Here is a 72,089-nt window from a genome sequence, read left to right as displayed (position 1 = left end):
AATCACTTATATCTTTAGTATGAAGATTAAAAGACAAAACTACTAAAAATAATAGTAGCAAAGATTTGAATAGGCACTGCACTAAAAAAGATACATGAATCGTAAATAAGCAAGTACAAAAAATGTTCAACATCATTTTCCATGATGGAAAGGAAATTTAAAACTATTAAATACCACTGCACATGTATTAGGATGGCTAAAACAAAAACCTGACAAGTATACATAAACATTGTACTCTAGTTGTTAAGTTATCACAGGGATACAGATTAGCAATTCTGAAACTACATTACCACTTATACCCAGGTCTTTCAATGTTTCAAAGAAGTTATAAATAAGCAAAAACAAAAGGTCGGAATAAAACTCTGTGATATTAGAGTGAGAGGTATCAATATGAACTGAGGGGGTGTACATAGATCAGTACACATACATATATTACTTAGCTCTTTCCACTGAGAGAACAGAGAAGCAGGAGTGCCATGGTAATAATGTGCACACTCCATGCCCTGATCTTGACTTCTAAATACCATTATCCAATAACATGAACCAGAACTAATGTTTACAATGGCTGATTCCAGAAGACAAAAGAGAAATGATGAATAATTGCAATGTGGTATCCCAGATTGGATACTTGAATAGTAAAAGAACATTAGTAGAAAAAAACTAGTGAAATCTGAATAAAATCTGCCATTTAGTTAATAGTAATGTGCCAATGTTAATGTTTTTAGTTTTGACAAATGTGCCATAGTTATATAAGATGTTAATGTTAATCAGAAATAGGGTACAAAAAACTCTGTACTTTCAAGTTAAAAAAATCTTAAACCATTCAAAAAATGAAATATTTATCTTAAAAACTCACTAATTCAATATATTAAAGACATTTTCCCTGTGGCTACAATTATTCCTTAAGACATCACATTCAGATGTCACATGAACTCATTCAAAGCTGACCTTGTCTCTCTTGCCCATTGCTGTACTCCCAGCATCTTTACTTTGCTTGTCACACAATAGGTATGCAATAAATATTTTTAAAGGAGTCAAATAAATGTTTTTCACATATTCAGTTAGAATATACACTCAGATGTTACACTCACTTATTCTTTTGTGGCACTCATTTATAACCCATTTCCTAATTCAGATGTCAAACACACACTCAGGTATTTTACATATATTTTTTTCAGATGTAGCACACAATTCTCCACATATCATACATAGTATCTTAGCTGTCATAGGTATACAACTGTTACTTACACTCTTTTGGACATTACTCACATATTATAACACATACCCTAATTCAGGTGTTTAATACAAAGTTTAGATGAATAGCTTGCTTACATGGATGCCACAAACACCCATTCAATGTTTAATTGAATGTTTTAATTGGGTTATCAAAAAATTCAGATATTACACATGCAGATGTCAACTTTGACAATCACACATTCATCATGATATCAAATATACTCAACAAAATGCAATACACACTCTCTTAGATGCCAAACACTCATTGAGAAGTTATAATGTTTTTTGTCATTACAGTCATTCAGTTGTGAACCCCTCATTAAGTAGTCTTATACGTTCATGCAGAGGACACAATTAGTTTTAATCTACACATTCAAATATTATCCACACATTTAAAAGGTCACATTCAGATAATACATATGCAAACTATTTGACATGTTGCTCACCCAATGAAATGGAATATACCCATTCTAAGGTTAAACCCTTCATTGGATGTCATAACCACTTCTCAGATCAAAATACACTTAATAGGATGCAAACCACATATTCAGCTAGTCCACATTCTAAGGTATAATCCATGTTCAGTCTATATGTCACACACATTTAATTGGATGTTATCTTAGTCCATTTGTGTTACTATAAAGGAATACCTGAGGCTGGGTAATTGATAAAACAGATTTACTTGGCTCACAGTTCCTCAGGCTGTACAAGAAGCATGGCACCAACATCTGCTTCTACTGAAGGTAGAAGGTGAAGGGGAGCAGGCATCACATGGCAAAAGAGGAAGGAAGAGAGAGGGGAGAGAGGTGCCAAGCTCTTTTCAACAATCAGCTCTTGCGAAAACTAAGAGTGAGAACTCATTACTGCAAGAATGACACAAAGTTTTTCATGAGGGATCCACCACTATGATCCAAACACCCCGCATTAGGCCACAACTCCAACATTGAGAATTACATTTCTGCCTGAGATTTTGAGGGGACAAATATCTAAACTATATCAGATATAAAATGCTTACAATGAGATATTCAAAACATTTATTTATCTCACACTTCTTTGTGTGACGTGCACATTTATCCTGATGTTACCCTCACAATCAGGTTAGGTATTTGACTTACATGTCCTCGAATCATTGCTGGTTTCCCAATAATTACATAATTTTGGACTCTCAGTTTTCTTGTCCATGACCTTTTCCATGTGGGCAGGTTTTGATCTCTCTTAGGTAGAATGGGAAATGTATAAAAAGAGCAGATGGAAGAAAAGGATGGTCTATCACAACTCTCTCTCTCTTACGTGCCCACAGACACACACACACACACACACACACACACACACACACACCTGACCAGGTCCTAGGTAACCTAAATAATATGCAACTCTTCATTGGTTTCCCCTAAAGGGGCAGGACCAGTTTTCCCAAGGACTTTAATAACCTGTTTGAGTTTCTATGCTTTTCCCCCTCCCCAGCTGTATTAAGTTATAATTGATAAATAAAACTTGTATATATTTAAGCTATACAACATGATAATTTGATATATGTACACATTGTGAAATGAGTAACACAATCAAATTAATCAACACAACCATCACCTCACATAGTTACCAGTTTTTTTTAAAAAAATTAGTTTCAGTGGTACATGTGCAAGTTTGTTAAACGGATATATTATGTAATGCTGGGGTTTGGACTTCTGTTGAACCCGTCCCCCCAATAGTGAACATAGTACTTAATAGTTAGTTTTACAACCCTTGTCCCTTCCCTCCCTCCCCACTTTTGGAGACTCCAGTGTCTATTGTTTCCATCTTTATGTCTGTGTACCACTTTTTAAATTTTTATTTTTTAGAGAGGGTCTTGCTACGTTGCCCAGGCTGTTCACAGACTCTGAACTTAAGTAACCCCCACACCTCAGCCTCCTAAGTAGCCAGGACTACAGGTGTATGCCTCTGTGCACAGCTGTTACCACTTTTTGCGTGTAGTGCGAGCATTTAGGATCTACTCTCTTATTAGATTTCAATGATACAATACAGTATTATTAATTATAGTTACCATGCTGTATATTATTAATAGATTTCCAGGACTTATTCACCTTATAACAGAAATATTGTGCCCTTTGCTAGCATCTCCCAATTTCCTCTACCCCCCAGTACCTGGCAACCACCATTCTACTCTTAGCTTCCATGAGTTCAACTTCTTTAGATTCCACATATAAGAGGATATCATATATATTTGCTTTTTTGTCTCTGACTTACTTCACTTAACATAATGTCCTCCAGGTTGATTCATGTTATTACAATTGGCAGAATTTCCTTCTTTTTTGGTGGAATAATATTCCAATGTGTGTGTGCACGTGTGTGTGTGTGTGTGTGTATTACCTCCATTGTTTTTATTCATTCAACTGTCAATGGACATTTAGGTTGTTTCTACATCTTGGCTGTTGAGAATAATGCTGCAATAAATGTGGGAATGCACATATCTTTATGACATACTGATTCTATTTCATTCGGATATATACTCAGAGTGTAACTGCCAGATCTTACGGTAGTTTTATGGTTTTTTTAATGGTAATTCTATTTTTAATTTTCTGAGGGATCGCTATGCTATTTTCCATAGCAGCTGCACGATTTTGCCTTCCTTTTTTTTATTATACTTTAAGTTTTAGGATACATGTGCACAACGTGCAGGTTTGTTACATATGTATGTATACATGTGCCATGTTGGTGTGCTGCACCCATTAACTCGTCATTTAGCATTAGGTATATCTCCTAATGCTATCCCTGTCCCCTCCCCCCACCCACAACAGTCCCTGGTGTGTGATGTTCCCCTTCCTGTGTCCATGTGTTCTCATTATTCAATTCCCACCTATGAGTGAGAACATGCAGTGTTTGGTTTTTTGTCCTTGCGATAGTTTGCTGAGAATGATGGTTTCCAGCTTCATCCATGTTCCTACAAAGGACATGAACTCATCATTTTTTATGGCTGCATAGTATTCCATGGTGTATATGTGCCACATTTTCTTAATCCAGTCTATCATTGTTGGACATTTGGGTTGTTCCAAGTCTTTGCTATTGTGAATAGCACCACAATAAACATACATGTGCATGTGTCTGTATAGCAGCATGATTTATAATCCTTTGGGTATATACCCAGTAATGGGATGGCTGGGTCAAATGGTATTTCTAGTTCTAGATCCCTGAGGAATAGCCACACCAACTTCCACAATGGTTGAACTAGTTTACAATCCCACCAACAGTGTAAAAGTGTTCCTATTTCTCCACATCCTCTCCAGCACCTGTTGTTTCCTGACTTTTTCATGATTGCCATTCTAACTGGTGTGAGATGGTATCTCATTGTGGTTTTGATTTGCGTTTCTCTGATGGCCAGTGATGATGAGCATTTTCTCATGTATTTTTTGGCTGCATAAATGTCTTCTTTTGAGAAGTGTGTGTTCATATCCTTCACCCACTTTTTGATGGGGTTGTTTGTTTTTCTCTTGTAAATTTGCTTGAGTTCATTGTAGATTCTGGATATTAGCCCTTTGTCAGATGAGTAGGTTGCAAAAATTTTCTCCCATTTTGTAGGTTGCCTGTTCACTCTGATGGTAGTTTCTTTTGCTGTGCAGAAGCTCTTTAGTTTAATTAGATCCCATTTGTCAATTTTGGCTTTTTTTGCCATTGCTTTTGGTGTTTTAGACATGAAGTCTTTGCCCATGCCTATGTCCTGAATGGTATTGCCTAGGATTTCTTCCAGAGTTTTTATGATTTTAGGTCTAACATGTAAGTCTTTAATCCAACTTGAATTCATTTTTGTATAAGGTGTAAGGAAGGGATCCAGTTTCAGCTTTCTACATATGGCTAGCCAGTTTTCCCAGCACCATTTATTAAATAGGGAATCCTTTCCCCATTGCTTGTTTTTGTCAGGTTTGTCAAAGATCAGAGAGTTGTAGATATGCGGCATTATGTCTGAGGGCTCTATTCTGTTCCATTGATCTATATCTCTGTTTTGCTAAGAGTACCATGCTGTTTTGGTTACTGTAGCCTTGTAGTATAGTTTGAAGTCAGGTAGCGTGATGCCTCCAGCTTTGTTCTTTTGGCTCAGGATTGTCTTGGCAATGCGGGCTCTTTTTTGGTTCCATATGAACTTTAAAGTAGTTTTTTCCAATTCTGTGAAGAAAGTCATTGGTAGCTTCATAAGGATGGCATTGAATCTATAAATTACCTTGGGCAGTATGGCCATTTTCATGATATTGATTCTTCCTATGAATGAGCATCGAATGTTCTTCCATTTGTTTGTGTCCTCTTTTATTTTGTTGAGCAGTGGTCTGTAGTTCTTGAAGAGGTCCTTCACATCCCTTATAAGTTGGATTCCTAGGTATTTTATTCTCTTTGAAGCAATTGTGAATGGGAGTTCACTCATGATTTGGCTCTCTGTTTGTCTGTTATTGGTGTATAAGAATGCTAGTGATTTTTGCACATTGATTTTGTATCCTGAGACTTTACTGAAGTTGCTTATCAGCTTAAGGAGATTTTGGGCTGAGACGATGGGGTTTTCTAGATATACAATTATGTCATCTGCAAACAGGGACAATTTGACTTCCTCTTTTCCTCATTGAATGCCTTTTATTTCTTTCTCCTGCTTGATTGCCCTGGCCAGAACTTCCAACACTATGTTGAATAGGAATGGTGAGAGAGGGCATCCCTGTCTTGTGCCAGTTTTCAAAGGGAATGCTTCCAGTTTTTGCCCATTCAGTAAGATATTGGCTGTGGGCTTGTCATAGATAGCTCTTATTATTTTGAGATACGTCCCATCAGTACCTAATTTATTGAGAGTTTTTAGCATGAAACGTTGTTGAATTTTGTCAAAAGCCTTTTCTGCATCTATTGAGATAATCATGTGGTTTTTATCTTTGGTTTTGTTTACATGCTGGATTATGCTTACTGATTTTCATATGTTGAACCAGCCTTGCATCCCAGGGATGAAGCCCACTTGATCATGGTGGATAAGCTTTTTGATGTGTTGCTGGATTCGGTTTGCCAGTATTTTACTGAGGATTTTTTCATCAATGTTGATCAAGGATATTGGTCTAAAATTCTCATTTTTTGTTGTGTCTCTGCCAGGCTTTGGTATCAGGATGATGCTGGCCTCATAAAATGAGTTAGGGAGGATTCCCTCTTTTTCTATTGATTGGAATAGTTTCAGAAGGAAAGGTACTAGGTCCTCCTTGTACCTCTGGTAGAATTCGGCTGTGAGTCCGTCTGGTCCTGAACTTTTTTTGGTTGGTAAGCTATTAATTATTGCCTCAATTTCAGCTCCTGCTATTGGTCTATTCAGAGATTCAACTTCTTCCTTGTTTAGTCTTGGGAGAGTGTATGTGTCGAGGAATTTCTCCATTTCTTCTAGATTTTCCAGTTTATTTGTGTAGAGGTGTTTATAGTATTCTCTGATGGTAGTTTGCATTTCTGTGGGATTGGTGGTGATATCCCCTTTGTCATTTTTTAGTGTGTCTATTTGATTCTTCTCTCTTTTCTTCTTTATCAGTCTTGATAGCGGTCTATGAATTTTGTTGATCTTTTCAAAAAACCAGCTCCTGGATTCATTGATTTTTTGAAGGGTTTTTTGTGTCTCTATTTCCTTCAGTTCTGCTCTGATCTTAGTTATTTCTTGCCTTCTCCTAGCTTTTGAATGTGTTTGCTCTTGCTTTTCTAGTTCTACCCTGTAGTCATTCAGGAGCAGGATGTTCAGTTTCCATGTAGTTGAGTGGTTTTGAGTGAGCTTCGAGTTTCATTGCCCTGTGGTCTGAGAGACAGTTTGTTATAATTTCTGTTCTTTTACATTTGCTGAGGAGTGCTTTACTTCCAACTGTGTGGTCAGTTTTGGAATAGGTGTGGTGTGGTGCTGAAAAAAATGTATATTCTGTTGATTTGGGGTGGAGATTTCTGTACATATCTATTAGGTCTGCTTGGTGCAGAGCTGAGTTCAATTCCTGGATATCCTTGTTAACTTTCTGTCTTGGTGATCTGTCTAATGTTGACAGTGGGGTGTTAAAGTCTCCCATTATTATTGTGTGGGAATCTAAGTCACTTTGTAGGTCACTAAGGACTTGCTTTATGAATCTGGGTGCTCCTGTATTGGGTGCATATATATTTAGGATGGTTAGTTCTTCTTGTTGAATTGATCCCTTTACCACTATGTAATGGCCTTCTTTGTCTCTTTTGATCTTTGTTGGTTGAAAGTCTGTTTTATCAGAGACTAGGATTGCAACCCCTGCCTTTTTTTGCTTTCCATTTGCTTGGTAGATCTTCCTGCATCCCTTTATTTTGAGCCTATGTGTGTCTCTGCACGTGAGATGGGTTTCCTGAATACAGCACACTGATGGGTCTTGACTCTATCCAATTTGTCAGTCTTTGCCTTTTAATTGGAGCATTTAGCCCATTTACATTTAAGGTTAGTATTGTTATGTGTGAATTTGATGCTGTCATTACGATGTTAGCTGGTTATTTTGCTCGTTAATTGATGCAGTTTCTTCCTAGCCTTGATGGTCTTTACAATTTGGCATGTTTTTGCAGTAGCTGGTACCAATTGTTCCTTTCCATGCTTAGTGCTTCCTTCAGGAGCTCTTTTAGGGCAGGCCTGGTGGTGACAAAATCTCTCAGCATTTGCTTCTCTGTAAAGGGTTTTATTTCTCCTTCACTTATGAAGCTTAGTTTGGCTGGATATGAAATTCTGGGTTGAAAATTCTTTGCTTTAAGAATCTTGAATATTGGCCCCCACTCTATTCTGGCTTGTAGATTTTCTGCTGAGAGATCAGCTGTTAGTCTGATGGTCTTCCCTTTGTGGGTAACCTGACCTTTCTCTCTGGCTGCCCTTAACATTTTTTCCTTCATTTCAACTTTGGTGAATCTGACAATTATGTGTCTTGGAGTTGCTCTTCTCGGGGAGTATCTTTGTGGCATTCTCTGTATTTCCTGAATTTGAATGTTGGCCTGCGTTGCTAGATTGCGGAAGTTCTCCTGGATAATATCCTGCAGAGTGTTTCCAACTTGTTTCCATTCTCCCTGTCACTTTCAGGTACACTAATTAGATGTAGATTTGGTCTTTTCACATAGTCCCATATTTCTTTGAAGCTTTGTTCATTTCTTTGTATTCTTTTTTCTCTAAACTTCCCTTCATGCTTCATTTCATTCATTTCGTCTTCCATTGCTGATACCCTTTCTTCCAGTTGATCGCATCGGTTACTGAGGCTTGTGCGTTCGTCACGTAGTTCTCGTGCCGTGGTTTTCAGCTCCATCAGGTCCTTTAAGGACTTCTCTGCATTGGTTATTCTAGTTATCCATTCGTCTAATTTTTTTTTCAAAGTTTTTAACTTCTTCGCCATTTGTTCAAACTTCCTCCTTTAACTCAGAGTAGTTTGATCTTCTGAAGCCTTCCTCTCTCAACTCGTCAAAGTCATTCTCCGTCCAGCTTTGTTCCATTGCTGGTGGGGAGCTGAGTTCCTTTGGAGGAGGAGAGGTGCTCTGAATTTTAGAGTTTCCGGTTTTTCTGCTCTGTTTTTTCCCCATCTTTGTGGTTTTATCTACCTTTGGTTTTTGGTGATGGTGACTTACAGATGGGTTTTTGGTGTGGACGTCCTTTCTGTTTGTTAGTTTTCCCTCTAACAGTCAGGACCCTCAGCTGCAGGTCTGTTGGAGTTTACTGGAGGTCCACTCCAGACCCTGTTTGCCTGGGTATCAGCAGCAGTGGCTGCAGAACAGCGGATATTGGTGAACCACAAATGCTGCTGCCTGATTGTTCCTCTGAAAGTTTTGTCTCAGAGGAGTACCCGGCCGTGTGAGGTGTCAGTCTACTCCTACTGGGGGGTGCCTCCCAGTTACGCTACTCGGGGGTCAGGGACCCACTTGAGGAGGCAGTCTGCCCGTTCTCAGATCTCAAGCTGCATGCTGGGAGAACCACTACTCTCTTCAAAACTGTCAGACAGGGACATTTAAGACTGCAGAGGTTATTGCTGTCTTTTGTTTGTCTGTGCCCTGCCCCCAGAGGTGGAGCCTACAGAGGCAGGCAGGCCTCCTTGAGCTGTGGTGGGCTCCACCCAGTTCGAGCTTCCTGGCTGCTTTGTTTACCTACTCAAGCCTGGGCAATGGCAGACGCCCATCCCCCGGCCTCGCTGCCGCCTTGCAGTTTGATCTCAGACTGCTGTGCTAGCAATGAGTGAGGCTCCGTGGGTGTAGGACCCTCTGAGCCATGTGCAGGATATAATCTCCTGGTGTTCCATTTGATAAGCCCGTTGGAAAAGCGCAGTGTTAGGGTGGGAGTGACCCGATTTTCCAGGTGCTGTCTGTCACCCCTTTCTTTGACTAGGAAAGGGAATTCCCTGACCCCTTGTACTTTCTGGGTGAGGCAATGCCTTGCCCTGCTTTGGCTCATGCACGGTGCGCTGCACCTACTGTCCTGCACCCACTGTCCGACACTCCCCAGTGGGATGAACCCGGTACCTCAGTTGGAAATGCAGAAATCACCCGTCTTCTGTGTCACTCATGCTGGGAGGTGTAGACTGGAGCTGTTCCTATTCGGCCATCTTGGCTCCACCTATGAACTCATCATTTTTTATTTCTGCATAGTATTCCATGGTGTATATGTACCACATTTTCTTAATCCAGTCTATCATTGTTGGACATTTGGCTTGGTTCCAAGTCTTTGCTATTGTGAATTGTGCTGCAATAAACATGCGTGTGCATGTGTCTTTATAGCAGCATGATTTATAATCCTTTGGGTATATACCCAGTAATGGGATGGCTGGGTCAAATGGTATTTCTAGTTCTAGATGCCTGAGGAATCGCCACACCAACTTCCACAATGGTGGAACTAGTTTACCGTCCCACCAACTGTGTAAAAGTGTTCCTATTTCTCCACATCCTCTCCAGCACCTGTTGTTTCCTGACTTTTTAATGATCGCCTTTCTAACTGGTGTGAGATGGTATCTCATTGTGGTTTTGATTTGCATTTCTCTGATGGCCAGTGATGATGAGCATTTTCTCATGTGTTTTTTGGCTGCATAAATGTCTTCTTTTGAGAAGTGTGTGTTCATATCCTTCACCCACTTTTTGATGGGGTTTTTTGTTTTTTTCTTGTAAATTTGTTTGAGTTCATTGTAGATTCTTGATATTAACCCTTTGTCAGATGAGTAGGTTGCAAAAATTTTCTCCAAGCAATGGCAACAAAAGCCACAATTGTCAAATGGGATCTAATTAAACTAAAGAGCTTCTGCACAGCAAAAGAAACCACCATCAGAGTGAACAGCCACCCTACAGAATGACTTTTTTTTTTTTAAAGAAAAAGCCAAACCTCTTTCTAAAATGATCCACCCATCATTTGCAGGCATTAAATTCTTCAGCTTTAAATCATTCACTTTTTTTTTTTTGCTTTAAGGTGTCATACAATCACTTCACTTTTTCTCAAATCTCTTTCTTAGAGCTGTCCTTCACCCACATATGAGCTGTATTTTCAGTACAAGGTAAAAAGGTATTTTGCCAAAAGTGCAAGATTTTAGTGCCTGCTGGCATACCTGCAGTGACAACTTCACAAATTTCCTTTTCTTTTTTTACACTGTTCCTTATGCTGGATTAATTTATCTTGAAATGGCAGACAACCACAGCTTCAGACTCAATCTATGGTTCATATCAGGCAATTCAACTTTTTCTTGGAAAGTCGTGACTCTTCTCTACATCTTGGGAGCACTTCCAGAATCACTAGTAGCACTTCGTGTACATTTCATGGTGTTATTCAAGGTTTAGGATATTGCACTAAACATGATGAAAAACATACAGGAAACATGAGAGATTACTTTTTCTGTGATACATACTTTACCAGAGGAAGAAATTGCTCAAGTGAAGATCATTACCATCACATGGAGTTTTAAGCTGATATTTTAAAAACTTGAGCTCACCACAATAGCATCATAAGGTGGATAAGAAGTTATTGCAGTAGTACTTCTTATAGTACTACTTCTTATAGTAGTAGAAAAGTAGTGCTACAGTATGTAGCTACAGTTAATTTTATGCAGTCATGATTCAATACTGCATCTTTACATTTTTTTACATTTCTTTTGGCTGCGAGTGGTACAATGTATAGTCTGTTTTTGTGTGTGCATGTTTTGATAACTTTTAATTTTTTATAATATGTTTATATATATTTTATTATAGTAAATGATAGACTAGTTATCTATATACATTTTATGCATTTGTTACATACTTAACTCTTTTTCCCCATATTTCCAGGCTATGCAGTTGACCTTTGAGTTTTCTCAAATTGTCACAAATCTCCAGAAAATTTTCCAATATATTTATTTTTAAAAATCCACATGGAAGTGGACTTAAAAAGTTCAAACCCATGTTTTTCCAAGGTCAACTTTATTATAAAATAACATTCTATGTAAAGAAAGATGATGATGATGATTTAGATATGGGAGAATACTTAAGATAAACTAAGGTGGCCAATTCCAACTGAGAAATGGCAGAAGCCAGTGAGTCAGCCATGAGATGTGTTTGCAGTTTGGACTGTCTAAATGTCAAGTTCAAAGTTCAGAGAGCTAAAATGAGGCCCAAATGAGGAAAACCTGGTTTTTTTTTTTTTGAGATCAGTTTAAGAAGCAGAACACTGTCTTTCTGCTACTGAGGCTGGTGCATGAACCCCTGAGGGAAAAGACAGGTGTAGGGGAACCACTGGGTTTCAGGAGGCCTTGACCTCTTCCCACCAACAGACATTTACCTTATCTTTTCACGGATGGAATCTACCAGCCATTCCTGAAAACACCAAGTACTGACCTCTGGATGGGAACCTGGCAAAGACTGAGGGCATACTTATCTTAATGGGTACAATGTAACGTTTCAATGTCACTGAGATACATCTGAATATGTGGGGTCACTGGTGAAAATCCAACAGAATGGGGCTAGTATTTGTTTGGAGTAGACAAGAATGCTTTACTTTATGTCTTACACTGCTGCTCTGCTCTGTCACAAGGCTTTCTATAATGGAGACATACACACAGATACCTACAGTATCCCTTACTGGACCAGTTTCTATAACCCCTCAATGAAGAGCCTTCTGGTAGAGTTGAATAAAAGAACAAATTTAAGCTCAAGAAAGAAGCAGGATCTCTTGCACTCTCTAACTGCAACTTATCACCAGCTGACCCCTAGTGTGCAGACAACAGAGCCCCAAATCTCCAGTAAGAAGAAAGGAATAGGGAGTAATGTGGCAGAGCCCAGCCTTCATAGCAGGCACTGGCTCAGGTTATCACTTTGGTATTGTGAGAGGGAAGAGCATGGCCATGTCCTACATGCGTGGGTGTCACGTTGGACGGTGGTACTGCTGATAGTGCTCCTGAATCTGACCTATCACGTCAGTCTTCCTTTGTCCAAGGGAGGAGTGACAAAAGGGCTTGGGAGAAAAGCGTTTTCTGTAAGATTAGGAATACTGAAAAGAGAATCCTGCCCCCACCTCTAATGACCTGGAACTACGGATAGAAGCTGGTCTGAACACAGAGAAAAGTAGACTGTGTGTAAAAATTCATTTTACTGCTAAAATCCCAAATCCACCAGTTCTGGAATCTGTTAAAATGAGGGTCCATAGACAAAAACGGATGTAAATTTTTAAAAGTGATTTTTCTTGTTTACAGATCTATTGAAGTATAATTGACAAATAAAATTGTATATCTTTAAGTTATATCTTGATGTTTTGGTATACATTGTGAAATAATCACCACAATCAAATTAATTAATATATCCATCAACTCATATAATTTTGGGTTTTACCGCTTTTTGTGTTGAGCAATTCAGATCTGTCTCCTTAGCAAATTTCAAGTATATAATGCAGTGTTGTTAACTATAGCCACATTGCTGTACATTAGATCTTCAGAATGTATTCATCTTGCATAACTGAAACTTTGTATCCTTTGATCATCATCTCATTTCTCCCTCCCCCAGCCACTGGCAACCACCCTTTTAGTGTCTGATTCTATGAGTTTGACTATTTTACTTACCTCATAAGAGTGGAATCATGCAGTATTTGTCCTTTTGTGGCTGGCTTATTTCACGTAACATAATGTCCTCATGATGGCTGTTGTCAAAACAGGAAAAGACAACAAGTGTTGGCGAGGACGTGGAGAAATTAGAACACTTGCATGCTGTTGGTGGGAATGCAACAGTGAAGCTGCTATGGAAAACAGCATGGAGATTCCTTCAAGAAACTACAAATAGAACAGCCATATGATTCAGCAATTCCACTTATGGATATTTATCCAAAAGAATTGAAATCAGGATGTCAAGGAGGTATCTGCACTCCAATGTTTATAGTGGCATTATTCACAATAGCCAAGAAGTGGAAACAACCTAAATTCCCTCAGTAGATGAGTGGATTTATGAAACAAACAAACAAAAAAACTTGCTAACAGTTTGTGAATATAGCATCATTGCCTTTTGGCTTACAACGCTGGTGTGAAAATCTGAGCTCAAACTATGTTTCCTCCTTGTATGTAATTTGCTTTCTCTGCCTGGATATCTGAATAACTATGTTTTTATCTTTGAACTTAAATAACTTGAATTGGATTCATCTTTGTCATTATTTCTTTACACATTTTTCTGATATGTGGTATGATTTTTTTGATCCGCAGCTTTATTACGTCTTCTATTTCAAGGAAAATTTTCTATATTATACTGTTGAAATTATATTATATTCCATTGTAGCATCCTCTACTTTAAGGAATCCAACTAAACTAATTTTATATTAACTTTTTTTCTCCATTTTTATGATTTTCCTAATTTCTATAATTTTGTGTTCTTGTTCAAACGCACTGTAATGATCACAAGACATTTTTTCCTGAAGTTATTCTTTTTAAAAATAAACCTTTTATTTTAGAATAGTGTTAGATTTACAAAAAAAGTGAAGATAGTACAAATAGCAAAGAGACTTTCTTCTGTTATTAACATCTTACATTAGTATTGCAGATTTGTCACAATTAATAAGTCAATACACTATAAAGACACATGCACACGTATGTTTATTGTGGCATTATTCACAATAGCAAAGACTTGGAACCAACCCAAATGTCCAACAATGATAGACTGGATTAAGAAAATGTGGCACATATACACCATGGAATACTATGCAGCCATAAAAAATGATGAGTTCATGTCCTTTGTAGGGACATGGATGAAATTGGAAATCATCATTCTCAGTAAACTATTGCAAGAACAAAAAACCAAACACTGCATATTCTCACTCATAGGTGGGAATTGAACAATGAGAACACATGGACACAGGAAGGGGAACATCACACTCTGAGGACTGTTGTGGGGTGGGGGGAGGGGGGAGGGATAGCATCGGGAGATATACCTAATGCTAGATGACGAGTTAGTGGGTGCAGCGCACCAGCATGGCACATGTATACATATGTAACTAACTTGCACATTGTGCACATGTACCCTAAAACTTAAAGTATAATAATAATAAATAAAAAATAAGTCAATATTAGCATGTATTAACTAAAGCCTATACTTGGATTTCTGTGTTTTTACCTAATAACTCTTTTCTATTCTAGGATTCCATCCAGGATATCACATTACATTTAGTCATCATGTTTCCTTAGGTCCTCCTGCTCTAAAAGTTTCTCAGATTTCCCTTGTTTTTGATTACCTTGATGGTTTTTAGGTGTACTGGTCAGGAATTTTATAGAATGTCTCTTACTTGGGATTTGTCTGGTGTTTTTATAATGATTGGAGTGGGATTACAGGATTTGCAGAAGAAGCCTACAGAGGTAAAATGCCATTCTCATCACATTATATCAAGTGTACATAATATCAACATGATTTTTCACTGCTGAGTTTTACTTTGATCACTTGGCTGATGGTGTTTGTCAGGCTTGAACACGGAAAAGCTACTAATTTTTTCACCTTTGCATACTTTACTCTTTGAAATAAAGTCACTATGAGAAACCCACATTTTCTATCTTTTTATTTATTTTCATTGTATTTTATGTTATTGAGGTATTCATGTGTCATGGTGGTTTGCTGCACCTATCAACCCATCATCTAGGTTTTAAGCCCCGCATGCATTAGCTATTTGTCCTAATGCTCTCCATTCCCTCGCCCCCCACTTCACTACTGGCCCTGGTGTGTGTCGTTCCTCTCCCTGTGTCCATTCTATTCTCCTCCGTATATTTTCTTCAATAATGTATTTATATTAACATGGAATTGTGGATAATTATTTCATACTCTGGATTATAATCTAAACCTACTTTATTTTGTTGCTCAACCTATTTCAGCTTTGATCATTGGAACTTTTTCAGCGGACTCCTGTGTCCTTTTGACTTACTCTTGTCATTTATTGTATTTTTGAGCACTTTCTTACTTTCTGGCATTATAGGATACCCCTCTAATCTTTTTTCTACCTTTATTGTGGGTATAATTGACAAATAAAATTGTATAAATTTAAGGTATACAATGTGATGATTTGATATATGTATGCATTGTAAAAATCACAATCAAGTTATTTAACACATCTTTCACCACACCTACTTATCATTTTGGTGCATTGTGGTGAGAAATTTACCATCTACTGTTTTAGCAAATCTCAGGTATACAATACATTATTTTTAACTATAGTTACCATGCGTACATCAAATCTTATTCATCTCATCACTGAAAGTTGGTACTCTTTGACCAACATTTCCCCATTTCCCACACTTCTCAGCCCCTCATAACCATCATTCTACTACTGTCTGTTTCTACGAATCTGGCATTTTTAGGTTCCACATATAGGTGGAGTGCAGTATAAGTGAGATCACTCAGAATTTATCTTTCTGTAGTTGACTTATTTCATTTAGCATAATGCCTTCAAGATTCATCCGTGTTGTCACAAATGGCAAGAGTTCCTTCTTTGCTATGGTTGAATACTATTCCATTCATATATATATATACACACAGTATATGTATATATGCATAATACATATATACATAATTTTTGTCCGTTCATCTGTTGACAGACACTTAGATTGCTTCCATGTCTATTGGATATTGTGAATATTGCTGCAATGAATAATGGCTGTTGTGAATAATGCTGCAATGAACATGGGAGTGCAGAGATCTCTAAGACATACTGATATCATCTCCTTCAGATATATACCCAAGGAATCATATGGTAGTTTATTTTTAATTTTTTGAGGAACCTCCCTACTATTTTCTATAATGGTTGCATCAATTTACAATCCCACCAGCAGTGTACAGGGTTTGCTTTTCTCCATATTCTTGCTAATGCTTGTTATCTCTTGTCCTTTTGATTATACCTATCCTAACAGGTTTAAGAAAAAAAGCATTTGTCGAAATCCAACATCCTTTCATGATAAAAACTCTCAACAAATTGAGTATAGAAAGATTGTGCCTCAACATCATAAAGGCCATATATGAAAACCCCACAGCTAACATACTCAACAGTGAAAAACTAAAAATTTTTCTTCTAAGATGAAGAATAAGATAAGGGTGCCTACTCTCACCATTTCTATTTAACATACTACTAGAAGTCCTAGCTAGGGCTATTAGGCAAGAAAAAGAAACAAAAGTATACATATTAGAAAGGGAAAAGTAAAATTGACCATGTTTGCAGATGACACGCTCTTACATATAGAAAACCCTAAAAAAAAACAAAACCCATTAGAATTCATAAATTAATTCAGTAAAGTTATACAAAGTAAACCCACAAAAAGTCAGTTGCATTTATATACACTAACAGTGAACTACCTGAAAAAGAAATGAAGAAAACAATCTCGTTTACTAAACTCGAAACAATAAAATACTTAGGAACAAATTTAACCAAGGAAGTGAAAGATCTGTACCCTGAAAACTATAAGGAAAAAGTTCTGATGAAAGAAATTGAAAGGACACAAATAAATTGAAAGATATCTCGTGGTGTGCAAGAATTAATATTGTTATAATGTCCATACTACCCAAAGTGGACCTATAGATTCAATGCAATCCATACCAAATTCCAGGCATCACATTTCCTGATTTCAAATTATATTACAAGGATATATACTCAAAACAGTATTATACTGGCTTAAAAACAGACATATAGACCAAGGGAACAAAACAGAGAGCCCTGAAATAAACTCAAGCACATAAGGTTAACTTACCTTTGGCAGGTGTGCCAAGAATACACAATGGGGATAGGAGAGTCTCTTCAATAAATATTGGGGAAACTGGACATTCATATGCAAAACACTGAAATTGAACTCCTATCTTACAGTATACACAAAAACAAACTCAAAATAGTTTAAAGGCTTAAATGTAAGACTTAAAACCAGAAACCTCCTAGGAGAAAATATAAGGGAAAAAGTCCTTGACATTGCTCTTGGCAATTATTTTTTGACTATGACACCAAAAGCGAAAAGCAAATGAAACAAACATAAACAAGTGAGACTTCGGCAAACTGAGAAGCTTCTGCACAGCAAAGAAACAAACAATAGAATTAACAGGCAGACTATAGAATGGGAGAAGATAATTACAAGCCATGTAACTGATAAGAAATTATCATCCAAAATATATAAGGAACTCATACAATTCAATAGCAAAGAAACAAATAACTCAATTTAACAATGGGGAAAGGACCTAAATAGACATTTTCCAAAAAAAACCATAAAAATGTCCAGGCCAGGCACAGTGGCTCACACTTGTAATCCCAGAATTTTGGGAGGCCAAGGCGGGCAGATCATGAGTTCAGGAGATCGAAACGACCCTGGCTAACATGATGAAACCCCGTCTCTAATAAAAATACAAAAAAATTAGCCAGGCGTGGTGGCAGGTGCCTGTAGTACCAGCTACTTGGGAGGATGAGGCAGGAGAATGGTGTGAACCCAGAAAGCAGAGCTTATAGTGAGGCGAGATGGTGCCACTGCAATCCGGCCTGGGTGACAGAGTGAGACTCCATTTGAAAAAAAAAAAAAAAGTCCAAAAGGTATATTAAAATGTGTGCAACATCACTAATCATAAGGAAAATGCAAATGAAAACCACAATGAGATATCACCTCACACCTGTTAGGATGGCTATTATCAAGAGAACAAGAGGTAACAAGTGTTGGTGAGAGTGTAAAGAAAAGGGAACCCTTGTATACTGTTGGTAAGGATGTAAACTGGTAAAGCAATTATGGAAAACAGTACGGAGGTTCTTAAAAAATAAACATGGAGGGTGGAGCCAAGATGGCCGAATAGGAACAGCTCCAGTCTACACCTCCCAGTGTGAACGACGCAGAAGACGGGTGATTTCTGCATTTCCAACTGAGGTACCATGTTCATCTCACTGGGGAGTGCCGGACAGTGGGTGCAGGACAGTGGGTGCAGCTCACTGTGCATGAGCCGAAGCAGGGCGAGGCATTGCCTCACCCAGGAAGCACAAGGGGTCAGGGAATTCCCCTTCCTAGTCAAAGAAAGGGGTGACAGACGGCACCTGGAAAATCAGATCACTCCCACCCTAACACTGCACTTTTCCAACGGGCTTATCAAATGGAACACCAGGAGATTATATCCTGCACATGGCTCAGAGGGTCCTACACCCACGGAGCCTCGCTCATTGCTAGCACAGCAGTCTGAGATCAAACTGCAAGGTGGCAGCGAGGCTGGGGGAGGGGCACCCGCCATTGCCCAGGCTTGAGTAGGTAAACAAAGCAGCCAGGAAGCTCAAACTGGGTGGAGCCCACCACAGCTCAAGGAGGCCTGCCTGCCTCTGTAGGCTCCACCTCTGGGGGCAGGGCACAGACAAACAAAAGACAGCAATAACCTCTGCAGTCTTAAATGTCCCTGTCTGACAGTTTTGAAGAGAGTAGTGGTTCTCCCAGCATGCAGCTTGAGATCTGAGAACGGGCAGACTGCCTCCTCAAGTGGGTCCCTGACCCCCGAGTAGCATAACTGGGAGGCACCCCCCAGCAGGAGTGGACTGACACCTCACACGGCCGGGTACTCCTCTGAGACAAAACTTTCAGAGGAACAATCAGGCAACAGCATTTGCGGTTCACCAATATCCGCTGTTCTGCAGCCACTGCTGCTGATACCCAGGCAAACAGGGTCTGGAGTGGACCTCCAGTAAACTCCAACAGACCTGCAGCTGAGGGTCCTGACTGTTAGAAGGAAAACTAACAAACAGAAAGGACATCCACCCCAAAAACCCATCTGTACATCACCATCATCCAAGACCAAAGGTAGATAAAACCACAAAGATGGGGAAAAAACAGAGCAGAAAAACTGGAAACTCTAAAAATCAGAGCACCTCTCCTCCTCCAAGGAACTCAGCTCCCCACCAGCAATGGAACAAAGCTGGACGGAGAATGACTTTGACGAGTTGAGAGAGGAAGGCTTCAGAAGATCAAACTACTCCGAGCTAAAAGAGGAAGCTCAACCAATGGCAAAGAAGTTAAAAACTTTGAAAAAAAATTAGACGAATGGATAACTAGAATAACCAATGCAGAGAAGTTCTTAAAGGACCTGATGGAGCTGAAAACCATGGCACGAGAACTACGTGACGAATGCACAAGCCTTAGTAACTGATACGATCAACTGGAAGAAAGGGTATCAACGATGGAAGACAAAATGAATGAAATGAAGCATGAAGGGAAGTTTAGAGAAAAAAGAATACAACGAAATGAACAAAGCCTCAAAGAAATATGGGACTATGTGAAAAGACCAAATCTACGTCTAATTAGTGTACCTGAAAGTGACGGGGAGAATGGAACCAAGTTGGAAAACACACTTCAGGATATTGTCCAGGAGAACTTCCCCAATCTAGCAATGCAGGCCAACATTTAAATTCAGGAAATACAGAGAACGCCACAAAGATACTCCTCGAAAAGAGCAACTCCAAGAAACATAATTGTCAGATTCACCAAAGTTGAAATGAAGGAAAAAATGTTAAGGGCAGCCAGAGAGAAAGGTCAGGTTACCCACAAAGGGAAGCCCATCAGACTAACACCTGATCTCTTGGCAGAAACTCTGCAAGCCAGAAGAGAGTGGGGGCCAATATTCAAGATTCTTAAAGCAAAGAATTTTCAACCCAGAATTTCATATCCAGCCAAACTAAGCTTCATAAGTGAAGGAGAAATAAAACCCTTTACAGAGAAGCAAATGCTGAGAGATTTTGTCACCACCAGGCCTGCCCTAAAAGAGCTCCTGAGGGAAGCAATAAACATAGAAAGGAACAGCTGGTACCAGCCACTGCAAAAACATGCCAAATTGTAAAGACCATCAAGGCTAGGAAGAAACTGCATCAACTAACGAGCAAAATAACCAGCTAACATCATAATGCCAGGATCAAATTCACACATAACAATGCTAACCTCAAATGTAAATGGGCTAAATGCTCCAATTAAAAGGCACAGACTAGCAAATTGGATAGAGTCAAGACCCATCAGTGTGCTGTATTCAGGAAACCCATCTCACGTGCAGAGACACACATAGGCTCAAAATAAAGGGATGCAGGAAGATCTACCAAGCAAATGGAAAACAAAAAAAGGCAGGGGTTGCAATCCTAGTCACTGATAAAACAGACTTTCAACCAACAAAGATCAAAAGAGAAAAAGAAGGCCATTACACAGTGGTAAAGGGATCAATTCAACAAGAAGAACTAACCATCCTAAATATATATGCACCCAATACAGGAGCACCCAGATTCATAAAGCAAGTCCTTAGTGACCTATAAAGTGACTTAGATTCCCATACAATAATAATGGGAGATGTTAACACCCCACCATCAACATTAGATAGATCAATGAGAGAGAAACTTAACAAGGATATCCAGGAATTGAACTCAGCTCTGCACCAAGTGGACCTAATAGACATGTACAGAACTCTCCACCCCAAATCAACAGAATATACATTTTTTTTCAGCACCACACCACACCTATTCCAAAACTGACCACACAGTTGGAAGTAAAGCACTCCTCAGCAAATGTAAAAGAACAGAAATTATAACAAACTGTCTCTCAGACCACAGTGCAATTAAACTAGAACTCAGGATTAAGAAACTCACTCAAAACCGCTCAACTACATGGAAACTGAGCAACCTGCTCCTGGATGACTACTGGGTACATAACGAAATGATGGCAGAAATGAAGATGTTCTTTGAAACCAATGAGAACAAAGACACAACATACCAGAATCTCTGGGACACATTCAAAGCAGTGTGTAGAGGGAAACTTATAGCAGTAAATGCCCACAAGAGAAAGCAGGAAAGATCCAAGATTGACACCCTAACATCACAATTAAAAGAACTAGAGAAGCCAGAGCAAACACCTTCAAAAGCTAGTAGAAGGCAAGAAATAACTAAGATCAGAGCAGAACTGAAGGAAATAGAGACACAAAAAACCCTTCAAAAAATCGATGAATCCAGGAGCTGGTTTTTTGAAAAGATCAACAAAATTGATAGACCGCTAGCAAGACTAATAAAGAAGAAAAGAGAGTAGAATCAAATAGACGCAATAAAAAATGATAAAGGGGATATCACCACCGATCCCACAGAAATACAAACTACCATCAGAGAATACTATAAACACCTCTACGCAAATAAACTGGAAAATCTAGAAGAAATGGAGAAATTCCTCAACACATACACCCTCCTAAGACTAAACCAGGAAGAAGTTGAATCTCTGAATAGACCAATAACAGGCTCTGAAATTGAGGCAATAATTAATAGCTTAAAAACCAAGAAAAGTTCAGGACCAGACAGACTCACAGCCGAATTCTACCAGAGGTACAAGGAGGACCCAGTACCTTTCCTTCTGAAACTATTCCAATCAATAGAAAAAGAGGGAATCCTCCTGAACTCATTTTATGAGGCCAGCATCATCCTGATACCAAAGCCCGGCAGAGACACAACCAAAAAAGAGAATTTTAGACCAATATCCTTGATGAACATTGATGCAAAAATCCTCAATAAAATACTGGCAAACCGAATCCAGCAACACATCAAAAAGCATATGCACCACGATCAAGCGGGCTTCATCCCTGGGATGCAAGGCTGGTTCAACATACGAAAATCAGAAAGCGTAATACAGCACACAAACAGAACCAAAGATAAAAACCACATGATTATCTCAATAGATGCAGAAAAGGCTTTTGACAAAATTCAACAAGGCTTCATGCTAAAAACTCTCAATAAATTAGGTATTGATGGGACATATCTCAAAATAATTAGAGCTATCTATTACAAACCCATAGCCAATATCATACTGAATGGGCAAAAACTGGAAGCATTCCCTTTGAAAACTGGCACAAGACAGGGATGCCCTCTCTCACCATTCCTATTCAACATAGTGTTGGAAGTTCTGGCCAGGGCAATCAGACAGGAGAAGGAAATAAAGGGCATTCAATTAGGAAAAGAGGAAGTCAAATTGTCCCTGTTTGCAGATGACATGATTTTATATCTAGAAAACCCCATCGTCTCAGCCCAAAATCTCCTTAAGCTGATAAGCAACATCAGCAAATTCTCAGGATACAAAATCAATGCACAAAAGTCACAAGCATTCTTATACACCAATAGCAGACAAACAGAGAGCCAAATCATGAGTGAACTCCCATTCACAATTGCTTCAAAGAGAATAAAATACCTAGGAGTCCAACTTACAAGGGATGTGAAGGACCTTTTCAAAGAGAACTACAAACCACGGCTCAGTGAAATAAAAGAGGATACAAACAAATGGAAGAACATTCCATGCTCATGGGTAGGAAGAATCAATATTGTGAAAATGGCCATACTGCCCAAGGTAATTATAGATTCAATGCCATCCCCATCAAGCTACCATGACTTTCTTCACAGAATTGGAAAAAATTACTTTAAAGTTCATATGGAACTAAAAAAGAGCCTGCATTGCCAAGTCAATCCTAAGCCAAAAGAACAAAGCTGGGGGCATCACACTACCTGACTTCAAACTATACTACAAGGATACAGTAACCAAAACAGCATGGTACTCTTACCAAAACAGAGATATAGATCAATGGAACAGAACAGAGCCCTCAGAAATAATGCCACATATCCTCAACTGTCTGGTCTTTGACAAACCTGACAAAAACAAGCAATGAGGAAAGGACCCCCTATTTAATAAATGGTGCTGGGAAAACTGGCTAGCCATATGTAGAAAGCTGAAACTGGATCCCTTCCTTACACCTTATACAAAAATTAATTCAAGATGGATGAAAGACTTACATGTTAGACCTAAAACCATAAAAACCCTAGAAGAAAACCTAGGCAATACCATTCAGGACATAGGGATGGGCAAGGACTTCATGTCTAAAACACCAAAAGCAATGGCAACAGAAGCCAAAAGTGACAAATGGGATCTAATTAAACTGAAGAGCTTCTGCACAGCAAAAGAAACCACCATCAGAGTGAATAGGCCACCTTCAGAATGGGAGAAAATTTTTGCAACCTAGTCATCTGACAAAGGGCTAATATCCAGTATCTACGATGGACTCAAACAAATTTACAAGAAAAAAACAAACAACCCCATCAAAATTGGGTGAAGGATATGAACAGACACTTCTCAAAAGAAGACATTTATGCAGCCAAAACACACATGAAAATATGCTCATCATCACTGGCCATCAGAGAAATGCAAATCAAAACCCCAGTGAGATACCATCTCACACCAGTTAGAATGGCAATCATTAAAAAGTCAGGAAACAACAGGTGCTGGAGAAGATGTGAAGAAACAGGAACACTTTTACACAGTTGGTAGGACTGTAAACTAGTTCCACCATTGTGGCAGTTGGTGTGGCGATTCCTCAGGGATCTAGAACTAGAAATACCATTTGACCCAGTCATCCCATTACTGGGTATATACCCAAAGGACTATAAATCATGCTGCTATACAGACACATGCACATGTATGTTTATTGCGGCACTATTCACAATAGCAAAGACTTAGAACCAACCCAAATGTCCAAAAATGATAGACTGGATTAAGAAAATGTGGCACATATACACCATGGAATACTATGCAGCCATAAAAAATGATGAGTTCATGTCCTTTGTAGGGACATGGATGAAGCTGGAAACCATCATTCTCAGCAAACTATCACAAGGACAAAAAACCAAACACTGCATGTTCTCACTCATAGGTGGGAATTGAACAATGAGAACATATGGACACAGGAAGGAGAATATCACACAATGGGGACTGTTGTGGGGTGGGGGGAGAGGGGAGGGATAGCATTAGGAGATATACCTAATGCTAAATGATGAGTTAATGGGTGCAGCACACCAACATGGCACATGTATCATATGTAACAAATCTGCACATTGTGCACATGTATCCCAAAACTTAAAGTATAATAATAAAAAAAGAATGATGAGTTCTTGTCCTTTGTAGGGACATGGATGAAGCTGGAAACCATCATTTTCAGCAAACTATTGCAAGGACAAAAAACCAAACACCACATCTTCTCACTCATATGTGGGAATTGAACAATGAGAACATGTGGACACAGGAAGGGGAACATCACACACCGGGGACTGTTGTGGGGTGGGGGAATGGGGGAGGGATAGCATTAGGTGATATAACTAATGCTAAATGATGAGTTAATGAGTGCAGCACACTAACATGGCACGTGTATACATATGTAAGAAACCTGCACGTTGTGCACATGTATCTTAAAACTTAAAGTATAATAATAATAATAAAAAATAAAAATAAATAAATAAAAAGTCAAAATAACAGGAGAAATAGCTTCTGCCAACCAAGAAGCAAGTGAGTTCCTGGACACTATTAAGAAAATCATTGAGGGGAGGCCGGGCACAGTGGCTCACTCCTGTAATCACAGCACTTTGGGAGGCCAAGGCAGGCAGGTCACCTGAAGTCAGGAGTTTGAGACCAGCCTGAGCAACATGATGAAACTCCATCTGTATTAAAAATACAAAAAATTAGCCAGGCTTGGTGGTGTGTGCCTGTAATCCCAGTGACTTGAGAGGATGAGGCAGGAGAATCGCTTGAGCCTGGGATTTGGAGGTTGCAGTGAGCCGAGATCACACCACTGCACTCCAGCCTGGATGACAGAATGATATTCTGTCTCAAAAAAAAAAAAAAGAAAAGAAAAGAAAAGAAAAAAAGAAAAAAGAAAAAGAAAATCATTGAGGGGAAAGGGTATCTTTCATAACAGGTTTTAATGCAGATTGAAGTGCCCTATTCTGGAAAAAATGTCACAAAGGACATTTATTAATAAGGAAGAGAAATGAACACCAGGACTTAAGGCTTGAAGGGATAGGCTATCTCTACTGTTTTGTGTAAAAGCAGTCAGCCTTATAATTGGAACTTCTGCTCACCCCTGTGCCTGGAAGGGAAAAAATAAATAACAGTTGGCAGTCTTTTGATTGTACAACAGGAAGGCCTGGACAATGAGAGCTTTTGCTGAATTGGTTACATTTACACCTTGTCCCTCAAGGCAGGAAGTACTTTGCTAGTAAGGGACCACCTTTTAAAGTTCTTTTAATTTTGAACAATGTCCCTGGAGACCCAGAATCCTATAAGTACAACACCAAATGCATGGAAGTAGTCTACTTGTCCCCCAACACAATGTCTCTAATTCAGCCTCTAGATCAGGGGGTCATAAGGACCTTTAAGTCTCATTATATATGGTACTCTAAGAAAAAGATTATCAACACTATGGAAGAGAACCCTGATGGAAAGAACATAATGGAAGTCTACAAGGATTACATCATTGAAGATGCCATCGTTGTTACAGAAAAAGCTATGAAAGCCATCAAGCCCCAAACAATAAATTTCTGCTGGGGAAAACTGTCCAGATTTTGTGTACGACTTAACAGGATTTATGGTGGAGGCAATCAAGGACATCATGAAAGAGATTGTGAATATTGAAAAAACAAGGTAGGGGGTGAAGGATTTCAAGATACGGATCTTGGAGAAATTCAAGAGCTAACAGACACCACACCAGAGGAATTGACAGAATGCAACTTGATGGAGACAAGTGCTTTCAATGCCAGACGATGAGAAAGAAGACAGAAGAAGCAATGCCAGAAAACCAATTGACATTAGATAATATGACAGTAGAGTTCCAGTTATTTAAGGCTGCTTTTGATTTCTTTTAGGACACTGACCTTCTATGATACAGGCACTGAAATGAAAGCAAACAGTGGGAGAAGGATTGGTACAGTATAGAAACATTTTTAGAAAAATGAAAAACAAAAAAGTCAGACAGAAATTACAATGTGTTTCTGTACAGTTACACCAAATGTGCCTACCTCTCCTGCCTCCCCTTCCATCTGCTCCACCTTTTCCACCTCTACTACTCCCGACGCAGAAAGACCAACCCCTCTTTCTCCTCCTCCTTCTCAGTCTAGTCATTGTAAAGATGACAAGGATGAAGACCTTTATGATGATCAATACTCAAACATTCACTTAATGAATAGTAAATTTATTCCTCTTCTTTATAATTTTCTTACATTTTCTTTTCTCTAGCTTACTTTATTGTAAGATAGAGTATATAATAGGTATAACATATAAAATATGTGTTAATTAACTACTTATGCTATCAGTAAGGCTTCTGGTTAATAGTAGGCTATTAGTAGTTAATTTTGGCAGGGAATCAAAAGTTATACACAGATTTTTCAACTTCACGGTGGAGGGGGGTCAGTGCTCCTAATCCTGTATTATGCAAGGGTCAGCTACCCCTCACATTTTACCTTCAGATAGACAACACATATCACTACTGTCTTTTTGCTTTTCAGCTATTACTAAGTTGTATATTGAAAATATTTTTGCACATTCTTGTGTACCTAGACAAAAACTGCCCTATCTACCCCAAACAAAAGGATCTGCGGGAAGAAATTATTTATCTGATGACAAGTTTTTCCTCTATGACCACTATCTGAATAAGCCTCACAAGTATGCTAGTTGATCAGTGTCTCACGGTGGCCTGTATTAACTGTCCTAGAGCTGCTGGTTACCATTGAAAAACCAATGTTGCACTTTACATAAGCTCTCATCAGAGTCTTTTCCTCTGCCCTCCCCAAGTAAATCCCACTGTGAGGCCACTCCCATGATGCATGCACCACTATGTAAAGTAATTCACAGTGGGATCATTGCAAATTTCTACCCACTTCATGTCTCAGGAGAGGGGAAGGAAAGATCTTATGGCAAGAAATCGGAAGATTACAGTTATTTCAATATGAGAAGAACGTCTTCATTTCACTTCATTCAAAATCAAAATGTTGCTTATAATTTTCTATCAGCTTGATAACAATTAAGGCCCACAGTGAATTATAACAAGACATATATCTTGGGAAATATATCACTAAAATTCTGAAATAGATGGGTTCCACTGTTTCGTTACTCTACAGCACTTGCAAAATCGTCCTTGGTATCTAACAAACATGGATTCAACATTTTTATGGCTTGTGAAATTAAATTCTCTATTTCATTTTAGAAGTTTGATATAATGAATTTCCAATACCAGCAGCAGGGCAAATTCCATCTGGAATTCCTTGTTATGTCCCTGAGAAGATGATTCAGTTTGACCCCCTGTGCCCCATGGTGGGGAATTCTTCATGGGATATTATACAAAAGGCTCAATATTTCGTTCCTTTTTTCTTTTAACAGCAAAGCATACATCAGTCTACTACCTTTGCAATATGTTTCCCAAGCAGACACATGAATGCAGCTTGCTTCTAAAAGAGGAGTGCCTTCATGTCCTTGTACCTTTCCCTGCAGCTTTATTACTGGTGAGATGTCAGCAACTAGCTTTTCACCAAAAGCAATGTTTAAAGTGAGACCTTTGCTATGTTAAGTTTTACAAACAGCTTTAATTTCCGATAGCTAATGTTAAGAGCTTGTGGTAAGGAAAAGAAAAGGGGAACTTGTGGAATTTCATATTTTGATCACTGCACAGGCATCAGGAAGATGTGTTCCTGTGCCTTCTTCCTGCTCCTGGCTTTCTGCTTGTCACCTTGTAGTACAACCTCCTGTCTCTCTCCTCCATCGCTCCCTCATCTCCCCTGCCTCTGCCCTCTCTGTTTGCTGCTATCTATCTATCTATCATCTATCTATCTATCTTTTATCTATCTATCTCACTTTCTTTCTCTCTCTCTCCCCCTCCTTCCTGCATCGTTTCAGTCCTCCAACTGGCTTTTCATTCCATCCTTCTCCTATCCATGCTTTCTCCTTCTGTATTCCAGGTTTGAGACTCTTTCATCACTTTGCTCTCCCACACACATCTCTGTCTGTTTCCCCACTACCGGGAAAGCCAACATGTGGGAAGATCATCAGTACATACACATATCCACCAGTCTCTCTGTCAGGCCATTCATTTTTTCCATTTGGTTTTTCAACTCATTCATTCATTCACTCATTCATGCCTCCAATAAACATATTTGAGATTCTAATATATAACAGGCACTGGACTAGGCAGGCCCTTAGGATATACAGTGGAGAAGAAAACAGACAATGATACTTTCACCCTGGGGCTTTCACTGCAATGGGGAGAGAGATGTTTCAAAAAGAATCCCTCTAAAACTATGTATCATTATGACATATACTGGGATAAATGGTATAGAGGAAGTTTCCAGAGCACTAAGAGAAAGTAAAAGAGAAAAAATAATTTAAATTGAGGGTGAAGTGCTTTGTGGCCAGAAAATGCTATCATGAAGAAGTGACATTTAAGCTGAGGACTTGGAAATATGCATGAGGTAGACAGGTGAACAGCAAAGACGGTTACCAGTTCAGGGGTATTGGAAGCAAAACTATAAAGTCAGTCACTAAAACCAACAAGCATGGTTTCAACAGGGGATTAAGAGAAGGTCAGAATAATTCAAGCAAGGGGAGGGTGGGGATACGTTAGGTTCAGAGGGTTGAGAAAATCATTTCCAGCTCATATCACTGTTCTTGCCATTCTGTTAGGCAAGGCCCCCATCTTCTTGCCATTCATTTATTTGATCCTTTTTGTTTACATTCTCTACTCCCACTGTGCACTGCTCATCTAAATGTACCATTCTAATATGTTTATTATTTATCATTTTTCTTATGTGATAAAAACACAAAATGTGAGCTTTGTAGGGGGGCGGTTCCAAGATGGCCAAATAGGAACAGCTCCAGTCTACAGCTCCCAGTGTGAGCAACACAGAAGACAGTTGATTTCTGCATTTCCAACTGAGGTACTGGGTTAATCTCACTGGGGCTTGTCAGACAGCAGGTGCAGGACAGTGGGTGCAGCCCCCTGAGCGTGAGCCAAAGCCGGGTGAGGCATCACCTCACCCAGGAAGCACAAGGAGCGAGGGAATTCCCTTTCCTAGCCAAGGGAAGCTGTGACAGATGGCACCTGGAAAATTGGGTCACTCCCACCCTAATACTGTGCTTTTCCAATGGTCTGAACAAATGGTACACCAGGAGATTATATCCCGTGCATGGCTTGGAGGGCCCCATGCGCCCATGGAGCCTGTCTCATTGCTAGCACAGCAGTCTGAGATCGAACTGCAAGGCAGCAGCAAGGCTGGGGGAGGGGCACCCGCCATTGCTGAGGCTTGAGTAGGTAAACAAGGCAGCCAGGATGCTCGAAATGGGTGGAGCCCACCGCAAATCACGGAGGCCTGCCTGCCTCTGTAGTATCCACCTCTGGGGGCAGGGCATAGCCGAACAAAAGGCAGCAGAAACCTCTGCAGACTTAAATGTCCCTGTCTGACAGCTTTGAAGAGAGTAGTGCTTCCCCCAGCACAGAGTTTGAGATCTGAGAACAGACAGACTGCCTCCTCAAGTGGGTCCCTGACCCCTAAGTAGCCTAACTAGGAGGCACCCCCAAGTAGGGGCAGACTGACACCCCACACAGCTGGATACCCCTGTGAGATGAAGCTTCCAGAGGAACAATCAGGCAGCAACATTTGCTGTTCACCAATACCCACTATTCTGCAACCTCTGCTGCTGATACCCAGGCAAACAGGGTCTGGTGTGGACCTCCAGCAAACTCCAACACACCTGCAGCTGAGGGTCCTAACTGTTAGAAGGAAAACTATCAAACAGAAAGGACATTCACACCGAAACCCCATCTGTATGTCACCATCATCAAAGACGAAAGGTAGATAAAACCACAAAGATGGGGGAAAAACAGAGCAGAAAAGCTGAAAATTCTGAAAATCAGAGCGCCTCTCCTCCTCCAAAGGAACAGAGCTCCTTGCCAGCAACCGAACAAAGCTGCATGGAGAATGACTTTGACAAGTTGAGGGAAGAAGACTTCAGATGATCAAACTTCTCCAAGCTAAAAGAGGAAGTTCGAACCCATCGCAAAGAAGTTAAAAACCTTGAAAAAAGATTAGATGAACGGCGAACTAGAATAACCAGTGAAGAGAAGTCCTTAAATTACCTGAAGGAGCTGAAAACCATGGCACGAGAACTACAGGATGAATGCACAAGCTTCAGTAGCCGATTCAATCAACTGGAAGAAAGGGTATCAGTGATTGAAGAACAAATGAATGAAATGAAGTGAGAAGAGAAGTTTAGAGAAAAAAGAGTAAAAAGAAATGAATAAAGTCTCCAAGAAATATGGAACTATGTGAAAAGACCAAATCTACGTCTGATTGGTGTACCTGAAATTGACAGGGAGAATGGAACCAAGTTGGAAAACACTCTGCAGGATATTGTCCAGGAGAACTTCCCCAACCTAGCAAGGCAGGCCAACATTCAAATTCAGGAAATAACAGAGGACATCACAAAGATACTCCTCGAGAAGAGCAACTCCAAGACACATAATTGTCAGATTCACCAAAGTTGAAATGAAGGAAAAAATGTTAAGGGCAGCCAGAGAGAAAGGTCAGGTTACCCACAAAGGGAAGCCCATCAGACTAACATCTGATCTCTCAGCAGAAACTCTACAAGCCAGAAGAGAGTGGGGGCCAATATTCAACACTCTTAAAGCAAAGAATTTTCAAACCAGAATTTCACATCCAGCCAAACTAAGTTCCATAAGTGAAGGAGAAATAAAATACTTTACAGACAAGCAAATGCTGAGAGATTTTGTCACCACTGGGCCTGCCCTAAAAGAGCTCCTGAAGGAAGCACTAAACATGGAAAGGAACAACCTGTACCAGCCACTGCAAAATCATGCCAAATTGTAAAGACCATCAAGGCTAGGAAGAAACTGCATCAACTAAAGAGCAAAATAACCAGCTAACATCATAATGACAGGATCAAATTCACACATAACAATATTAACTTTAAATGTAAATGGACTAAATGCTCCAATTAAAAGACACAGACTGGCAAATTGGATAAAGAGTCAAGACCCATCAGTGTGCTGTATTCAGGAAACCCATCTCACGTGCAGAGACACACATAGGCTCAAAATAAAAGGATGAAGGAAGATCTACCAAGCAAATGGAAAACAAAAAAAGGCAGGGGTTGCAATCCTAGTCTCTGATATAATAGATGTTACACCAACAAAGATCAAAAGAGACAATGAAGGCCATTACATAATGGTAAAGGGATCAATTCAACAAGAAGACCAAACTACCTTAAATATATATGCACCCAATACAGGCGCACGCAGATTCATAAAGCAAGTCCTTAGAGTCCCACAAAGAGACTTAGACTCCCACACAATAATAATGGGAGACGTTAACACCACACTGTCAACATTAGACAGATCAATGAGACAGAAAGTTAACAAGGATATCCAGGAATTGAACTCAGCTCTGCACCAAGTGGACCTAATAGACATGTACAGAACTCTCCACCCCACATCAACAGATTATACATTCTTCTCAGCACCACATAGCACTTATTCCAAAATTGACCACATAGTTGGAAGTAAAGCACTCCTCAGCAAATGTAAAAGAACAGAAATTATAACAAACTGTCTCTCAGACCACAGTGCAATCAAACTACAACTCAGGATTAAGAAACTCACTCAAAACCGCTCAACTACATGGAAACTGAACAACCTTCTCCTGAATGACTACTGGGTACATAACGAAATGAAGGCGGAAATGAAGATGTTCTTTGAAACCAATGAGAACAAAGACACAACATACCAGAATCTCTGGGACACATTCAAAGCAGTGTGTAGAGGGAAACTTATAGCACTAAATTGCCCACAAGAGAAAGCAGGAAAGATCCAAGACTGACACACTAACATCACAATTAAAAGAACTAGAGAAGCAAGAGCAAACACATTCAAAAGCTAGTAGAAGGCAAGAAATAACTAAGATCAGAGTAGAACTGAAGGAGATAAAGACACAAAAAAACCCTTCAAAAAATCAATGAATCCAGGAGCTGGTTTTTTGAAAAGATCAACAAAATTGATAGACCACTAGCAAGAATAATAAAGAAGAAAAGAGAGAAGAGTAAAATAGACGCAATAAAAAATGACAAGGGGATATCACCACCGATCCCACAGAAATACAAACTACCATCAGAGAATACCATAAACACCTCTACGCAAATAAACTAGAAAATCTAGAAGAAATGGAAAAATTCCTCGACAAATACACTCTCCCAAGACTAAACGAGGAAGAAGTTGAATCCCTAAATAGACCAATGACAGGCTCTGAAATTGAGGCAATAATTAATAGCCTACCAACCAAAAAAAGTCGAGGACCAGATGGATTCACAGCCGAATTCTACCAGAGGTACAAGGAGGAGGTGGTACCATTGCTTCTGAAACTATTCTAATCAATAGAAAAAGAGGGAATCCTCCCTAACTCATTTTACGAGGCCAGCATCATCCTGACACCAAAGCCTGGCAGAGACATAACAAAAAAAGAGAATTTTAGACCAATATCCTTGATGAACATCGATGCAAAAATCCTCAATAAAATACTGGCAAACCAAATCCAGCAGCACATCAAAAAGTTTATCCACCACAATCAAGTGGGCTTCATCGCTGGGATGCAAGGCTGGTTCAGCATACACAAATCAATAAACGTAATCCAGCATATAAACAGAACCAACGATAAAAACAACATGATTATCTCAATAGATGCAGAAAAGATCTCTGACAAAATTCAACAGCCCTTCATGCTAAAAACTCTCAATACATTAGGTATTGATGGGACGTATCTCAAAATAATAAGAGCTATTTACAACAAACCGACAGCCAATGTCACACTGAATGGGCAAAAACTGGAAGCATTCCCTTTCAAAACTGGCACAAGACAGGGATGCCCTCTCTCACCACTCCTATTCAACATAGTGTTGGAAGTTCTGGCCAGGGCAATCAGGCAGGAGAAAGAAATAAAAGGCATTCAATGAGGAAAACGGGAAGTCAAATTGTCCCCGTTTGCAGATGACATAATTTATATCTAGAAAACCCCATCGTCTCAGCCCAAAATCTCCTTAAGCTGATAAGCAACTTCAGTAAAGTCTCAGGATACAAAATCAGTGTGCAACAATCACAAGCATTCTTATACACCAATAACGGACAAACAGAGAGCCAAATCATGAGTGAACTCCCATTCACAATTGCTTCAAAGAGAATAAAATACCTAGGAATCCAACTTACAAGGGATGTGAAGGACCTCTTCAAGGAGAACTACAAACCACTGCTCAACAAAATAAAAGAGTACACAGACAAATGGAAGAACATTCCATGCTCATTCAGAGGAAGAATCAATATCATGAAAATGGCCATACTGCCCAAGGTAATTTATAGATTCAATGCCATCCTTATGAAGCTACCAATGACTTTCTTCACAGAATTGGAAAAAACTACTTTAAAGTTCATATGGAACCAAAAAAGAGCCCGCATTGCCAAGACAATCCTGAGCCAAAAGAACAAAGCTGGAGGCATCACGCTACCTGACTTCAAACTATACTACAAGGATACAGTAACCAAAACAGCATGGTACTCATACCAAAACAGAGATATAGATCAATGGAACAGAACAGAGCCCTCAGAAATAATGCCACATATCTACACCTATCTGATCTTTGACAAATCTGACAAAAACAAGCAATGGGGAAAGGATTCCCTATTTAATAAATGGTGCTGGGAAAACTGGCTAGCCATATGTAGAAAGCTGAAACTGGATCCCTTCCTTACACCTTATACAAAAATTAATTCAAGATGGATGAAAGACTTACATGTTAGACCTAAAACCATAAAACCCTAGAAGAAAACCTAAGCAATACCATTCAGGACACAGGCATGGGCAAAGACTTTATGTCTAAAACACCAAAAGCAATGGCAACAAAAGCCAAAACTGACAAATGGCATCTAATTAAACTAAAGAGCTTCTGCACAGCAAAAGAAACTACAATCAGAGTGAACAGGCAACCTACAGAATGGGAGAAAATTTTTGCAATCTACTCATCTGACAAAGGCCTAATATCAAGAATCTACAAAGAACTCAAACAAACTTACAAGAAAAAAATAAAAAACTCCATCAAAAAATGGGCAAAGGGTATGAACAGACGCTTCTCAAGAGAAGACATTTGTGCAGCCAAAAAACACATGAAGAAAGGCTCATCGTCACTGCCCATCAGAGAAATGCAAATCAAAACCACAATGAGTTACCATCCCATGCCCGTTAGAATGGTGATCATTAAAAAGTCAGGAAACAACAGGTGCTGGAGAGGATGTGGAGAAATAGGAACACTTTTACACAGTTGGTGGGACTGTAAACTAGTTCAACCATTGTGGAAGTCAGTGTGGCAATTCCTCAAGGATCTAGAACTAGAAATACCATTTGACCCAGCCATCCCATTACTGGGTATATACTCAAAGGATTATAAATCATGCTGTTATAAAGACACATGCACATGTATGTTTATTGCGGCACTATTCACAATAGCAAAGACTTGGAACCAACCCAAATGTCCATCAATGATAGACTGGATTAAGAAAATGTGGCACATATACACCATGGAATACTATGCAGCTATAAAAAATGATGAGTTCATGTCCTTTGTAGGGACATGGATGAAGCTGGAAATCATCATTCTCAGCAAACTATCACAAGGAAAAAAAAACAAACACTGCATGTTTTCACTCATAGGTGGGAATTGAACAATGAGAACACTTGGACACAGGAAGGGGAACATCACACAGCGGGGCCTGTCATGGGGTGAGGGGAGGGAGGAGGGATAGCATTAGGAGATATACCTAATGTAAGTGACGAGTTAATGGGTGCAGCACACCAACATGGCACATGTATACATATGTAACAAACCTGCACATTGTGCACAGGTACCCTAGAACTTAAAGTATAAAAATAATAATTAAAAGAGAGCTTTGTAGAGGCTAGCTATTTTTGAAAATTAAAAAAACAAAAACACATAATGTGTGACATGTGTTCTTGTTTTACGTAAGATTATTTTTAGATATATCATTATGCATATTATATAATATGATATATAGATAGATAGGGATATCCCATACTGTGTCTATTTTTTATTTTTTTAGAGATAGGGTCTCACTCTATCACCCAAGCTGCAGTGCAGTGGCATCTTCTTAGCTTACTGCAGCCTGGAACGCCTTGGCTCAAGTGATACTCCTGCCTCAGTCTCCCAAGTGGCTGGGACTGGAGGCATGCCCCATCACACCTGGCTAATTTTTAAATTTTTTATAGTGACTGGGTCTCACTATGTTGGTGAGGTTGATCTTCAACTCCTGGCCTCAAGTGATCTTCCTGCCTCGCCCCCACAAAGTGCTGGGATAACAGGCGTGAGCCACCACGCCCGGCTTCTTTACATCTTTATTAATTATAATCGACATATGTTAGACTGAGCATATTTAACATATATGATCTAATAAGTTTTGGTATCACACCTGTGAAACAATCATTATAGCAATGATAATGAACACCTGTATTACAAACAAAAATATATCCTCGGGCTCCTTTGAAATTCCAGAATTTTAATAAACGTAATCTTACTCCCTGCACCCTTTTTTTTTTGGTTTAGCTTCTTTCAGAGAGCATATTTTCAGATGCGTTTATGTTGTCATAAGTATCAACAATTCATTTCTTTTTAATGCGCTGTAGTATTCCGTTGTATGGACATAGCACAATTTCATAATTCATCTCCCTGTTGATGGACACTTGGGTTGTCTTCAGGCTTTTGGCTATTACAAATAAATTTGCTATGAATATTCATAAACAAGTAATCATATGAAAATATATTTTCTTTTCTCCTGTGTATGTCTTGGAGTGGAATGGCTGGTTTATGGGAGGTGAATATTTAACTGGGTAAGCGACTACCAAACCAATTTCCGAAGTGTTTCCATCATTCAGAAGTTCCACATCATTGCTAGCACTGGGTATAATCGGTTATTTTAATTTCAATCATGCTCATGTATCTACGACAGTATTTAAATTTGATTTTAATCTGCATTTCCTGAATGATAAATGATGGTATCTTTTTGTGTGGTTGTTAGCCATCTGTGTATCTTCTTTGGTGAGGTAGTCTGTTGAAGTCTTTTCTCCATATTTATAGTTGAGTATTTGCCTTCTTATAATTGAGTTATAAGACTTCTTTATAGTCTAGAAGTGTCCTGTGTTGGATATAGATATATGAATTCTAAATATTTTACCACAGAGTGTGGATTTCTCTTTCAATTTCAAAAGAATGCCTTTTAAAGGCCAAAAACTTTAATTGTGGTGGAATCAAATGTATTAATTTTTCTTCTTTTATAGTTTGTGGTTTGGGTGTCTCATTTTGAAAATCTTTGCCAAAACCAAAAAGATGAAGAAAGTTGTAATTTCCTCAAAGAGGGCACTACATAAGGGTAAAGGGTTCAATTCAACAAGAAGGCTTAGCAATCCTAAATATATATGCACCCAACAATAGGAGCACTGGCACCTAACAACAGGATCATTCAGATTCATAAAACAAGTTCTTAGAGACCGACAGAGGGTCTTAGATAACCACAAGATAATGGTGGGAGACTTCAACACCCCACTGACAGTATTAGACAGATCATCAGGCAGAAAACTAACAAAGTTATCTGGGATCTGAACAGTATGCTTGATCAAATAGACTGAACAGACTATTCTACAGGACTCTACACCCCAAAACAACAGTATCTACATTCTTCTCATCTGCACATGAAACATACTGTAAAACTGAGCACACAATTGGCCATAAATCAATTTTCAGCAAAATAAAAAAAAACCGAAAAATTACCAACCACCCTCTCAGACCACAATACAATAAAAACAGAAATCAATACTAAGAAGATCATTTAAAACCATACAATAACAAGGATATTAAACAAACTGCTCCTGAGTGACTTTTGGGTAAACAATGAAATTAAGGCAGAAATCAAGAAATTCTTTGAGATTAATGAAAACAAAGCTGCCACATACCAGAATCTCTGGGACACTGCTAAAGCAGTGTTAAGAGGAAAGTTTTTAGTGCAAAATGCCCATGTCAAAAACTTAGAAAGATCTCAAATTAATAATCTAACATCATACCTAGAGGAACTAGAAAAACAAGAGCAAGCCAACCCCAAAGCTAGCAGAAAACAAGAAGTAACAAAAATCAGAACTTAACTGAATGAATTTAAGTTGCAAAAAACCATACAAAAGATCAATGAAACCAGGTGTTGGTTATTTGAAAGAAAAAATAAGACTGATAAACCCCTATCTAGACTAATTTTTTTAAAAAAGAGAGAAGATCCTAATAAACACACTCAGAAATGACACAGTGGACATTACCACCAACCCCAGAGAAGTACCGAAAAACCCCAGAGACTGTTAGGAACACCTGTATAGACGCAAACTAGAAAACCTACAAGAAATCAATAAATTCCTCCCAAATCAATCAAATACACCCTCCCAAGATGGAGCCAGGAAGAAATTGGTTCCTGAACACACCAATAATGAGCTCTGAAATTGATTCAGTAATAAATAGCCTAACAACAAGAACAACAACAAAACAACTACAACAACAACAAGAAAAAAGGACCTGAGGAATTCACAGCTAATTCTACCAGATGTACAAAGAAGAGCTGGTGCTATTCCTACAGAAACTATTCCAAAAAAAAAAAAAAAAAAAACTGAGGAGGAGGGACTTCTCCCCAACTCATTCTATGAGGCCAGCATCATTTTGATACCAAAATCTGGCAGAGACACACACACAACAAAAGAAAACTTCAGGCCAATATCCTTGATGAACATCGATGCGAAAATCCTCAACAAAATACTGGCAATCCGAACCTAGCTGCACATCAAAAAGCTAATCCACCACGATCAAGTAGGCTCCATCCCCGGGATGCAAGTTTGGTTCAACATACGAAAATCAATAAATGTGATTCATCATATACACAGATCTAAAGACAAAAAACGTATGGTGATCTCAATAGATGCAGAAAAGGCTTTTGATAAAAGTTAACATCTCTTCATGGTAAAAACTCTCGATAAACTCGATATTGAAGGAACATACCTCAAAATAATGAAAATCCATCTGTGACAAACCCACGGCCAATATCATACTGAATGGGCAAAAGCTGGACGCATTCTCCTTGTAAACCGGCACAAGACAAGGTTGCCCTCTCTCATCACTCCTACTCAACATTGTACTGGAAGACCTGGTCAGGGCGACCAGGCAAGAGAAATAAATAAAGTGTATCCAAATAGGAAGAAAGGAAGCCAAACCACCTCTGTTTGCAGATGACATGATTCTATATCTAGAAAACCCCATAGTCTTGGCCAAAAAGCTCCTTCAGCTGATAAACAACTTGAGCGAAGTTGTAGGATACAAAATCAATGTACAGAGATCACTAGCATTCCTATACACCACCACCAACCAAACTGAGAGCCAAATCAGAAAGGCAATCCCATTCCCAATTGCCACACACACAAAAATAAAACACCTAGGAATACAGCTAACCAGGAAGGTGAAAGATCTCCACAATGAGAATTACAAAACACTGCTCAAAGAAATCAGAGCAGACATGAACATATGGAAAAACATCCCATGCTCATGGATAGGAAGAACCAATATCATTAAAGTGGCTACACTGCCTAAAGCAATTTATAGATTCAATGCTATTCCCATCGAACTACCAAGGACATTCTTCACAGAGCTAGAAACAATTATTTAAAAATGTACATGGAACCAGAAAAGGAGCCCGGATAGCCAAGGCAATCGTAAGCTAAAAGAACGATACTGCAAGGCTACAATGACCAAAACAGCATGGTACTGGTACTGGCACAAAAACATGCACATAGACCAATGGAACAGAATAGAGAGGCCATAAATAATGTCGCACATGTACAACCAGCTTTTTTTTTTTTTTTTTTTGACAAAGCTGACAAAAACAAGCGGTGGGAAAAAGACTCCATATTCTATCAATGGTGCTGTGATAACTGGCTAGCCATATGCAGAGGATTGAAGCTGGACCCCTTCCTTACACTATCTACAAAAATCCACATGAGATGGATTAAAGGCTTTAATGTAAAACCCAACACCATAAAAACCCTGGAAGACAACCTAGGCAATACCATCCTGGACATAGGAGCAGGCAAAGATCTCATGACAAAGGCACCAAAAGCAATCACAGCAAGAGTAAAAATTGACACATGGGATCTAATTAAACTTAGAGCTTCTGCACAGCAAAAGAAACTATCAACAGAGTAAACAGACAACCTACAAAGTGGGAGAAAATTTTTGCAACACTATTCATCTAACAGAGGTCTGATATCCAGCATCTATAAAAAGCCTAAACAAATGCACAAGAGAAAAACAAACAACCCCATTAATAAGGGGGCAAATGACATGAACAGACACTTCTCAAAAGAAGACATACATGTAGCCAAGAAGTATATGAAAAACAGCTCAATATCGCTGATCATTAGAGAAATGCAAATCAAAACCACAATGAGATACCATCCCATAACAGTCAGAATGGCTGTTACTAAAAACAAAAAATAGCAGATGCTGGCGAGGTTGCCAAGAAAAGGAAACCCATATACACGGTTGGCGGGAGTGTACATTAGTTCAACCATTGTGGAAAGCAGTATCGCAATTCCTCAAAGAGCTAAAAGCAGAACTACCATTTGACCCAGCAATCCCATTACGGGGTATAGAGCCAGAGGAATATAAAGCATTCTACCATAAAGACACATGCACCTGGACTATTCACTGCAGCACTGTTCACAAGAGCAAAAACGTGGAACCAACATAAATGCCTATCAATGACAGACTGGATACGGAAAATGTGGTGCATATACACCATGGAATATTATGCAGCCATAAAGAAGAACAAGGCCATGTCTTTTGTGGGAACAGGCATGGAGCTGGAGGCTATAAGCTCAGCAAACTAACGCAGGAACAGAAAAGCAAATCCCACATGTTCTCACTTAGAATTGGGAGCTAAATGATAAGAACTTATGAACACAAAGAAGGAAACAACAGACACTGGGGTCTCCTTAAGGGGGAGGGTGGGATGACGGAGAGGAGCAGAAAAGAGATAACTCTTGGATAGTGAGTTCAATACCTGGGTGATGTAGTCATGTGTGCAACGAACCCCCGTGACACGTGTTTATCTATGTAACAAACCTTCACATGTACCCCCAAACATAAAAGTTTTAAAAAATATTACAGTGCAAGTCTATTGATGATCAATTCTTTCAACTTCTGTATGTCTAAACGCCTACTATTTTAACTTCATTTGAAAAGATATTCATTGAGTATAGACTTAAGAGTTGACATTTATTTTTATTTCACGATTTTAAAGATGGTGTGCCACATGACTTCTGACTTGCATATTGCTAATGAGAAATGTGCTGTCATTCTTCTCTTTGGACATCTAAATGTTTCTTATGGTTTTCTTCTGATTTTCTAGTTACTTAGGAGAAAGGGTAAATCTCTGGGCGAGCAGATAGGTAAAATGTCAGGAATGCACACCATGGATTCTCTGTGCATAGCACCTTGGACATACTTTAGATTATGCGTGGCAACGTGGAGGCCTCCTGAAAGCACAGGGCTCGGTGAAAAGAAAATTAAGAAATCCGGTGGATACTTGTATTTCCAGCCACGATGGATTAACAGGAACCGGACTTACCGTCTCGCCTAAATACCTACAAACCAAAAAAATTATAAGGCTTAACGTCATGGCACCACCTGCATATGGGACAGTGATCCCTGAGAGAAAGGGAACCTGACCAGGTGAGCCCTCTGATCGCCCAATTCCACCAACTTCTTGCCCGGATAGAGTTTGCAGGCTGCAGCACAGGGGAGCTGAACACAACAGAGCCCGGTGGACCGTCTGAGTTAAGGAGACAGAGTTGAGAGCTCAAGAGGTCCATAGGACCAGAATTTGCCGGGAGTAATGGAGAGGAGACAGCTGCACAGAGAGGCAGCTCTGGAGACCCTTCAGAGCTTGCCCTTCTGGATGCAGCGTATCAGAAACGGGGAGTGGTGATCGATGACTCCCAGTTTCTGGAGTGAGTGGTTGTGTGGATAATGGCGCCATTTACTGAGACTGTGAAGATGGGTTGGGGGAGGGGGGGGAACAGGAGCGATGGGGATGTGTGAGTGTATGGGAGGAGTGAGTATACCAAGTGACCAGTTTTGGACAGGCAAACCATGAAGAGCCCTTGAGACTTCCAAGTGGAGATGCCACGTAGGTGGGTGAATGTATGTACTTGGACCTCAAAAGTGAAGTTCAGACTGGGGTTGTAGATTTTTTGGAGTGATTAGCACGTAGCACTTTCTGAAGGCTTTCGTTTGTAGGGTGTGTTCCTCTCCCACAGAGGACATGTTACAGGGGAAGGGCTAAAGAGGCACAAGCAGCTGACAGGAGAGATTGATATATAACAGCTGGAGAAAACCACAGAGCCAGGCAGAATGGATACTGGTCAGCGGAGAGTAAAAGCTGCAGTCCTAGCAATACCTTCCATTCATACACAGGGGTCCTGGTGAGGCTGACATAAAAACAAATATAAAAATCTACTACGAATTTTACAAACAGTCCAGGTTCGACTGCAGATGAGACCACAGCATTTTCTGCCTCAAAAGACATCCAAGTGGAGATGTCACGTAGGCAGGTGAATGTACTATGCACTTGGACCTCAAAAGTGAAGTTTGAACTGGGCTTGTAGATTGTGGAGTAATTAGCTCAGACACACAGGTGTCTAACTGTCCTGGCGGACACCAGGAGGGTCTCAGCGGCAGCGTGATTGTATCGCTGATAAGGAAGAGGCCTGACAATCTGAGTAGAGAGTGGACCCGGTGGAGCAATTCTCATACCTGGATGGACCCACATAGAGCCGCAGAGGCTGGGGGCGAGGCGGGGGGAGGCTCTGTCTCCCTGTGTCCTGAATGCGGAGCATGAACTTAGGCCTTCTACAGCACAAACCTTGCTTCTTTGGGACAGATGCTGGGGTGGGGGAGGCCTGTCACTCAGACGGAGGAGGCGGTGCCTCTGTCCCCAGGCCAGCAGGAGCAGGAGGTGGACTTTGGAGTCCGGAAGACCCAGGTTCAAATTTTGCATTTTCTGTTTCCTGGCTCTGTGGTCTAGTTCATGCAATGTGTCTGTGCCTCAGCTTCCTGATACGCCAAATGGGGATGCTGACATCCACTTCCCAGCGCTGCTGTGAGAGGAAGAAAAGCCCCAGCGCAGATCCCTCTGTGACATACAAGCTGCATAAAGGGTAGCTGAGGAAGCAGATGTTCCCAGTATGTCTGGGGGCCAGAGAGTTGGCTAGTGGAGAAGCACACAAAGCGAAGTGCCATCCTCTGGCCATGTCCATTTCGTAGCCCCGCAGGTTGAGGATTTCCACTTGTTGCAGTTAGAGACCCAGCTTATTAATTGTGAGACCTCACTAATTGTGACCTAAGGGGTCGTGCCGGGGAAACGGGGCGTAGTGTATCCCAGACCAGGCTGGAGGAGTTTGGGTGAAAGGGCAGGGCAGGACAGAGAAGCATTGTGCAAAAGTGGGGGGACTGAGAAGAGATGATTGGGTGGGTCGAGCTGCACTGCAGGGTATGAGTGTGCGCGCCCGCGGTAGGAGGAGGAGGAGGAGGAGAGGTGAAGTGGATCTGGCGGGAAGAGCCCCCCCCACCCTACCTTCGACCCCACCGCCCACCCACCCGCGGAATCGCATGCGCACTGGAGACCTGGAGGAAAGGGCTTTTGTTGGGAAAGCGGGCGGGCTGGAGGGGTCCGCGCATGCGCAGGCTACCCAGCCGCGGGGGGTGCACGGAGAAAAGGGGCGGGGTGGTCCGGGCTGCTGTGCTGGCAGCAGTAGGCGAGGGCGCGGCTGCGGGGTTCCTGGTGCTGAGGACGGACGCCATTGGAGCCCCCGAGAAGGTAAGGATCCAGCCCCAGACAGGACCGGGAGAGGGCGAGTGGAACCCGACACGCTGCGCCCTCCCTCCGCCTCCGGATCTGAACAAAGCCCAAGCACTCAGAACCGGAACCCCATTAGACCCAAGGTCTAGATAGGAGCCCCCATCACCATCAGACCCAGGAGCCCCGATCTGAGCCCTACTGAAACCGGAGCCCAGGATCCTCACCCCTTTAGCAGACCCGTGTGCTCCGAGCTGAGCTCCCTTGGACCTGAGGCCCCACCCCCACCCCAACCACTCCTAGATTACTCGAACCGAGCTGACCGCTTGCCCCCTTCCTGGAGTGCCCAGTCCTCGCGTTTGAGATCTGCAGCGCTCCGATTGGAGCCTCACCTAGGTCTGAGGCCCCCACTCCATCCGCCTCTAGTGCTCGAGTCTGAGCCCCACCTAGGCCCCCCGCCCGGACCTAGCCAAAGGTCCCTGGGGTTCTGTTTCGCAGAGCTTGCGGCTTGCCACTGTCCCTGTTGTCTGAGCTCTCCCATCTGCTCCCCCTTCATCCCGGTCCCCTTCTCTGGCCCGTAAATCCAAACCCTTTGTTTCTCTCTTCCCCAATGCATCCCCTTTGGGACTCTTCGGACCCCAGCCCTCCAGAACACCCCCTAGTCAAATCTAGCCGCTGGGATGGCGAGCCTGCCCATCCTAAACTCCGCTTTCAGTGCGGCGCCTCCTGCGACCTCCTCTGTCCCTTTCCTTGGGCTCTGTCCCTGACCAGGTCTACCCCATCAGAAAGCCAAACCGTCTCCCCCCCCTCCTCCCCCCCCCGCCCCCTACTGCCTAATACTGCCTAGTAACCTGATGATTGTCGCCCCTCACCTCCCGGGAGATCCCGCCTCCCATTGGATCCCGCCCCCTCCCCCTGCAGCTGCTTCACCCTCCCTCTCAGGCTGAGCTCTCATCTCCCTGGGACCCGCAGCATGGCTGAGGGAAGCTTCAGCGTGCAATCGGAAAACTACAGTGTTGAAGACATGGATGAGGGTAGCGACGAAGTCGGGGAGGAAGAGATGGTTGAAGGCAACGACTATGAAGAATTCGGTGCGTTTGGTGGCTATGGCACCCTCACCAGCTTTGACATCCATATCCTCAGAGCCTTCGGAAGCTTGGGTCCAGGCCTTCGCATCTTATCGGTGAGGCCCCTTCCTGGACACCTGCTGGCCTGGGCCTTTCCCCTGTGAATGGGGGAGGGAGGAGGGGGGAGCAAGGAGGGTTGTGTGGGAAAGGACTGCCCAGCTTCCCAAGCCTTCCCTCCCCTGCTCGGAAGAAGAAGATTTGGGAAGGTCTTGGGGTGTTCAGGGCTGACTGCTGGGAAGAGGCTGGCCAGCACAGGGAAGCTAACACAAGTATGTCGTCGAGTGGCCTGCCTTCCCCAACCCCTCTCTCTGGCCTTGCAGAATGAGCCCTGGGAACTGGAAAACCCTGTGCTGGCCCAGACCCTGGTGGAGGCATTGCAGCTGGATCCGGAAACACTTGCCAATGAGACGGCCGCCCGTGCTGCCAACGTAGCCCGCGCCGCCGCCTCCAACCGTGCGGCTCGGGCCGCTGCCGCCGCTGCCCGTACCGCCTTCAGTCAGGTGGTCGCTAGCCACCGGGTGGCCACGCCGCAGGTCTCAGGAGAGGATACCCAGCCCACGACCTACGCCGCCGAGGCTCAGGGGCCCACCCCTGAGCCACCCCTTGCTTCTCCGCAGACCTCCCAGATGTTAGTCACCAGTAAGATGGCTGCCCCCGAGGCTCCGGCAACCTCCGCACAGTCCCAGACAGGCTCCCCGGCCCAGGAGGCTGCTACTGAGGGCCCTAGTAGCGCCTGTGCTTTCTCTCAGGCTCCGTGTGCCAGGGAGGTGGACGCCAACCGGCCCAGCACAGCCTTCCTGGGCCAGAATGATGTCTTTGATTTCACTCAGCCGGCAGGTGTCAGTGGCATGGCCTTCCCGCGCCCCAAGAGACCTGCCCCAGCCCAAGAGGCTGCCACAGAGGGCCCCAGTGCTGCCTCTGGTGTGCCCCAGACGGGACCTGGCAGGGAGGTGGCAGCCACCCGGCCCAAGACCACCAAGTCGGGGAAGGCGCTGGCCAAGACTCGGTGGGTGGAGCCTCAGAATGTTGTGGCAGCAGCTGCTGCCAAGGCCAAGATGGCCACGAGCATCCCTGAGCCGGAGGGTGCAGCTGCTGCCACTGCTCAGCACAGTGCTGAGCCCTGGGCCAGGATGGGAGGCAAGAGGACCAAGAAGGTGAGATCCCCCTGCCCCCTGCCACCTCCACACCCCCTTGCTCCTGTCCTTTCCTTCTCCTCCCTTTCCTGCTCCTCTCCTCCCTCTCCTCTCCCCCTTCTTCCTCTCTTCTCCTCTTTCCCCTCCTTCTCTCCTCACCTCCCCTCTCCTCCCCTCCTCTCCTCTCAGCTAGTCCATGTTTCTCCAACACAAGTTTGCTGAGCATGTTTTCACTCCACGTAGTCCCTACCCTCAGGACTGGTGGGAGAAGAGGCTGGCTCAGTGCCTGGCACTTAGTAAGCACGCAGCACATGCCAGCCGCTGCTGGTACTGCTCTCATTTCCAAGAGCCTGCTACGGGTGAGGTGCGTGCCGGGTGCTTTGGCACGGGGAGCCTGGTAGCCCTGGGTCTCTCCTCTCTCAAATGATACAGTCCAAGCACCTGGATGATGAGTATGAGAGCAGCGAGGAGGAGAGAGAGACTCCCGCGGTCCCACCCACCTGGAGAGCATCACAGCCCTCATTGACGGTGCGGGCTCAGTTGGCCCCTCGGCCCCCGATGGGCCCGAGGTCCCAGATACCCTCAAGGCACGTACTGTGCCTGCCCCCCCGCAACGTGACCCTTCTGCAGGAGAGGGTAAGAAGCCCACCCTCCCCCATCTCCTTCCTCTCCTCCCTTGTGGGCCACGTCTCTGCTGTCACCCATGCCTTGACCTCCCCGCGTGTTCCTCCTTCTCCAGGCAAATAAGTTGGTGAAATACCTGATGATTAAGGACTACAAGAAGATCCCCATCAAGCGCGCAGGTAGGCAGCCTGTGCCCCCTTCACCATCCCCTAGTCTGTGGGCATCCCTTTGCTTGCGTGCCACGGCTGGTCCCTCCATAGCCACAGGACGGGGTCCTGGCTGCGTCACCCTCGGCAGGGCTGACCAAGGGGCTACAGCTCTATGACCCCTGCTCAGCCCAGGTGCTTTCTCCAACTCTTCCCCCTCCTGCAGACATGCTGAAGGATGTCATCAGAGAATATGATGAACATTTCCCTGAGATCATTGAACGAGCAACGTACACCCTGGAAAAGGTGGGTGCAGGATGGGAGCAGCTCTGTGGGGGAAGAGCGGGCATGGGGGTGCGGTGACCCTGCAGCCCCTCAAGGCCCAGTCTCTGGAGCCATCTCTCACCTCTCCGACTCTGAGCTTCCACTGCACTGGCAGTTTGACTCGTGCTTCCTGCCCTCGGCTTCTCTCTCTCATGCTCTCTGAGTGTCTCGCCGTCTGGCCAGGTGGGTCTCATCGCCTCTGCCAGCGTCAGCTCCCACAGCGAAGGTCTTCCGTGTGCTGTCTTCTTCTGCCCTCGCTCACGAGTTTGGATTCCTTGCTGAGGAGCAGTTCTAACCCGGAATCACTGTCTGCCGGCAGGATGCCCAGCATGGGGTTTGGATCTCACACTCTGTTTTCTCCCCCACGTAGAAGTTTGGGATCCACCTGAAGGAGATCGACAAGGAAGAACACCTGTATATTCTTGTCTGCACACGGGACTCCTCAGCTCGCCTCCTTGGAAAGTAAGAAAGGGAAAGCGGGTCGTGGCCTTCCTCGGTGGTGTCCCTTCCCTGCCCACACCCCTTCAGTGAAGCAGGAAGACGGGGCTTGAGTGCGGCGCACGGCTCCCACACACAGCGAGGGCTGCCTGGTGACTGCTGGATGAAAGGAATGATAGCCTGGGGTGAGGCCTTGCTGCCATCAGTTCTCCCCAAGCTGCTGCCGGGCTTTATCCCCAAAGCTTCGGAGGAAAGTGCCTCTTCCTCCCGCCTCTTCCTCCTGCCTGCCTGGCCTGGGCCCGGCAGAGCTGGCCTAGGGGAGAGCTTCCTCTTCAGTGTAGGTGCTGATGTGGAAGGGGCAGGAAAGGTCTGGAGCCATCTCTGGGCACACGTTTGCCATTTGCAGAGCTTCGGCTCCCTGCCTCGCCCTGTCCTCTGCAGAACCCTGTCAGGGAAGTGTTAGTACCCATGTTTTATAGAGGAGGCGATTAAGTCTCAGGCGGAGGTGCGAATGGTCTGTCAGCAGCTAGTGAACTGTGCCTGTCCTGGGAAGAGTTCCCCTCAAGCTGGGAAACCTGAGAGAGGCTAGTTGGGAGAGCCTGGTGGTGTCTCTCAGGCAAATAGCTGCTAAACAGGATTTCTCTTTCCACACCTTTAGAACCAAGGACACTCCCAGGCTGAGTCTCCTCTTGGTGATTCTGGGCGTCATCTTCATGAATGGCAACCGTGCCAGCGAGGGTGAGTGGCTGGACCTGCAACTGGGGGGCTGCCCATAGTCTCATCTTCTGGGTGCCAAACTCTCGTACCTCCTCTCCCCTCGCAGCTGTCCTCTGGGAGGCACTACGCAAGATGGGACTGCGCCCTGGGTATGATTGGCCTCTCCAGCTCCTCCCCTCGGTGCTATCCTCTGGCCAAAGAGGTCCTGGGATTGCAATAGCCTGGTGGTCTGGCGCAAGGGCGTGGGGTGCCCTGGGCTCGGTAGAGAGCAAAGGATCTCACCAGGGCGGATGGGGAAGCGGTGCTGGATGCTGCTCAGCCCTCTCTCTGCTCTGTGGCCCCAGATGACATCTAAGAGAGACAGTCAGAGTCAGGGGTTCCATCAAATCCCTACCTGGGGCGTCCCTGACCAACAGTCCTCTGGCCTCTGCTGCATGCCCAGGCCTCCACAGCGACTCCCCGGGGGCTGGGAAGTCATAGTCATGCTAGGGAGGGCCCCTGCCACCGTCTCTGCTCATGGATTCCTTTCCTTGCCCTCAGGGTGAGGCACCCATTCCTCGGCGATCTGAGGAAGCTCATCACAGATGACTTTGTGAAGCAGAAGTAAGTATCACCTGAGCTAACTGCGGCTCTCACTCGAGCATCCTTTGTGTGCTGGTCTGGCTGAGAAAGCAGTTCCCTATCCCAAATCTTCAACTGGAGGGATGGGTGCCTCTGACCTGGGAGTGAGTGGCAGTGGGGGTATGCGAGTGTGTGGGGAGCCGAAGGCCAGGGCGGTCTTGGGAAAAGGGAGCTCACGTCACCTGAGAACACGGTGTGGGGTGTGAAAACGGCCGCCATCACCTTGAGCACCTGCCCTGTAGACTGACACAAAGAGTTCCCCCTGGTTTACACCTAAGGAACCCGGAGCTCAGAGAGGAGACGCCTCTGAGCATGGCTCCCAGCTGGTAAGGGCCTCAGCCCAACTCTCCTGATTTTCAGGCCAGGGGCCACCCTCTCCCCGTCCCTGGAGGACTTGCCAAAGCACAGGCGCGCATGCACACCAACAAAGGGTCAGGACTTGAGGAGGATGCCTGGAGCACGCTTCTCCTGGCTGACTGTTTCTTCCTCTCCAGTCGTTTCCTCTGGTGGGCCTCTCCAGGGCTCCGCCGGGGTGTGGCCAAGACCCTGGAGGTGGGGTGTGCTCAGAGCAGGGGGCCTGAAGAATGGCTCCTCTGTTTACAACACACCCAACAGGAAGCTGGGGTCATCGTGATGAGGGGCACAAACTTGTGGCCTCCCTACAGACAAACGCCCTACATGTGGCCCCCCTGTACCTCCGCATGGCTTCCGGGGAGGACCAATGGCAAAAGGCTTTGAAGGCCTCACTTTTGCAGGCAGAAGTCCTGGGAGTGGGTTTGGGAATGAGTGAAGGGCTGGAGGGGCAGGACAGTCCTCTTCCAGGAGCTGAGCTGCGGCATCGGGTTGAGGAGGGGCCCCCTGGAACCCATCCGTTCAGCAACAGGTCTGCTTGGCTAGAAGCAAAGTTTACTTTCCTCTCATGCCAAGGTACCTGGAATACAAGAAGATCCCCAACAGCAACCCACCTGAGTATGAATTCCTCTGGGGCCTGCGAGCCCGCCATGAGACCAGCAAGATGAGGGTCCTGAGATTCATCGCCCAGGTAAGGGAGAGCCTCTGTTGGGTGCCCGGCACCGGGGGTGGTGCTCTCCACACCTTGCTTGTTTCTTGGTCGAGGCCTCCTTCCCATTACCCCGTATTCCAGTGAGGGTACCAAACACTCACAGAGGCACCTGAGCACCCTACACAAGGTCACAGATGGGGCAAAATCCCAGGTCTGGCACAGGAGAGTAGGAGCCCCCAATCCCTGTGGTCCTGATTTTTGCCATCATTGCACAAAGCACACGGGAGGGGGTGAGGCGGGCCGCGGGTGCTCAGCCAGTGTGGGGTAGCTCTGTGTCTATGCTTGCCCTTTTCCTCCTCAGAATCAGAACCGAGATCCCCGGGAATGGAAGGCTCATTTCTTGGAGGCTGTGGATGATGCTTTCAAGACAATGGATGTGGATATGGCCGAGGAACATGCCAGGGCCCAGATGAGGGCCCAGATGAATATCGGGGATGAAGCGCTGATTGGACGGTGGAGCTGGGATGACATACAAGTCGAGCTCCTGACCTGGGATGAGGACGGAGATTTTGGCGATGCCTGGGCCAGGATCCCCTTTGCTTTCTGGGCCAGATACCATCAGTACATTCTGAATAGCAACCGTGCCAACAGGAGGGCCACGTGGAGAGCTGGCGTCAGCAGTGGCACCAATGGAGGGGCCAGCACCAGCGTCCTAGATGGCCCCAGCACCAGCTCCACCATCCGGACCAGAAATGCTGCCAGAGCTGGCGCCAGCTTCTTCTCCTGGATCCAGTAAGAGTTTCGGTAGAGAAATGAGACTCTGCAGGAGGGCTGCGGAGGGGGGTGAGATGTCAGAGGGAGGGCCGGGGTGGGGGCGCTGGGGGCAACGGCAACAGCATGGACGGACACTTATTTTGTTACGTACACCCCTCCCTGGTTCGCGTGTGTCCACGGATGTTGTCACTTGGGTTTCTTGTGCTTTTATAGGCACCGTTGACGAACTGCAGCGATCTTACTGGCCAAGCCAGAGCGCCTCCTCTCAGATTCCTTCTCGACACAGCACCCTAGGCGGCTTCTTCCTGTCAGTCGGAGGTGGCATGCAAGATGAAGCTCTCTTTGCTCTTCCTGCTTTCATTTTGTGCTTTTCCTTGTGCTTTCATGTTTTGGGTATCAGTGTTACATTAAAGTTGCAAAATTAATTTGGATGTTTCTTCCTTTACCTGCACACCCATTGCTATACCTGGCCACGCTTGGGCTTGTAGCAAGGAAACTTCTTCAGGCTCTCTGGGGTAGGTGGGCCCCACCTCTGCCAAAAAGGCCCACGGGGACAGGTGGGATGCTGGGAGGTGCGGAGGTGGGTTACGCCTGAGTGCGTGAGCAGGAGTTTGGAGAGGCCCCAGTGCTCATCGTTATGTGATTTTCTACAAGCCTTGCTCAGCAGCCCCAGGGACATGGCAAGAGTGGGGGCCAGAGCAGGGGCGGGGTGGAAAATTGCAGCTTGGTGCCACTGCCCCTCCCGCCGAGGGACAGGGTCCAAGGCTCTCACCAGGACCCACCTCCCACACCCCCTCCTTGGAGATGATGTTCCGGAACCCTTGGCTCATCATCCACACAGTTCAGGACCCCGTCCTCGGTACAGAGTCTGACGGACAATGAGGTGGGCCCCGCAGTGACGTTCGCAGCCCTCCAGTGGGTAGAAGGAGGGGCCGTGATTGCTGAGGGAGCAGGATGTAATAAAAACAACGCACGGTGCACGCGTACACAGCCCCTTGCCTGTGACGGAACGGCGGCCTGTTTGGAGCTTCGCAGCCCTTCTCCCCCAGCAGCAGGGCTCTCCCAGTGAGGACAACACTAGGCCTACCTAGGTCCTGGTGTGTTCAAGGGCTGGGTGATGTCTGGAGGGGTCTGAGGTAGGGCTGCACATGCTTCAGGTACAAGACGGTGAGGGCAGAGACAGTTTGGTCTCCTGGGAAGGGCTCAGTGGCAGGCAGGGACAGTGTCCAGGGCTTCTGGAGTTCCCCGGTAATGTCCAAGGTTTGGGAGGACAGAGCCCTAGATAAGGAGGGAAAACATAGCAGTGGAAGGCTCCCTGTTTCCCACCCCCTCACCCAGCCCCAGCCTCTGTTTCCCCAGGAGGGGCTGCCATCTCCGCCACGGCCAGATCCTGACCCAGACCGGGCTACCTAATTTGGGAGGCCCAGTGGAAAATGAAAACACGAGTCTCCTTGTCAAAAACTATGAAGGATTTCAAAACAACAACAGCAGAGCATGGAGCCACATGGGGAGCCCTGGTGAGCATCAGACTGCATTGGTTGCACACCCCAGAAGCTGTCCGTCAGAAAGGCTTTGGGTGGGTCTCCGTGTTGGCTGCCGCTGTGATTTCTGCTTCTCTGGTGCTTGGGTCCATGCTTGGCCACACTGACATTCTGGGACTCTGACAGAAATCCAGTCCCAAAGTTTTACTGGAACACACACACACACACACACACACACACACACACACACACACACACACAATGGAGTCCCCTTCCCTTTATGTCTCCTGGTTTGTGGTCTGGGCTGTGGAAGAGATGAGGGATGCCTGGGACTCCACCACCCCTGGCGTCATAAATTTAATGCTATTTGGCTGGAACCTCCCCAGACACCCTTGTGCACATAGCGGGCACATGCCTGTCCTTGGATCAGGGTGGGGGTAGTCACCATAAGCCACAGGAGTGAGTTTGAACACTGTGTGCGGAGGGCACTTGAGATACGGAAGTTCCACCGGAAAGGAACAGGAAGCAGCCCTCGGAGGCGGGGTGCTGGCCAGGTCACGGCCTCCTCAGGCCTCCAGGCTTGCTGGACACTCTCCCTTTCACATCACCTTGCTGCGGTGGGGCCTCACCAGGGACCCACTCCCCCTACCCTGTAGGGGCAGCGCTGAGAGCACCTGGGAAGAGAGGAGGAGAGCAGGGAGGCGAGAGCACCCTGGTGGGAAATGGGGGTGGACTGGACTGCGCGTCCTGCAGAAGGGTCAGACCGGCCACCCTGGAGATGGCCACCACCTCACTCACATGGCAAACAGGAGACCCAGGCAGGTTTCCCCCCTGCCCCCGGCCTGGGGCCTTCTGCAGACCCCGCACTGCAAAGGCCCACAGTCCATGTCAGCAAGTGTTTTCTGAGGCCCTGCTGTGTCAGTGGACAGCACTCACAGCCTTCTCCCAGCTTGGCCTGCTCCGTCTGATCACCCCTGCCCCAGGCCTGGCGATGGACGAGCATTCGTGCATTCACTTGTTTCCAGTTATTGACATTATGCATAAAGTTGTTCTGAATATTCATGTACAATTTCTCATCTGGGCCTATGTTTCTGTTTCTCGGCCAAGCCCGAGAGGTGGGGGCAGTAAGGCCATTTCATGGTCTCAGCCAACTGAGGCTCCGAGAGGGAAGACGCTCTCCCCAAGTCACACAGCCAGGAAGTGGCAGAGCACAGACTTGAACCCGGGACCCTCTGAGGCCAGGGTGCGTGCACTGGGCCCTGCTGTCGGCCGCCCCTGCCATCCAGGGTCTTGCAGTGTCCTGGGGGTGATACACCCACCTGCTGGGCACTCTCTCCTGACACCCACCCTCGCACCCACGTGCACATACCACTCCCCATCTCCCTTCATTGTGCATGATTCGCTACCCCTCACGGCTTCCCTGAACGACAGGTTCCACCCTAGGTTTCTGAGGCCTGCCACCGCCCTCCCAGTCTCCTGAGACATCAGGTTGGGTGCTTTCCTTCCTGGGCATCCATCCTGCTGCTCCTCCTTGTTTTTGTCGTCATCAGGCCCTGGGCCAAGGGCGTTTTGCCCACTACCTCGTGACACCCTCAAAGATCGTCTGAGCTACTACTGTGCACTTGAGGAAACAGACTCAGAGAAGGGAGGTGACTTGCCTGAGATCTCTGACCCAGCTTTGCCGCTGCCTCCACTAGTGACCTTGGCCCAGCCTCTTCTCTTGACCAGTTGCATATCGTTCCGTGTTGCATGTGAAGAACCATTCACATGGTTTGCACATTGATTATCATTTGTCGTCTTAATACTGAATTATAAGAGTGCTTTTTTGCGTGCAAACTTTTCCATTGTCGGGTAGTATATATTGCAAACATTGCCGCAATGAAAGGTTTGCTTTTTCATTTCGCTAATGATGAAAAGCCAGATTTCTAAATTTGATGAAATTCACTTAAGGTGTTTTTGCATGGCTATTGCTTTCTGTGTCATAGCTATAAGAGTCCTTCGCCTACAGCAAGTTTTTCAAGGCTTTATCCTGAATTCTCTTCCAGAGGTCTTATGCTTTAGCTTTTTTGTTGACATTTAGGATCTTCACAAACTTCAGAAGTTTGAAATCATACCAATTATCTTTTCTGACCACAATGGAATGAAACTAGAAAGCAATACCGGAAGGAGAATTGAAAAAGTCACAAACAGGTGGAAATTACAACACTCTCTTCAACAACCAGTGGGTCAAAGAACAGACCACAAGGAAATTAGAAAGTATCTTGAGACACATGACAATGAAAACACCACATACCACAACTAGGGAGATGCAGGGAAAGCAGTGTTAAGAGGGAAGTTTATTGTGGTAAATCCTTACAGTGAAAAAGAAGAAAGATCTCAAATCAACAGCCTATCTTTGTGTTTCGAGAACTAGCAAAGGAAGAACAACGTAAACCCGAAGTTAGCAGAAGGAAGGAAGTAATAAAGATTAGAGCACAAATAAAGGAAATGGAGAATAGACAAATAATAGGAAAAAAAAAAACAATGAAACTAAGAGCTGGTGTCTCTGAAAAGGTCAACATAGGTTAAGCAGATTAAGAAAAAAACAGAGAAGGGTCAAATAACTAAAATCAGAATGACAGAGGGGCATTACAATTGTTACTACAGAAATAAAAAAGATTATAAGGAGAAGACCAGGAACAACTATACCCCAACAAATTTGATACTTTAGAAGAAATGGATAAATTCTGAGAAACATACACGCTGCCAAGACTGACTCCTGAAGAAATAAAAAATCTCAGCAGATCTCGACAACTCATAAGGAGACTTAACCAGTATTCATCAACCTCCCAACAGAGAAAACCACCGCAGGACTAGAGGGCTTCAGTGGAGAATTCTACTAAACATTTAGAGAAGAATTAGGACCAGAAACACACACACACACACACACACACACACACACACTTCCCAAAAGAATGTTTGTGCATACATATTCAACAAAAGTCTAGCACACCGAGTTCAACAACACATGAAAGGCCCATGACCACGTGGGATTTATTCGTGGAATGCAAGGAAGTTTCGATCAATGAAAATCAACTAATTTAGTGTACGGCATCAACAAAATGAAGGACAAAACCACATGATCGGCTCAATTGATGCACTAAAAGCATCTGAAAAAAGTCAACCCCCTTCGTGATAAAAACACTCAAACTCCTTGAAACAGAAGGAAACAACCTCAACGTCACAAAAGTCCTATGTAAAATACTCATTGTGAACACTGTACTCGATGGCGAAAGAGTGAAAGCTTTTCCTCTAAGATCAGGAGCAAGACAGAGATGCCCGCTTTTGCTACTTCTTCTCAACATAGTCCCGGAAGTTCAGAGGGCAATTAAGCAAGAAAATGAAATAAAAGGGCATCCTTTTTATTTCACTTCATTTTATTTTTAGAAAAGGCATCCTTTTTATTTCCTATTTTCTAAATAACCCATAGCTCAAGGAAAACATCACCAATGAAATCACAAAGTATTTTGAACCTGATGAAAACTTATGGGATGTATTTTAATTGTCTAGATTGCATGAAAAAGAAAGGCACAACATTTGCATCTTTCTTAACCATGTTGAACAACAGATTAAACCTGAAGAAAGCAGAAGAAATGAAATAACGATAAAAGTACAAATCAGTTAAAGATAAAACAACACAGCCAGAGGTGGTTTTTTGAAAAGATGATGTGATTAAGACATGCCTTGTGTAGGCCTGAACAAAAAGGAGAGAAATCATGAAGCAACCCGTGTCTGGAGTGGCTAAGGAGACATCACTATGGGCAATGAAGGCATTAAAGAGATCATTATTCAAAACCATGAGCAACTTTATGCCCACAAATGTGAAACTTTGGATATAATTTACACATTTCAAGAAAATACAACAAAATGACAGAAAACAGACTAAACATCTGAATTGTCCTACAAATTCTAAACGGGCGGAATCTGAAGGAAACAACAGCAACAGCCACAAGAACCTACGGACTCTGATGCTGCCACCGATTAATTCTACAAAACGTTTGTGAAGGAAGGAATATCAATCTTACCTTCTTGCCAAGTAACATAAAAAACAGGAAATGCTTCCCATCCCGTTTTATGAGGGAAAAACCTTAAAGGGCATGGTAAGAAATGAAATGCACAGGCCTATCTTTTACATAAGCACAGAAGAAGAAATCTTGAATAAAGCATTAGCAAAACAAATCAGTTAAATCTCCAAAAAGGAAAACGTATCACAAACAAGTCAAGAGTATTCTAGAAATGAAGCGGTTCAGTGCTTGAAAAATCTATCTCTCAGAAGTAATGTATGAAGGAGAAAAAATATGATATTCCCTACAGACGCAGGAAGGGTATTTCATGGGTTTGATTTTTTTTAAATGACCATGCACTTATGATAAAACCTCTTAGCCAACTACGAACAAAAGGGAACTCTCTTGATTCCGTTGGAATATATTTTAAAAGCCTACAAAAACAACGATACTTACGGGTGACATGTTGACAGCTTTCCCTCTGAGATCAGGGGGGGAAAAAAACCAGATACATCCACTGTCACCACTTACAGTGCCATGAAGGAAGAAAAAGTAATCAAAGCAGTCCTGCAAGCACAGCCTTAAATGCATACGCATGTTAACCAAAGGACATCCTTGTGAACGTGCACCACAATAATAACACTAACACTCCAGCGCTGGAAACTACTGAAGAGCCCATTAGAAATAAAAGGCATGAATAAATTGTGGCATCGTCATACAATTCAAAACACTGCGCAGGAATGCAAAGAAACGAAATTCAGCTACACAGCACGACAAAAGTGAATAGCAAGGAGAAAAACCTAATGTTGCCAAGAGAAACCCGGATTATAAAATACGTACTGTACTGATTCTACTCATGTGTAATGCGTTCACAAACAGGCAGGATTATCGTCAAGTGTTAAAAGTCACAAGAGTGGTTAGATTTGCTGAGGTGGAAGACAAGAGTGACTGGCATGAGAGTGCTTTTGAGCTGCCGGCAATACACTACACCATTTCTTAACCCAGATCGTAGGGGATCAGACGTCCCTGTGGAACCATTTACTGAGTGGTACCCTCATTTTGCGTGCAACTCCATTTTTGTATTATAGTCCATTACAGTGTACATAGAGATATTTAAATGAATACTATCCCAGGAATGTCCATAAACAATGGATTCTTCAGCGATTTGTATATTCTCTGACCACAATGCCACAATGGGATCTAGAAATTAATAACAAAAGATCATTACAAACCCCCGTATATGTTTGTAAATTAAGAAACATCCTCCTAAGTAACCCATGGCTCTAAGAAAAACTAACGTTGAAATAAGAAAATATTTTGAGCTTACTAATGAAGCAAACTCCAGAGGTCTTTGCCTGCCAATATTACTAAGTCTCCTCTCTGGGGAAGTTTAGATTACACAGGAAGACTCTCCTGCATCTCTGAGAAGGGGCAAGATGCCAGCAATCTGGACGCCAAACTCCAGCGGAGGTGAGGGACTGAAGATTGCTGTAGACAGCAACTGAAATCCCTACGCCGGGTTGGGATGTATGCCTTGAAGTGAGCCTGAAGTTCCAAAGCCCATAAATCTGCTGGTTCATGCTCTGCAGAGAGTACATTTGTCCGCCATCTCCCAGAGTGGGGGGAGAGCGATTTGTCATGCTACGAGGAGCTGAGAGGGGATCTGGGTGTCTAAGTGATTTGTAAATACACTTTCTAGAGCAATCGTGCAATTTACAGCCCCCACCATTACCAACAACGTGCCGGGATACGTGGCAATGCCAGTGTTGCAGACAGTTGGAAGGTCTGGTGAGAGGGGATAAGTCAGTTGCTTTCCTGCCGTCCTCACTGCCAGTTGATGCTCAAGCTCTCTTGGCAACACAAGTGAGACTCCGTCTGTAAAAAAACAAAACATAAACAAAAAATTAACATGTACTCCCAGCTACTCTGGAGGCTGTGGCTGGAGGATCCCTTGAGCTCAGCAGTTCGAGGCTACAGGGAGCTATGATCATACCACTGAACTCCAGCCTGGGCGACAGAGCGAGAACCCCCCCACACCCTCAAAAAAGATCAAGCTCTCTTAATCAGCTAAGTCAGTGTCACTCACCTGTTTCCTTCCCATCTTCTGCTACTTTCTTTCTCTTGTCTCCTCAGCCAGTTTCTTTGTCTTTATGGGGTAAAGCCTTAGGAGAAAAGGATGCAGCCAGGAAAGAGGGAGGGGGAAGAGAGGTGAGAAGTGAACGTGAGAAAGAGAAGGGGTGAGTGAAGTACGTGACCAAAGGTGCCCTGGGGAAGCTGGGAGCAGGAACAAGGGTCCCCGGGCGAGTTGAAACTACCCCTCATGCTCTTTGGTCTGTTGGGTGCTCAGGTTGCAGGAAATGGGCATCCGGTTGGACTTCATGAGAACTCACACCTTGGGGTGTGGAGGGCAGGACACCATGAGAGGAGTCCCACCCTGCTGCAAAAGATAGAAGAGGAGAGTTGCCCCCAACATAAAAGGGAAGGCAGTGACAGAAAGAGGCAAGCAGAGGATGGTGGATGGCAGAACAAGGACTATCATCAATGACATTTTCTTCACTGAGCCCACCCCAGAAATGAGCTCCCTTCCTGTGCGCTCTCACAGCTCCTTGTCGTTGAATCTCGTATCACTGATGGTAATTTGCAGAGGAATAATTAAGTTGGTGATTCACTTTAGGATGTACTGCCCTCCGAGGCTGAAAGCTAAACACATAGAGCCCACGTTACGCCCAGTACCACTTAAAGAACTAAGGATTAGTCACTGGGTGAGTATCAGGGGAGGGGAGGGGAGGGCGGGGAGGGGGAGGGGAGGGAACGGCATAGAGAGAAGGAAAAAGCAAAATGAGGGGAAAACCAGGGGAGGACAACATGAGAAAGGAAAGAGGGAGAGAAAGGGCAGTGAGGGATATGGGAACTCGGAGGGAGGACAAAGGGAAAGACAAGGCATGGAGGAGAGAGAGCAGAGAGGGGAGATGAGAGGTGATGACAGAGGCTGAAGTGAGGTAGGAAGAGAGAGGAAAGAGGAAAGGAGTGTAGAGGAAATGGATGAGGGAGTAAAGAGAAAGGAACAAGGGGAGAGGTCCTTTACCAAAGGGTGATTGATGAGCAGGGGGCAAGAAGAAGGGGCAGCGAGGGAGAAAGGGTAAGGAGGAGAAAACTGCCAGCTTTGAGAACTCTACCCTGCCCCTGGAAAGAGGGGATCCCCATCCCAGGTCAACCTGGGGCTCCCCATGGGACTATCTCAGAGGGAGGAGCTGGATAAGCCAAGAAAGAGCAAAGGGTGCACGGGACCACTCTTGCCTTGCTGCATGTGTCATTCAGGGCCTTCCCACCCAAACAGGGGGACCGGTCACATCAACAGCCACCTCTGCTGAATCCAAGCTCTGCACCGGATCCTCCTTTCCCCTGCCAGATACGGGTTTCAACAAGCAAATTTAAGGGAATCACTCCCCTTCCTGGGATCCCTCCCTGACTGTATCAGTTGCAACCCCTTTCATGGTCACAGAGGCCTGGCCTCTCCCACAAGAACCCTATGGGCCAGCCAGTGCGATGCTCTGTACATCGTATCTGTTCAGGATGAAGCCTGTGTGTGTGTGTGTGTGTGTGTATATGGGGTGGGGGTGTGTGGGATGTGTGCGTGTGTGTGTGTGTGTACTAATAATCACAAGGATCAATATATCTGTGGGAATTGTGAATTCTTTCGATGTGACTGCCTTGCTAGAATCCCCTCTCCCAGGGGCCTTTATTTCAAGGACCAACTCTGCTTTTCTCCCACAGCCCAATGAATGCATCAGACACTCAGCTTCAGTTCCCATGGCAACAGGGGCTAATGGCCTAGAGACTAAAGATGAGACAAAGAGAAACGCAGAGAAATGTGCGTGTTCTGTCTTCCTCTGAGGTACGCAAGCCCCTATTCAGGGATTGAAAAGAACATTCGCTTTAGTTCTACCCTGCCCTCCCCTCAATGCTGGGTGGAGGAGGGCAGAAACGCAGACGGGCCTGACATGAATCCAGAATTTCTACATCCTCTCAATGCACCTGCACGGTTTGGAGACAGGCTTCTTTGTCCCCGAGCCATCATGTTACCAACAATGTATTGTACCTGCAAACCATGCCTGTGGAACCTAGGATTCCTGCTACCCCAACTCACTTTCCTCTTTACCACCCTCTAGCCTCTATCATAGTAGGGGAGTTTTTTCAGTCATTCCTATTTTCTGACAGAAAGTTCCAGCCAGCCCAATTTCAGAAGCGCTGTCTCGGGAGGGCTTCCTGATCCTTCCTGCCAGAGTCACACAGGACACACCTCCTCCCTCTTCTCCTCTGTGGCCTGGGAGACCTCCGCCCAGACCATGGGACAAGTTCCTAGGGCTCCCCCTTCCTGCCACACTCCTGTTCCGCCAGGGCCTTGGGGAGACTCAGACGAGGGAGGTTTCTGATAGTCTCCCACTTCTGGAAGCAGCCAAACTAATGAGAGGCCTCTTGCCTGCCCCTCTTCCTGAGAAGCCCACCACCTCCTGTGTATTGACTCCCCTTACCAGAGGCTGGACAAACAGCGTGCCAGGCCCGACATGAGACGTCCCACACTATAAATTTGTGATAAACAACAACTCAAAAGCTGGGCATATGCCCCCAACTTTCCCTCCCTTCTTTCCATTTATTCCAGTGAGTCTCAGAAGTCCCTTTGTCCAGCTGCACTCTCCTCTCCTGGGACCCAGCTGCCCTCCATTTCCCATGTCCTGGAACCCCTCAGTCCAAAATATCTAAGTAAACTCGTCTTCACTGCAATGTGCAACCCACACCCACAGCCGTGCCCTACGCCAGAAGGAACCACATGAAGTTCTGCCCATCTTCCTGACCTCCACGGATGTTGCGTGACATCCAGTCTCCTCTGGGTCAGGGGGTTTGTCTCATATGCACTCCTGAGTTTCACACCCCTCTCGGGGGATCTCAGATCCACTCGGCTCCTGGTCTCTGTCTGGATGACCACGACCAGTTTCCCTTGGAGAAGGACCAATGGGGAATGGCAATGCCAGGAAGGCAACGCTTCGCTTGACTGCTCTGCTCCTTAAATCCCCAAAAGCACCACTCACTCACAGGACTGTAGACGCTATGCCAGTTACAGACTTCAGGGAAGGGTCAATAGTGACTACAGGAAATTATAGTGGAACAAACTACTAGTGAGCGATGGCTAAGCATCCATGCTGCTAGAATCCAAAAAGAATCACCCATCCCCTGCCTCCCACGGAAAAGATAAGGTCTTCTGAGGACATTCCATTTCCGGTGAATTCCCATTCATGGCTTTTCTTCCTGTTTTGAGCACTGCCCTTTTCTCTCCCTGGAAAGAAGGAAGTCCCTCCATTAATCTGCTTCATTGTAGGGATTTCTTTATTTCTCAGTAATGGGATCTGTCTATGTCTCCACCTCCCTGTGAACATATGAACACCCAGAGACAATCACCAAACACTAAGGAGCTATGAGTGTCACATCATAATCCCTCACCTAGCTCTGCGCAGTGGCTCACACCTATAACCCCAGCTATGCAAGACACCGAGGCAGGAGGATTGGTTGAGGTCAGGAGTTGGACACGAGCCTAGTCAATGTAGCGAGACCTCATCTCTAAAATTATAAAAATAGAAAAAATTAGCCTTATATGGTGGCACGCATCTGTGGTCCCAGCTACTCGGGAGACTCGTGCAGGAGGATCACTTGAGCCCAGGAGTTTGAGGCTGCAGTGAGTTATGACAGCACCACTGCACAGAGCTTTGGGAGGCTGCACTTTGAAGGCAGGAGTTCAAGACCAGCTTGGGCATCACAGCGAGACCCCAACTGCAGAAAAAAAATAAAATTAAATTTAAAAAAATTAAAAATATCTCTGACCGATACATTTCTCAAAATTTGAATTTGTCAGTTTACATTAACCTTCGTTACTCAGCCTGGATCCTATGGACTTCAAACTTCATTTCCTCGTCCTCTGGACATCTCTGCCCTGCCAATCCCTCATTCTGAATTTGGCCATCCCCGGGGATGGAGGTTATCAGCATGGCTTTAACTGAGAGCATGAAGCATGGGGCTGGTGGCTCATATTTTTAACAAAGCCAGCCTCTCTGGTTGACCCCATCTTTACCCCTCACTGTTTCTCACAGTTTGAATTCCTGCAGATGTCCACTGTTTCTCTGCATCTTCAAATTCTTCTGCTCCAGTGGCTATTCCCCTCAGCATACAATTACGCTCCACTGTCCTCCATTTTAAACAAATACCTTCCCTTGGGGACACTTCCCTACCAGCTGTTCTCCCACATACCTGCTGCCTTTCACAGCAAAACTTTTCTGGTAAGTTGTCTGAACAAGTTGTCACCACTTCCTCATCTCCACCTCCAATGTCTTGCATGGCCTTCTGTCCTCCAATATGCTTTTTTTTTTTTCATGCTCTTTAGTAACTTACATGATGTCAAATCCAATTATCATCCCTCTGACCTGGCTTGCCCTCTTAGTAGCATTGAACGTGCTGGCCACTATCGGTCTCTTGAGATCTTGTGGATTCCATGAAACCATCTTCTTCTGGTGATCTTCCTTCCAGGATAGATCCTATTCTTTGAGTTGTTTCCTGGCTCCTCCTCTTGTAAACTCCTCTACTTTTTGATATGCTCCAGATTGTGGCCTTGTTTCCTCCTTTTCTACATTTTTTTCTCGAAGAAATTTCCTTTCACTTTACAGATGTAAATAACACCTACATCTGCCACCTCCTGTGTCCATCAGAATGTTTGGTTAGCAACAACAGAAAAACACTCACGATTGCTCAACCAAAAAACAAAAAACAAAAAAAACCTGATGCAAGAATATCAGGTTGCACATGAAGTCAATAAGAGGGCTGCATAACCAGAATTGGAAAGCAGGTAGGATCCACGGGAGTCTGAGACATAGAAACAATCACAAAGGTCATGCCTGAGAAATAGCTTTGTTTTGACATTGTTCTTGCAACCTTGCTACTCTGCCAGAGAGGCCGCTTTGGAAGCCTCCTACCACATTTAATTTTTCAGCCTTATGGAAGTCTTCGTATAGGTTTCGTTTTGTAATAATTCAAAAATATCCCTCCAACTTGTATCCTAATATACTAGCATGTATGTTAACTTAGGAATAAGTTATGAACATTTTGAATTCCTTCAGAGATTCTTTCCTCCTTCATTAAAAGAAACAGCTTTATTGAGATATAATTCAGATACCACAAAGCTCACCCTTTTAAAGTGTACCGTGCAGTGGTTGTTAGTATATTCCAAAAATTGAGCAACTCCCATTCCGTAGGTGGCTTTTTCACCGTGTTGATTGTTTCATTTGGTTCACCATAGGTTTTTGTTTTCGTTTTTGGTTTTTGCTTTCATTTTATTTTATTTTATATATATATATATATTTATTATACTTTAAGTTCTAACGTACATGTGCAAAACGTGCAGGTTTGTTACCTGTTGGTGTGCTGCACCCATTAACTCGTCTTTTGCATTAGGTATATCTCCTAATGCTATCCCTCCCCCCTCCCCCCTCCCCCTACCCACAACAGGCCCCTGTGGGTTCACCATAGGTTTTTGGTTCGACTTAGTCTCACCAGTCTAACGTGGCTTTTTGTTGCTTGTGCTTTTTGTCATATTCAAGAGATAATTTCCAAGTCAAATGCCATGGAACTTTTCACCTATGTTCTCTTCTAGGAGATTTACAGGAAAAGATGTTTGAAAAGGGTATATATGATAAGGGATTAATATCCAAGCTATACAAGGAACTCCTACAACTCAATACCAAAAAAGAAGACAACAAACTGACTAAAGAATGGGCAAAAGACTTGAATAGACATTTCTTCAAAGAGGACATGCACATGCCCAACAGTATATGAAAAAGTGCTCAACGTCACTACTCAGCAGAGAAATGCAAATCCAAACCACAATGAGCTATCACCTCACACTTTGAACGATAGCTGTTATCAAAACAAAAAAGAAAGAAAGAAGAAAGAAAGAGAAAGAAAGAAGAAAGAAAGAAAGAAAGAAAGAAAGAAAGAAAGAAAGAAAGAAAGAAAGAAAAGAAAGAAAGAAAGAAAAAAGATAACAAGTGTTGTTTTGGAGAAGATGTGTAAAAATTCCAACACGGGCACACTGGAGTAGGCACGTAAAGCGGTGCAGCCACTATGGAATACACCGTAGTGGTTCCTCAAAAAATTGAAAATAGAACGACCATGTGATCTGGCAATCCCACTTTTGGGTATATATCCAAAAGAATTGAAATCTGGACCTCGAAGGGATATATGCACTCCCACCTCTATTGAAGCATTACATCTAACAGTCAAAATTTAAAAACAATGTGGAAACAACTTAAATGTTCATCGACAGATGAATGGATATCAAAAATGTGGTATACACATAAAATGGCACATTATTCCGCTTCCATGAAGAAGGAATTCCTGCCATCATACCCAAATAATGTGGGTTCTAAATATTTCAGCTATCTAAAATAGTCAAATTTAAAAACCAGAGTGCAGTGTCGGCTGCTTGAACCTGGAGGGAGGGGGAAACAGGGAGTTGCTATTCTATGGGTATAAAGTTTCCGTTGTGCCAGGTGAATACATTCTTGAGATCTCCTGTACAACCCTGTGCCTATGGTTAAGAATATGGTATTTTGCACTTAAAATTTTAGTGAGGGCGGATCTCATGTTACGTGTTCTTAGCACAATAAAATAAAATTTAAAAAACAGAAAAGTTGTGCAACTATCACAACCATGTAATTTAAGAACTTTTTTATTCAAAAAACACGCTGTATGTGTTTAAGTGACCTAATCTCCCCTCTTCTTCAAACCACTGGTACCCTCTGATCTATCTTCTGGCTCTCTGATTTTGCATGTAGTGAATGTTTCCTATAAATCAGATCATACAATACGTGACCTTTTGGACCGGCTTCTTTCAGTAAGCACTATGTTTTCCAGATTAATCAATGTTGTGGCTCGTACATTCCATTAACTACCGTATAATGATACTACATATTGGTTACTCATTCAACTGTTGATGGACATTTAGATTCTTTCACTTTTTGGCTACTATGGAGGAGGCTGTTATGGACACTCTTGTACAGGATTTTACCTGAGTTATTTTTTGAAATCTCTTGGGTGAACACCTGGAGTGGACTTGCTGGGTCATAAAGGAACTCTTACTTTTGGAGGAACTGCTGCACCCTCTCCCAAAGTGATTGGGCCATCTTACAATCCCATGAGAAATGTCTTAAGATTCCAGTTCCTCCACAACCTTGCCAACATTTGTTATTGTCTATCTGTTTGATTTCAGCCATCTTAGTGAGTGGGAAGCGGTATCACAATGTGGATTTGACTTGCACTTCCCTAATGACTAATGACACTGAGCATCTTTTCTTGAGCTTATTAGCCATTTGTACATGTTCTTTAGAGAAATGTCTATTGCAATGCTTTGCCCACTTTTATTTGGGCTGTGTGTCTTTTTTATCAGGCAGTCGTAAGTGTTTAGTAGATATTGCAAATAGAGTCAAATATGAGATATATGATTTTCCAATCTTTTCAATCATCTCATGAGTTGTCTTCCCTGTCCTTGATGGTGGGCTTTGAAGCACAAAAGTATTTAATTTTAATGAAGTACAATTCCTCTGTGTTTCATGTTTTTCACCCGTGATATGGGTACCATATCTACAAAGCCAATTCCAATTTCAAGGTCATGAAGGTTATCCCCAAAGTTTTTTTCCAAAAGTTACATAGTTTTTTTCCCCTTAGGTTTATGTCTATCATTCATTTTGAATTAATTTTCAGGCATGGCATGAGATGGTGGGTCCACTTCATTCTTCTCCATGGGCATAACCATTTGTCCCAGCACCGTTTGTGGAAAATGCTATTCTTTCTCACTCTGAGTTGCCTTGATACACTTGTCGAAAATCAACTGAACTTAAAAGAAGAGGTTTATTTCTAAAATTTGCATTTTTATGACACTGATATATATATGCCTAAATTTATGCCAGTACCACAACACATTGATTACTGTAGCTTTGCAGTAAGTTTTGAAATAGAGACGTGTGAGTCCTCCATCATTGCTCTTTTTCAAGATTGTTTTGGCTTTTCTGGGTCCCTTGCATTGCCAAGGGAATGTCAGAATCAGATTGTCAATTATGGCAAGAAGATCCTGGTGGGATTTGAAACGGTGAGTATGTTGTATCTATAGATCCACTTGTGGACTGTTACTATTTTAATGATACACAGTCTTCCCCGTCCATGCGTAAGGGACACCTTCACATTTCTTTAGGTCTTCTTTAATTTCTTTCAATAAGGTTTTGTAGTGTTCTGCGTACAAGTCTTACACTTCTTTTGTGGAATTTATTTCTAACTATTGTGTTTCTTTGGATGCTATGATAAGTGGAATTGTTTTTAAAGTGTCCTTTATTGGATTATTCATTGGTAGTACAAAGACATAAAATTGTATGTTTTACATTGATGTAGATATTATATGGAATAAATTCAATGACTCGTCCTGATAGTATTTTCTTTTCCGGCTTCTTTAGTGTTTTCTATGTACAAGATAATGTCATCTGTGAGCAGAGAGAGTTTTACTTATTCCTTTCAAGTCTGGAGGTCTTCTATCTCTTTTTCTTGCCTAAATGCATTAGCTAGAAGCTCCTGTACAATGTTAAATAGAAATGGTGAGAGCACACATTGTTGCTGGTTGAGGGTGAAAGTTTTCAGCCTTTCACCATTAATCATGATGGCAATTGTGAGTTTTTGGTAGAGTCTACTGAGTTGCAGAAGTGCCTTTTTTCTCCAGTTTCTTCATATTTTTTTAATTGTGAAACGGTTTTGGATCTGTCACAAGTTTTTTCTGTGTCTACGGAAACGATAATATGGGGTTTTTATTTGGTTAGTGTGGTATGTTATATTGATTGATTTTTATACGTTGAACCAACTTTACATTCCTGGAGCAAGTTCCACTTGGTCTTTGTGTAAAATCTGTGTGTGTGTGTGTGTGCGTGCGCACGTGTGTGTGTTGCTGGATTAGGTATGTGTGTAATTTGTGGAGGAGATTTGTGTATACATAACAGATATGCATCTGTACTTAGGTTAGTTATTTCCTTCTGATGCCTTGTCTAATTTTGGAGTTTGGTTAAAGTTGGGCTCGAAAAACTAGCTGGGAAGGGCGCCCTTCTGTTCTTGAGCATCTTGTGAAGCTTTGGTGTTAAGTGTCCTTTAAATATTTGGTAGAATTCCACCAGTTAACCCTGGACTTTTCTTTGGGGGAATATATTTGTTAGTAATTCAATCCCTTTACTTGCTGTAAATCAATTCAAATCTTCTACTTCTCCTTTAGGCAGTTTCAGTAATTTGTGTGTTTCTGGACATTTGTCCTTGTCACAAGATTATCTAATTTGTTGCCATGCTGTTGTTCACAGTATTTCCCATAACCTTTTTATTTCTGTAAGATTGTATTAATATCCTATATTCTAGTTTTGATTTTTGTAATATGCATCTTTTCTATTCTTTCTTAGTCTGGCAAAAGCATGTCAATTTCGTCGATCTTTGTTAATGAACCAACTTTTGGTTTGGTTAATTTTCTCTATTATTTCCTGTATTCTTTTTATTTATATCGCTCTGACAGTCCTTATTTCCTTCCTTCTGCCTGTTTGGGGTTAGTTTAATTTTCTTGCTCCTGTGTCTTAACATAAAAATTTAGAAGAATTTTTTGAGAGCACTACTCTTTTTTCAATATAGGTGTTTATAGCTATACATTTGCATCTAAGAGCTAATTTAGCCGCATCCTACAAGGCTGGGATCTTGTGTGCATCTTTCTCCCTTCAGTTGTGTCCATTTTTGCTTCGTGTATTGTGGGGCACTATTGTTATGTGTCTATATATTTTTATAACAATCTTTATATCTTCTTGATGGATTGAGCACTCTACCGTGATAAAACGTCCTTCTCTGTATCTAAATCGAATTGTTGTCTTAAAGTATATTTTTGTCTCAGAGAATATTAGTAGAGCCACTCCAACTCTCTTTTCATGATTGTTTCCACACTATACTTTTCCACGCTTTTATTTTAAGCAATTTATGTCTTTGAAAGTAAAGCACATCTCTTCAAGATAGCATGTAACTGGAGCATTTAAACAAATCTGTTCTGCCAATCTCTCCTTTTGGTTTTGTTGAGGGCATTTTTTTCTACATTTATAAAAGATATTGTTCTGTAGTATGCTCTTCTTGGGATGTCCTCTTCTGCCTTTGGTTTCTGGGTAATATTGGTCTCATAGAATGACTTCAGTGAGTTTGAGCAAGTTACCTAACTTTCATGAACCTCAAAGACTAAGAGGAATGTGAATGGGCTGAGTCTGGAAGGTCTTCTATTCTCTAAGCAGTCTTCTCCAGGTGGTGGTGGGGCGGAGGCACCTGCTAGGAGTAGAATGAGGAGTGGATGGATAGTGGGGTCAGATATCATCTTGTGCACCCCTTATCTCCCAGGTCCTCCCTTCACCTTCCTGCCCATCCTCTCTCCCTCCCCATTTACATCTACCACAAGGAATTCGAAGGAGTTTGCAGAACTTTAGATGAAATTTCTCTTTCTCCAACAGTGGATTGGATAAGAGGCGCACAAAATATTTCTGAACCCAAATATTTTTCAGAGAACATAGGATGATGAAGACACAATGTGCTGTTGAACTTCTATACTTTCTTCCACACAGTGAAAAGCATATTTAGTCTTTGCAGTGGGTAATAAAATCCCTGAGTCCAGAAAATGAAACCTGGGGGAACGAAGAGGCTTCACTGAGGCTTCAGTATTTTGGCAATCTTCATAGCCAAGGAAGGGCTTGCTGGGGCACTAGGAGCAGGACTGATGGCTGTAGAATCACACAGCATACAGAATGGAAGATCAGGCTTCCTCTTACCACGGGAACTCCCAATCTGGTTTGAAAAAGGGGACCCATACATGACATTATTCAATACAACGAAAGGTGCTATATAAGCTGAAGAGCCTTCGAAAAGATGGACAAGAATTAGTCACTGCCATTGAGAAGTTCAGAGTCCGGTGGGAGAGGTAAGGCTCATAGACAATGATACTTATCATAGTGAATATTACCTTTCTTACAGGAACAAAGAGGAGGGAAGAAACAACTTCCTGAGGGAGTCAGGAGCACTTGCTCCAAGTTTAAGCGATGAATTGCAGGTTATCAACCATCAAAGCTGTGGCAATGACATTCTGGGAAGAAGGAACAGAATTTGCAAAGAAGGAAGCCTATTTGACACACATTTTTTGAGAGCTCTGTCTTCCCCAAATACTGTGCAAGTTTTGAGAACTACAGAGGAAATGAACAATGCCTCTGTCCAGATCACTAATGAATCCATGTACCCTGAACTGGCAAGGGAAACAGTCACAAGCCGGTTCTCATCATTTTAAAAGGTATAATGACTCCAAGGATGCCTGGGGAAGGCCATCTCGTCATCCGGTCAGGTCCCCCACAGGGGAAGTCAGTACCATGCTATGATCACCGTTATTCCCAGTTTTGTAGGTGCAGCAATTAAACGTTGTCCACACATCCAGAGGGAATTGGGCTACAGAAGACTGCCTCACATTGATAAAATTTACCAAAATTATACCCATATGGTACACAAAATGAGGTCAGCTGCATCATTCGAATGAAACATTGACAATTTTAAAACACATTAAATAATTTTTCCTAAATGGTACATTTTGCCTCACGTTTGTTTTTTACAGTAACTTTCTATTTATGACAAGTGATGTTGGATTTCCACTTATGGTAGTGATATTAAGTTTCCTTTGAAAATATACTTATTGATGAAAAACTATTTTGTTCAAAGGAAAACACTATGCCTTCTAAACACGACAATGAAGATAGTGTGTGATATTAATGAATTAAAATTCTAAACAAACTATAAGAAATGCAAGTGAAATATTAACGTAGATCGGAAGCATTTGGCATTATAATAGTTTTACCACAATTAAATATGGCAAAAAGACTGAAGGTGGTAAACGGATGATTACTGAAATCAGGGACCAACTCGAATTTTCTCCCAGAGTCCAATGAATGCGTCAGACACTCAGCTTTGGTTCCCATGGTAACTAGGACTAATGGTCTCAGGACTAAGAATGAGACAAAGAGAAACACAGAGAAATGTGGACATTCTGTCTTCCTGTGAGGTACACAAGCCCCTATTCAGCAAATGAAAAGAACATCCACTTTAGTTCTGCCCTGACCTCCCCTCACTGCTGGGTGGAGGAGAACGGAAAGGCAGAAGGATCCAATACCAATCTTAAGCGTTTACATCCAGGCTTCCTTGTCCCTTAGCCACCATCTTACCAACAATGTGTTGTACCTCCAAATCATGCCCGTGGAATCTAGGATTCTTGCTATCCCAATCCACTTGCCCTGTTCCCCACCCACTAGCCTCTATCATAATATGAGAGGTTTTCAGTTATCCCCATTTTATGTCAGATAGTTCCAGCCCGATTTCAGAAATGCTGCCCCAGAAAAGTTCCCTGACCCTTCCTGCCAGATCGCACAGAACAGAACTGACTCCCTCCCTTTTCTCCTCTGTGGCCTGGGAGACCTCGGTCCAGATCATGGGCTCCCACTTCCTGCCACACTCCCATTCCACCAGGGCCTGGGGGGAGACCCAAAGGAGGGAAGTTTCTGACAGTCTCCTGTTTGGGGAAGCAGCCAAACTAATGAGGGGCCTCTTCCCTGTCCCTTTTTCCTGAGTAGCTATCTCCTTTGTATTGGCTCCCTGTATCAGAGGCTGGACAAATAGGGTTCCAGGCAGGACATGACACATTCCACACCATAAGTTTGTGAAGAAAAACCACACAAAAGCTGGGCATAGGCCCCCAACTTCCACTCCCTTCCTTCCATTTATTCCAGCGAGTCTCTGAAGTCCCTTTGTCCAGCTGCACTCTCCTTTCCTGGGACCCAGCTGCCATTTCCCATGTCCTGGAAACTCTCGGCCCAAAATACCCAAGTAACTTCATTGTACTATTCCTTTCTTGCATTGCTGTAAAGAAATACCTGAGACTGGGTAATTTATAAAGAAAAAAGATTTAATTGGCTCACAGTTCTGCAAGCTGTACAGGAAGCCTGATTTTGGCATCTGCTCGGCTTCTGGCAAGGCCTCAGGAAACTTGCAATCCTAGCGGAAGGCAAAGGAAGAAGGAGCACTTCACAGGGTGAGGGAGAACTTCACATGGGCGGGGCAGAAAGAAGAGAGTCAGGAGGAGATGCTACACACTGTTAAACAACCAGCTCTCATGAGAACTCTATCCTGATAACAGCACTAGGGAAATGATGCTAAACCATTAGAAACCACCCCCATCATCCAATCACCTCCTATCAGGCCCAACCTCCAACACTGGGGATTACAACTGGACATGAGATTTTGGCAGAGGCACAGGTCCAAACCATATCCTTCATCTTCACTGCAGTGGAGCAACCCACACCCATAGCCATGCCCTCCACCAGAAGGAACCACATGAAGGTCTGCCCATCTTCCTGACCTCCATGGACAGTAGGCGACGCCCAGTCTCCTTTTGGTCTGGGGGTTTGTCTCATATGCTCTCCTTGGTACCCACCTGCCAGTGACTCCTCTGTGTTTCACACCCCTCTCAGGGGATCCCAGATCCACTTGGGTGCTGGTCTCTGTCTGGATGACTAGTACCAGTTTCCCTTAGAGAAGGGCCAATGGGAAATGCTTATGTGAGGAAGGTAATGCTTCGCTTGACTGCTTTGCTCTTAAGTCCTCAAAAAACACCACTTACAAGACTGTAGACTCTATGTCACTTACAGACTTCAATGAAAAGTCAATAGTTTCTATATGAAATGATAGTGGAACAAACCACTAGTGAGCAATGGCTAAATATCATTGCCCCGGGAGTCCAAAAAGAACCACCCATCTCCCGCCTCCCTGATGCCTGCAATCCCAGCTACTTGGGAGGCTGAAGCAGGAGAATCACTTGAACCTGAGAGGCGGAGGTTGCAGTGAGCCAAGATTGAACCACTGCACTGCAGCCTGGGCAACAAGAGCAAAACTTCATCTCAGAAAAAAAAAAAAAAAGAAAGAAAGAAAAGAAAATATGTCCAATATTGAAAGTGGGGTGTTAAAGTCTCCAACTATTATTGTAATGTTTCTTATCTCTCT

General features: G+C 43.2%; 2 protein-coding genes, 1 long non-coding RNA gene and 1 other non-coding gene across 10 annotated transcripts; 3 read left to right on the top strand and 1 right to left on the bottom strand.

The window, feature by feature from the left end:
* The first annotated feature begins 43,069 nt into the window (after positions 1–43,069).
* Positions 43,070–50,817, top strand: LOC112204101 (melanoma-associated antigen D4). Of its 7 annotated transcripts, none has more exons than XM_024353051.3 (13): positions 43,070–43,506; positions 44,428–44,668; positions 44,933–45,766; positions 46,178–46,381; positions 46,485–46,548; positions 46,742–46,821; positions 47,210–47,301; positions 47,936–48,015; positions 48,101–48,143; positions 48,535–48,597; positions 49,543–49,657; positions 49,980–50,410; positions 50,606–50,817. In XM_024353051.3, the coding sequence occupies exons 2-13, from the start codon at positions 44,459–44,461 to the stop codon at positions 50,613–50,615; spliced, it is 2,226 nt and encodes a 741-aa protein (XP_024208819.1). In that variant the 5' UTR covers positions 43,070–43,506; positions 44,428–44,458; the 3' UTR covers positions 50,616–50,817. The 7 variants fall into 7 exon arrangements, with proteins under 7 accessions (XP_024208819.1, XP_024208823.1, XP_024208822.1 ...); XM_024353055.3 differs by having other exon boundaries at positions 49,980–50,422; XM_024353054.2 differs by having other exon boundaries at positions 43,075–43,506; positions 44,458–44,668.
* LOC112207218 (small nucleolar RNA SNORA11) lies at positions 49,170–49,297 on the top strand. The gene has a single exon (XR_002941670.1). It is a non-coding gene; the product is annotated as a small nucleolar RNA SNORA11 (small nucleolar RNA).
* Positions 50,818–52,868: 2,051 nt separating the features above from the next.
* LOC129138615 (uncharacterized) lies at positions 52,869–61,484 on the bottom strand. The gene is made up of 4 exons (XR_008541936.2): positions 61,413–61,484; positions 58,003–58,078; positions 57,649–57,791; positions 52,869–57,116 (listed from the first exon to the last, which is right to left on the bottom strand). It is a non-coding gene; the product is annotated as an uncharacterized LOC129138615 (long non-coding RNA).
* LOC107971160 (putative uncharacterized protein FLJ39060) lies at positions 58,427–59,904 on the top strand. Its single transcript, XM_016943947.3, has 2 exons — positions 58,427–58,678; positions 59,691–59,904. The coding sequence occupies exons 1-2, from the start codon at positions 58,427–58,429 to the stop codon at positions 59,808–59,810; spliced, it is 372 nt and encodes a 123-aa protein (XP_016799436.1). The 3' UTR covers positions 59,811–59,904.
* Positions 61,485–72,089: the final 10,605 nt, after the last annotated feature.

This window comes from Pan troglodytes, chromosome X (genome assembly GCF_028858775.2).
Source record: "Pan troglodytes isolate AG18354 chromosome X, NHGRI_mPanTro3-v2.0_pri, whole genome shotgun sequence".
Taxonomy (NCBI): Eukaryota; Metazoa; Chordata; class Mammalia; order Primates; family Hominidae; genus Pan; species Pan troglodytes.
The sequence above is the reverse complement of the archived record's forward strand: the minus strand, read 5'-3'. Positions and strand labels throughout refer to the sequence as shown.

Coding starts and splice junctions, on each gene's coding strand:
- LOC112204101 (XM_024353051.3), top strand. CDS start 44,459: ATGGCTGAGGGAAGCTTCAGCGTGCAATCGGAAAACTACAGTGTTGAA. Junction 44,669..44,932: donor CAGGCCTTCGCATCTTATCG/GTGAGGCCCCTT, acceptor CTGGCCTTGCAG/AATGAGCCCTGGGAACTGGA. Junction 48,016..48,100: donor TGGCAACCGTGCCAGCGAGG/GTGAGTGGCTGG, acceptor CTCCCCTCGCAG/CTGTCCTCTGGGAGGCACTA.
- LOC107971160 (XM_016943947.3), top strand. CDS start 58,427: ATGGTGGATGGCAGAACAAGGACTATCATCAATGACATTTTCTTCACT. Junction 58,679..59,690: donor AACTAAGGATTAGTCACTGG/GTGAGTATCAGG, acceptor TTTCTCCCACAG/CCCAATGAATGCATCAGACA.